At 46.3% G+C, this 70,202-nt stretch overlaps 3 long non-coding RNA genes and 6 gene segments (V, D, J or C); all 9 read right to left on the reverse strand.

Moving 5' to 3' along the window:
* Positions 1-17,269: 17,269 nt before the first annotated feature.
* LOC114449972 (Ig kappa chain V region 120-like) lies at positions 17,270-18,418 on the reverse strand. The segment is given in 2 exon segments: positions 17,270-18,165; positions 18,310-18,418. Coding segments are annotated over 2 exon segments (459 nt in total).
* Positions 18,419-18,883: 465 nt separating this feature from the next.
* LOC114449785 (T cell receptor alpha variable 3-like) lies at positions 18,884-19,925 on the reverse strand. The segment is given in 3 exon segments: positions 18,884-18,895; positions 19,448-19,749; positions 19,842-19,925. Coding segments are annotated over 3 exon segments (369 nt in total).
* Positions 19,926-29,115: 9,190 nt separating this feature from the next.
* On the reverse strand, positions 29,116-29,582 carry LOC114449976 (uncharacterized). Its single transcript, XR_003672024.1, has 3 exons — positions 29,481-29,582; positions 29,290-29,380; positions 29,116-29,196 (listed from the first exon to the last, which is right to left on the reverse strand). It is a non-coding gene; the product is annotated as an uncharacterized LOC114449976 (long non-coding RNA).
* Positions 29,583-30,612: 1,030 nt separating this feature from the next.
* On the reverse strand, positions 30,613-31,175 carry LOC114449973 (T cell receptor alpha variable 18-like; the record flags this gene model as incomplete). The annotated part of the segment is given in 2 exon segments: positions 30,613-30,962; positions 31,045-31,175. Coding segments are annotated over 2 exon segments (396 nt in total), but the record flags the coding sequence as incomplete, so codon positions are not given.
* Positions 31,176-32,792: 1,617 nt separating this feature from the next.
* Positions 32,793-34,809, reverse strand: LOC114449786 (T cell receptor alpha variable 18-like). The segment is given in 3 exon segments: positions 32,793-32,973; positions 34,240-34,525; positions 34,684-34,809. Coding segments are annotated over 3 exon segments (513 nt in total).
* Positions 34,810-37,063: 2,254 nt separating this feature from the next.
* On the reverse strand, positions 37,064-37,479 carry LOC114449977 (uncharacterized). Its single transcript, XR_003672025.1, has 3 exons — positions 37,378-37,479; positions 37,187-37,277; positions 37,064-37,093 (listed from the first exon to the last, which is right to left on the reverse strand). It is a non-coding gene; the product is annotated as an uncharacterized LOC114449977 (long non-coding RNA).
* An 8,651-nt stretch (positions 37,480-46,130) lies between these two features.
* Positions 46,131-46,546, reverse strand: LOC114449978 (uncharacterized). Its single transcript, XR_003672026.1, has 3 exons — positions 46,445-46,546; positions 46,254-46,344; positions 46,131-46,160 (listed from the first exon to the last, which is right to left on the reverse strand). It is a non-coding gene; the product is annotated as an uncharacterized LOC114449978 (long non-coding RNA).
* Positions 46,547-57,717: 11,171 nt separating this feature from the next.
* On the reverse strand, positions 57,718-58,549 carry LOC114449787 (T cell receptor alpha variable 12-2-like). The segment is given in 3 exon segments: positions 57,718-57,738; positions 58,059-58,336; positions 58,423-58,549. Coding segments are annotated over 3 exon segments (354 nt in total).
* A 6,123-nt stretch (positions 58,550-64,672) lies between these two features.
* Positions 64,673-65,404, reverse strand: LOC114449974 (T cell receptor alpha variable 18-like; the record flags this gene model as incomplete). The annotated part of the segment is given in 2 exon segments: positions 64,673-65,007; positions 65,292-65,404. Coding segments are annotated over 2 exon segments (378 nt in total), but the record flags the coding sequence as incomplete, so codon positions are not given.
* Positions 65,405-70,202: the final 4,798 nt, after the last annotated feature.

A 70,202-nucleotide genomic window follows, 5' to 3' on the forward strand; every position in this document is an offset into this window, starting at 1 on the left:
TAAACTTTGTCTCCTGTTAATAAGCCTAACGGAGACATCGGGCCGAGGACAGAGCCTGAGCGAGAGGACTCACAGAGACCTGACAGGCTGTGAACTTAAATATAAACTTAGTTATGTTGAAACATTTTAAACCGTCTGAATGGTTTTGTGCTGTGTGAACCATGACACCAGAGTCCTGATCGGACCGGGAACACAAGTGCACTGTGTTGAGCAGGTTATAGACAAAAAGTTCTTTTGGTGGACTCTGGGGTGGACTCTGGGGTGGTCTCTGGGGGTGGTCTCTGGGGTGGTCTCTGGGGTGGACTCTGGGATGGACTCTGGGGTGGACTCCTGCTGTTGTCTGTAAACAGAGTTTACAGACAAGTTGGGAGGATTGTTGGGAGGATTGTGTGTAGGAAGTGTGTTGCATGCTGACATGTTTGTGAGTGGGGCTCTGTCACTGTGTGTCTGTGAGTGTGGCCTGCTTGGGGTTATGTCTCCTCTGCATGGATGGCTGATGTTGGACGTGTCCTCTGATGTGCTAATGAGCTGTCCCTCTGTGTGTTGCAGGGACAGAGTACCAGCCGTCTTACTACAGAGTGAATAGTGGTAACACGGCCGCCTGCCTGGCCACCGGCTTCAGCAGACACAACGCCACGCTCGAACATCATGGATACAATGTCTCCTTCAGTGAGACGGAGCCGGCCCGCATATCCTCAGACCCCGCCCTCTTCAACCAGGTGGTCTTCATCAATGCAACCGATGGACCTGAAGTGTGTGAAGGTGAGCGAACTCACATCAGTGTCCTCCTGCTCTCAGCTGGATGCAGAGCGTTCAAACAGATTCTGTTGTCTTTCAGGAAACCTGAAGGCTGCTCCCTGTGATGACGAGCTGAGGCCAGGTAGGAGTCCGGTCTGACCGCCTGTTACACCTTCAGCTGCTGGTTGTGTTGTTTGTGTCTCATATGTGTGTCGCTCCCTCTTTGTACAGACTTGAAGGTGAACCTGGCTGCTTTCACCACAATAGTCCTGCGGGTCATCTTCGCCAAGACCGTCATCTTCAACATCCTGATGACGCTGCGGCTGTGGATGAGTCAGCGTGAGTACAGACACATGTGATACCAGCACATCCTCCTTCCATAGACACACACACACCTACACACACACACATTTGGCCAGAATGAAACACGTGGACCCACAGTCCAGCATCGTGCACTACAGTCGCGTAGTTGTGGGTTAGGCATTATAGAGTTAGGTTAGGTTCACGATCAGTGTTTCAGTTACCATGGTAACAGGTCCCACCCCCAGCAACTCATATGACATGCAGGCAGCACATACACATGCACATTGTCCATCAGACGTGATGGAAACCCCACAGAGGACGCTGAGGTCATGCATCACATGAGACTCTGAAGTCTGAACATGTTTAGCGACACAGGTGGGGAACATCAGGCAGCAGGTCCTGACCCAAGGCTTGTCAGATTATTAGTTTGGTTGCTGTTGCAAGGCAACCAGACTCCTGTTCTTCACCCTCTTTCTTCTTTTATTCCTCCATAAGTTTTTTGGCGCAGTGTATCTTCAGCATACATTGACCAATTTTAGCCATTCAACCATCAACATGTTCATCTCACAGAGGACATTCCGGGTCAACTTATTATAGTTTTCCAAATATTAAGCAGTTTCGGTGTCATTTTGAACATGGGAGTCTATGAGAGAGCCCTTCAACGAGGGTCGTCTGCTCCTACAGACTTCCAGCTACAGACTCCAGTTTAGTCTTGAAACGCTCAGTAGATGCTGCTCTGTCAAACCTGTATTCAGAATTTTCTAATTCTGAATCATTTCCGCGCACCAGGCTCTCAAAGTTGGTGTTTGAGGTCTCCTCTGCTGTTACCATGGTGACAGGCTGACACACAGAGGCACACACAGCTCTGAACTGCTCTGATTCTCCATCAGTTCAGATCAATCCTTCACATCAGCGTTAAAGCAACGCTTCAGCTGCAGCAAGCACACTTGCATTTTCTTCAGGAAATGCCCTTTTCCAGTTTGTTCAAATTATTTGCCATACTTGTGCGGTCAGTACGATTATGTACTTTCCTCCGAAAAGACTTCTCTGTGACATCAGATGTTCTGAGCGGTTGGACTGGAGCAGCCAATGAGAGCGAGCAGACCAGAACGCCTCACCAACCACGTGTTACGTCTTTTTAAGAACATGGCGGCGACCAAAACACATAACACAACTAGGAGCACGTGGAATATAGAAAGAGAAGACAACACCAGTGTCTTTACATGCAGACACGGCGCCGCTGGCCTCGGCCACCGTCCTCCATATTTGTCTTCATGTTTGATCATGTGAGTTTCTGTGAGCTCTCACGTGTCTAAATGTTTTACATGAAGTCTGTTAGACCCGATACCACATTAAAGACAGAACACTGCAGCACAAACACTCAGTTCTGTTGTTTCTGTTTGGCTGGTTAAACCCAGTAAAGGGTTAAATGGTTCTACAGCCTGGGTGTTTCTGGTTTTGTGTGATGAGGTTTCAGGTGACGTGAACTGAAAGTCCTCTCCTTCTGTTTCTTTCAGGAACCTGACTGCAGAGAAGAGAAGTCCACGCTGGCCAATCACGGAGCGGCTCTGGTGCTGTGTGTACATCCTGTTTGGATGGTGATGATGCTGTTGCGCTGATCGTTGTGATGCTTTTTGTTGTCGGTGTTGTTGCTGTTTTGGATGTAAATATGTGACGCTGCCTGATGCTACAATAAAACAGGAAAAACACACACAGTGTCTGTCCTCATTACGCCTGTGCTGCCATTGGCTGGTTTAGGGAATAAATTATATTTTAAACTTGGTCTGGTTACCATGGTTACAGCACCTCCTGCCATATGAAAGGAGCAGCTGGCCCAGGCTGGTGTGGACCTGTCCAAACAGAAGGACCTGTCACCACAGGCTGACAGGTCAGACTCTGACCATGTGACAGGAGCAGCCTTGATCTGCTGAGCTGTGGATGTGAGAGCAGAGGCTCCATCATGATCCAACAACAGCCTCATACGTTCATTTACAGAACAGTCCCATGATTATCAATAAGGTGTACCGACTGTCTCCAGGTTTAGGTTAGCACTAACCTAACGGAGGTCATGGCACACAGAGAACAAGAAACACAGGAGTCAGACTGTGAACAACATGTTCCACAGGTATAGATACAGAGGAGAGAGAGGAGGAGGGTGTTCTTTGAAATGAGTCAGTAGGAAAGAGTGTGTGTCTGTGTGTGTCTGTGTGTGTTCAGAGTAACACACCTCCTCCTCTGCTGGTCCTGATCTGACTGTGTCTGATCAGATGACTCAGACTGAACCTCTGACTGAGTCTCTGCCAGTAAAACAGTTAACCCTCCGTTGATCAGAAGCTGGAAGCAGCGTCTGTGTCACGGCCTGTTGTTGTAGTGAGTGTGTCCTGTTTATCATGGTGTGGGTTCATATCTGCTGACACGAGATCTGAGGATCAATAATCAGTGTTTATGATCAGCAGCAGTGACTCTGTGGCTTCCTGTTTACTCTGCAGTGTGTGTGTGTGTGTGTGTGTGTGTGTGTGTGTGTGTGTGTGTGTGTACGTTAGTATGAAACATGATTGAGTTTGGGTTTATATTCAGCTCTGAAGCTTGGATGGATGAAGGAACAATATGAATGAATAAAACATAGACAGACATTCACTGTAGTCTTTTGTCCCTACATGTCTCCGGTGGGTTTGACAGATGTCCACTGAAGAAACTGATTGATGGTTCATATCTCCTCCCTCCTTCCTTAGGAACATACGGTTCTATCAGGTCCTGCAGAGATCATGGAGCTAGTCCATGTAGAGCCTTGTAGGTGAGGAGAAGGATCTTGAATTGTATTCTTGAGTCCACTGGGAGCCAGTGAATCAGAATCAGAATGGTGTTTATTGCCATGTAAGTGAAGGGGGTTCACATTACTAGGAATCTGCCTTAGTGATTGGTGCATACAGAGAACATATAATAATTAACATGAGATAAGATAGAACTAAGATAAAATTAAGGTAAATAAACTAAAGTAAGGCTAAATTTGTAATGGTAAACAGACCCTTATATGAAGGAGTGTAACAGTGTAGTAATGTAGCAGGTACCACATGGGTCGGTGAGGTGGTACTAGTGTGCAAGTAGTGCAAGATGGAGTAAACAGTGCAAATAGTCGTCATTGTGCAGTGACTATACTAAAGTGACCTTCTGAAGACAGTGCAGAGCAGTGCATTAATTACAGTTTAACAGTCCAACAGCAGAGGGGAAGAAGCTGTTCTTGTGGCGTGAGGTTCTGGTCCGAATGGACCGTAACCTCCTGCCTGAGGGGAGTGGCTCAAAGAGTCCATGTCCAGGGTGAGAAGGGTCAGCTGTGATCCGACCTGCATGCCTCAGAGTCCTGGAGATGTACAGGTCTTGGATAGATGGATGAGAAGCTAGAACAGCAGAGATATGATCCTTTGGCTGCTTCCTGTCAGAACTCCAGCTGCAGCTGTTCATGCAGTGATGTGGACATCCTGACATGGTGAGCTGCAGGAGTCCAGTCTAGAAGCAACAAAAGCATCACTCTGAGAGGATGCTCCTGATCTTAGTGATATTAGGGAGGTGAGAGGAGGAGGTCTGAGACCTGTTTATATGAGGGATAAACCACAGGATCAAACAGAACTGTGTGTGTGTCTTTAGTTGCACATAAATATGCACATATGGACGAACATCGTGTGCTCTAAAGCTGCAGCAATGATCTGGACGTTGGAACAGGAACTTTTTCAAACGTCGTTGCTTTGTCATTAATGTTATAACCTGAACACAGCTGCTCATATGTTGTATTCTTCAATCCAAAGAGAGTTCAGAGGCCTGCAGGCCTCAGCACGCTCACACTCTGACACATTTCTGCGTCCTGAGCGGAGGTTTGCAGGTCGACAGATGAGTCATGTTGGTTTGAATGGAAACAATAGAAACCACAGTGGAACACACAGCTGTGTGTGTGTGTGTGTGTGTGTGTGTGTGTGTGTGTGCGTGCCATAAATACGCCTCAGCCCACTTCCACTGCACCTGTTTTCCACTCTCACAGTGTGTGTGTGTAATCGAATATTTAGAGCATGAGTGTGTTTGATCACAGGTTACACTGACGATTCAATGTGTGTGTTTCAGTACATGGAAATAAAACACACAATAATCACATCATGTCTAACAGCAGGAAGCACAGATCATCCATCCACCCGTCCATCCATCCATCCATCCATCCACCCGTCCATCCATCCATCCACCCATCCACCCGTCCGTCCATCCATCTGTGCGTCCGTCCATCAATCCATCCATCCATCCATCCATCCATCCATCCATCCTGTCCCTGTGTGTAGATAAAGATATAATCCCTGATCCCTGTCCTGGGTCTGTACTGGGACCCCTCCTTTTTGGACATCCTCACAGGGGAGGTGTCCAGGAGCCATCCTAACTGGCTCCTCTTCCTCTGCACTGAGCTCCTCCTGTGATCTGTCATGGCCCACGGCTTGTGATCTTATTCTTAGGGCCTCAGCTCTTCATCACGACACACTGCAGCAGAGCCCTGATCCACATGTCCGTCTCCCGCTCTCTTGTCTCTCACTTATGAACAAAACTCCTTGATAATTGAACTCGTTGTTTGAAATCGTCCCTGATCCTTTAAGGACCTTCCACCGTCTTCTGCCTAAGGACCAGAACCTCTCCAATCCCCCTGCTGCTTCACACTCAGTCTGAGCCTGTTGAGACCAGCAGGACCACAGCAGGACCACAGCAGGCTGACAGTCAGTCTCAGGTCCACATTGTATGATGTTTTATAATAGAGTTCATGATATTAGATGTGGTTGAGCTGCTCCGCAGATGTTTCTTCAGCTTTAACTGCAGTGAAGCCGAATGAATGCAGAGCTAACAGCAGCTATGCTAGCAGAGTGCAGACACCTCTGAGCCTTTCCTACACTCCCTGAGGTCAGCATTGGTGTGTCCACAGGAGACACAGAGAGTCTCAGCAGACCGACTGCTGGGACACGTGTCCCCTCTGTGAGCTCTGCTGCATGTCAGCAGCTGCTCTATTTGCTGCTGTCAAGGTCCTGCAGCTGTGAGTGTGTGAGCCAGCTGTGTGTGTGTGTCTGTGTGTGTGTGTCTGTGTGTGTGTGTCTGTGTGTGTCTTTGTGCATGTGTATGTGTGTGTCGGTGTGTGTGTGTGTGTGTGTGTCGGTGTGTGTGTGTGTCTGTGATTTGGTTTGCATTGTGTGTTACTGTTACTGTGGACACTCCACTCAGTGTGTGTGTGTCTGTGTGTGTGTGTGTTTGTGTGTGTGTGTTTGGCTGTGTCTGTGTGTGTGTGTCTGTTTGTGTGTCTGTGTGTTTGGCTGTGTGTGTGTGTTTGGCTGTGTCTGTGTGTGTTTGGCTGTGTGTGTGTGTTTGGCTGTGTGTGTCTGTGTGTGTGTGTGTGTGTGTGTGTGTGCGTGTGTGTGTGTGTGTGTGTGTGTGTGTGTGTTTGGCTGTGTGTGTGTGTGTTTGGCTGTGTGTGTGTGTCTGTGTGTGTGTGTGTGTTTGGCTGTGTGTGTGTGTGTGCGTGTCTCTGTGTGTGTGTGTGTGTGTGTGTTTGGCTGTGTCTGTGTGTGTGTCTGTGTGTGTCTTTGTGCATGTGTATGTGTGTGTCGGTGTGTGTGTGTGTGTGTGTGTGTCGGTGTGTGTGTGTGTCTGTGATTTGGTTTGCATTGTGTGTTACTGTTACTGTGGACACTCCACTCAGTGTGTGTGTGTCTGTGTGTGTGTGTGTTTGTGTGTGTGTGTTTGGCTGTGTCTGTGTGTGTGTGTCTGTTTGTGTGTCTGTGTGTTTGGCTGTGTGTGTGTGTTTGGCTGTGTCTGTGTGTGTTTGGCTGTGTGTGTGTGTTTGGCTGTGTGTGTCTGTGTGTGTGTGTGTGTGTGTGTGTGCGTGTGTGTGTGTGTGTGTGTGTGTGTGTTTGGCTGTGTGTGTGTGTGTTTGGCTGTGTGTGTGTGTCTGTGTGTGTGTGTGTGTTTGGCTGTGTGTGTGTGTGTGCGTGTCTCTGTGTGTGTGTGTGTGTGTGTGTTTGGCTGTGTCTGTGTGTGTGTCTGTGTGTGTCTGTCTGTGTGTGTGTGTGTCTGTGTGTGTGTGTGTGTGTGTTTGGCTGTGTGTGTGTCTGTGTGTGTGTCTGTGGACCCTTGATGTGACTGTGCAGAGTCTCTGCATGTATTACTGTATTAAGTTTGCTGAAGCTGGTGTTTAAGTTGTTTTCATGTGATGAAGGAAACATGTTGACTAGTGAGGTCAAAGGTCAAAGATGGCCGCCTCCAAGAGGAATCTGTTAAATATAACAAGTATTATATTCTATTGAATATAATATTGAAATGATTTATAATGGTGAGGCCTACATCTGAACATCTGGCTGCCTTCTCACAGAGCTGACACACTTGTTAAGTGGTTATCTGTCACTCTGCGGGGGCGCTCTGTCTCTCTGATCTGATTGGCTGCTGCTGCTGATGGAAAATCTTCTGCCTCAGAGTTTCCACAGGATGTGGTCGCCCGCTGTGCTCGAGATGAAGACGCCTGCGTCACAGGCGAAGGCGGCGGCTGTGGTTTTCCTGTACAGAGCCTGCTGGGACAGGATGTGTGCCTGTGTGTGAGTGTGTGTGTGTGTGTGTGTGTGTGTGTGTGTGTGTGTGTGTGTGTGTGTGTGTGAGTGTGTGTGGGTGGGGGAATGGAGGTCAGGCGGCGCTGAAGGTGAAGATGTATCAGGTGTGGCCTCAGAATCAGTGTGAGAAAACTGATCAGACCAAATATAAGCAGGTCGCTCTGTTCCATCACACTGTGTTCAGGTGTGACACACACAAACACACACAGACACACACACACAGACACACACACAGACACACACACACACAGACACACACACACACATACTTTATCATTTAAATAGTGAGTTTCAGACACTTCATAAAAATCTAGGTTTTTTATCTATTCATAAAAAACCTGCTTGTTTTATTTTTATTTTATTTTTTCTATATTTAATATTTTATGTTCTTGATCTTTGACTGGACACACTGATGTGTGTGTGTCTGTCTGTCTGTGTGTGTGTGTATCTGTGTGTGTGTCTGTGTATGTGTCTCTGTGTGTCTGTGTATGTGTGTTGTTGTGTGTTGTTGTGTCTGTGTGTGTGTCTATGTATGTGTATATATGTGTGTTGTTGTGTCTGTGTGTGTGTCTCTGTGTGTCTGTGTATGTGTATATATGTGTGTTGTTGTGTCTCTGTGTGTGTGTCTGTGTGTGTCTGTGTATGTGTGTGTTGTTGTGTCTGTGAGTGTGTCTCTGTGTTTCTGTGTGTCTGTGTATGTGTCTGTGTGTGTCTGTGTCTGTGTGTATATATGTGTTGTGTCTGTGTGTGTGTCTGTGCGTCTCTGTATGTGTGTTGTTGTGTGTTGTTGTGTCTGTGTGTGTGTGTCTGTGTGTGTCTGTCTGTGTGTGTGTCTGTGTATGTGTGTGTCTGTGTGTGTGTGTGTCTGTGTGTGTCTGTGTCTGTGTGTATATATATGTGTTGTTGTGTCTGTGTGTGTGTCTGTGTGTCTCTGTATGTGTGTTGTTGTGTGTTGTTGTGTCTGTGTGTGTCTGTCTGTGTGTGTGTCTGTGTATGTGTGTGTCTGTGTCTGTGTGTCTGTGTGTGTGTGTCTGTCTGTGTGTCTGTGTATGTGTATATATGTGTGTTGTTGTGTCTCTGTGTGTGTGTCTGTGTGTGTCTGTGTGTTGTTGTGTCTGTGTGTCTGTGTGTGTGTGTGTGTCTGTGTGTGTCTGTCTGTGTGTGTGTCTGTGTATGTGTGTATATGTGTGTTGTTGTGTCTGTGTGTGTCTGTGTGTCTTGTTGATGTTATCATGCACATAATGCTGTCAGGGAACCAGGTCATGCTGAGGTCCATTCTGATTTACAATGCTGATCCGGGCCCAGAGGCATCAGAGGCACATTCAAACCCAGGAAGACCTCAGAACACAGAACGTACTGCATGTCGTACAGATCAGAGAAGACAGAAGATAGTTTCATACAGAAAGGTGAGCACACAGAAACAGTACCACGGTAAGAACTGTGACATCAGAGAGCAAAGGGTTAACAGCAGGTGCGGCGGTCTGTAATGAGCGCCGAGCTGAGTGGATGAACTAAGCTTTAAGGTCTGTTGCAGATGATGGACGGCTGAAAACTGAACGGAGGAGGCGCCGGCTTCAGGTCTGAGCAGTGAATGAGTCTCACTGTAGATATGACAGAGTTCTATAAATGAACAGGAACCAGCGAAGCCCGGTTCATCTGAGGACAGGCTGCAGTGATGAAGAAGCTCCAGGCACAATACATGATCTGTGTGTGTCAGTGTGTGTCTGTGTGTGTCAGTGTGTGTGTCTGTGTGTGTCAGTGTGTGTGTCTGTGTGTGTGTGTGTCTGTGTGTGTGTGTCTGTGTGTGTGTGTCTGTGTGTGTCAGTGTGTGTGTCTGTGTGTATGTCAGTGTGTGTGTGTCTGTGTGTGTCAGTGTGTGTGTATGTGTGTGTGTGTGTGTGTGTATGTGTGTGTGTGTCTGTGTGTGTGTCAGTGTGTGTCTGTGTGTGTGTGTGTGTGTCTGTGTGTGTGTGTGTGTCTGTGTGTGTCAGTGTGTGTGTGTGTGTGTGTGTGTGTGTCAGTGTGTGTGTGTGTGTGTCTGTGTGTGTCAGTGTGTGTGTATGTGTGTCTGTGTGTGTGTGTGTGTGTGTGTGTGTGTGTGTGTGTGTCTATGTGTCTGTGTGTGTGTGTGTGTGTCTGTGTGTGTGTGTCTGTGTCTGTGTGTGTGTCTGTGTGTGTGTCAGTGTGTGTGTGTGTGTGTGTCTGTGTGTGTGTGTGTGTGTGTGTGTCTGTGTGTGTGTGTCTGTGTGTGTGTCTGTGTGTGTCAGTGTGTGTGTGTGTGTGTCTGTGTGTGTGTGTGTGTGTGTCTGTGCGTGTCAGTGTGTGTGTGTGTCTGTGTGTCAGTGTGTGTGTCTGTGTGTGTGTGTGTGTCTATGTGTCTGTGTGTGTGTGTGTGTCTGTGTATGTGTGTGTCTGTGTGTTTGTGTGTGTGTCTGTGTATGTGTGTGTCTGTGTGTTTGTGTGTGTCAGTGTGTGTCAGTGTGTGTGTGTGTGTGTGTCTGTGTGTGTGTGTAAGTGTGTGTGTGTGTGTGTCTGTGTGTGTCAGTGTGTGTGTCAGTGTGTGTGTGTGTCTGTGTGTCTGTGTGTGTGTGTCTGTGTGTGTGTGTGTCAGTGTTGGTGTGTGTGTGTGTCTGTGTGTTTGTGTGTGTCAGTGTGTGTCAGTGTGTGTGTGACAGTGTGTGTGTCTGTGTGTCTGTGTGTGTCAGTGTGTGTGTGTGTGTCTGTGTGTCAGTGTGTGTGTGTGTCTGTGTGTGTGTCAAAGTTGTGTTTGTTTTTGATTAAAACATCATCACCATCATCATCAGTGTGGTGATGAAGGCTGTGACCTGGTTTCTGTGACCTGCTGTGACCCTGACACTGTTTGTTTGTTTGTTTGTTTGTGCAGCCTCACCGCTGACAGGAAGACGCAGCCGGAGCAGAAGAAGCGTGAGGTCACAGAGAGCGGCGGCGGCGGGCTCTGAGGTCGGCTCCCCGTCTGACAAACATCCGTCAGCAGAAGAAGAAAAACTCTGACGCTTCCTGTGACGGAAAAAGCTGCAGCTGCTGCAGCTGGAAGCTTCAGGAGCTTCGAATGTGACCAGGTTTGACCTGAGCTACTGACACACAGAGCCGAGGGGCTGTCGATCGCTCTGTTAGTGCTGCTTCTCTGAGAGCAGTGGCAGGTGGACACTGAGTCTTTGGAAGTGGTGTACAGACTCCACCTCATCCAGACTGATTTAAATGTCTCCAGGTATATTTTAGTCTCATTTTATTCCATCTGTCTAAACTGTGCCTGAGCCAAGAGCTGCTGAACAGACTGTCATTGAGCCTTCATAGTGACAATAAAGATTCCTGAGTCTTGAAGTGAACTCACTCAGTGCAGTGCCCCTGTTAGAGCCAGGGGAAGAACGGTTTCTTTTCTGCAGCACACAGCCTGGTTCACTCTGTGACACATGTTCAGGTGACCGGTCCTTCACTCCTCAGCCCTCCTCTCTCCAAAAAGCCAAAGACAGCAGCTTTTCTCTGCACACGCCCTCAGACCTGAGCCGCCGTCCTCTGCACCTTAGATGACCTCCAACCACCAGAAGGTTCACATACGGCTTCCAGTCCAGGCTGACTCTGCCTTGGCTCCAGTGCTGTGTCTGTGTGTGTCTGTCTGTGTGTGTGTGTGTCTGTGTGTCTCTGTGTGTGTGTCTGTGTGTGTCTGTCTGTGTGTGTGTGTGTGTGTCTCTGTGTGTGTGCCTGTCTGTGTGTCTCTGTGTGTGTGTCTGTGTGTGTCTGTGTGTGTCTGTCTGTGTGTCTCTGTGTGTGTGTGTCTGTGTGTGTCTGTCTGTGTGTCTCTGTGTGTGTGTCTGTGTGTGTGTGTGTGTGTGTGTGTCTCTGTGTATGTGTGTGTGTCTGTGTGTGTCTGTCTGTGTGTGTGTCTGTCTGTGTCTGTGTGTGTGTCTGTGTGACCTGTGTCTGTGTGTGTGTGTGTGTGTGTGTGTGTCTGTGTGTGTGTGTCTGTGTGTCTGTGTGTGTGTCTGTGTGTGTGTCTGTTTGTGTGTGTCTCTGTGTGTGTCTGTCTGTGTGTGTGTCTGTGTGTGTGTCTGTGTGTGTGTGTGTCTGTGTGTCTCTGTGTGTGTGTCTGTGTGTGTCTGTCTGTGTGTGTGTGTGTGTCTCTGTGTGTGTGCCTGTCTGTGTGTCTCTGTGTGTGTGTCTGTGTGTGTCTGTGTGTGTCTGTCTGTGTGTCTCTGTGTGTGTGTGTCTGTGTGTGTCTGTCTGTGTGTCTCTGTGTGTGTGTCTGTGTGTGTGTGTGTGTGTGTGTGTGTCTGTGTGTGTCTGTCTGTGTGTGTGTCTGTCTGTGTCTGTGTGTGTGTCTGTGTCTGTGTGACCTGTGTCTGTGTGTGTGTGTGTGTCTGTGTGTGTGTGTCTGTGTGACCTGTGTGTGTGTCTGTGTGTGTGTCTGTTTGTGTGTGTCTCTGTGTGTGTCTGTCTGTGTGTGTCTGTGTGTGTGTCTGTGTGTGTGTGTCTCTGTGTGTGTCTGTGTGTCTCAGTGTGTGTGTCTTTGTGTCTGTCTTTGTGTGTGTGTCTGTGTGTCTCTGTGTGTGTGTCTTTGTGTGTCTCTGTGTGTGTCTTTATGTGTGTGTGTGTGTCTGTCTGTGTGTGTGTCTTTGTGTGTCTTTATGTGTGTGTGTGTGTCTGTCTGTGAGTGTGTGTCTGTCTCTGTGTATCTGTGTGTGTGTGTGTCTGTCTGTGTGTTTCTGTCTCTGTCTGTGTGTGCGCGTCTGTGTGTGACTGTGTGTGTGTCTGTGTGTCTCTGTGTGTGTCTGTGTCTGTGTGTGTGTGTGTGTCTGTGTGTGTGTCTCTGTGTGTCTGTGTGTGTGTGTCTCTGTGTGTGTCTGCGTCTGTGTGTCTGTGTGTGTGTGTCTCTGTGTGTGTCTCTGTGTGTGTCTGCGTCTGTGTCTGTGTGTGTGTGTGTGTGTGTGTGTGTGTGTCTCTGTGTGTGTCTGTCTGTGTGTCTGTCTGTGTGTCTGTCTGTGTGTCTGCCTGTGTGTGTCTGTGTGTGTCTGTATGTGTGTGTCTGTCTGTGTGTATGTGTGTCTCTGTCTGTGTGTGTCTGTGTGTGTCTATCTGTGTGTGTGTGTGTGTCTCTGTCTGTGCGTGCGCATCTGTGTGTGTGTCTGTCTCTGTGTGTCTGTGTGTGTCTCTGTCTGTGCGTGCGCATCTGTGTGTGTGTCTGTGTGTGTCTGTGTGTGTGTCTGTGTGTGTGTCTCTGTGTGTGTGTGTGTGTGTGTGTGTGTCTGTCTGTATGTTTCTGTCTCTGTCTGTGTGTGTGTCTGTGTGTGTGTCTCTGTGTGTGTCTGCGTCTGTGTGTGTGTCTGTGTGTCTGTCTCTGTGTGTGTGTCTCTGTGTGTGTCTGTGTGTCTGTCTGTGTGTGTGTGTCTCTGTGTGTGTGTGTGTGTGTGTCTGTCTCTGTGTATGTCTGTCCTCAGCCTTCGTCCACCTTGTCTCCTCCTGGTTCTTGTATGCTCTCAGACAGACCTGACCCTTGTTGACCCAGGTGCTGGTCTGACTGTCTGTAGTAATGCTGCTCAGTAGTCAGTGGCAGCCTGCAGAATCAATGAATATGTTGCTGTCTGAAAGGACTCTTGACATTTTGATGGACTGCATGTAGACGCCTGCAGGTGGAGCTCTGCAGCGCCTCTGTTTGGTCTTTCAGTGGACAGCAGCACCCTCATGTGGCTTTTTTGTGAACTGCTGCACACAGGTCACCTCAGAGTGAGTGGAGGCTCCTGTATGGAGGCTCTGCAGCAGTGACTCTTTATTCCTCTCCTCCATGTGACTGAGTGCTTCACCAACAGCCTGAGGAATCTCATTTTGTCACATCCTTCATAAATCTACGTGTGTTTTTTCATGTTGTTTTGTTTTATCGTTTGACCAAATGTCAATGTCAATGTCAGTTTTATTTATATAGCACATTTATAAGGGCGTCACCCACCGATGTGCTTAACATTAAAATACATAAAAGAGACAAACTGCAGTAAAATCCAATAAAACAAAGATACAATCATAAAACATAAAAATCCCCAAGAGCTGCCAACACTCAGGCAGAGGCCGAGGTGAACAAGTGAGTCTTAAGTAGAGATTTAAAAGTGGTGAGGCCATTTGCCGACCGCACAGCTAGAGGCAGAGCGCTCCACAGAGTGGGAGCCACGACTGAGAAGGCCCGGTCACCTCTAGTTTTTAAAAGAGATCGGGGGACCTCCAGAGCCATTTGGTTAGCAGACCTAAGAGCTCTGGAGGGCCGATGCATTACCAGGAGGTCTGATAAGTAGTCCGGGGCCAGCCCATGCAAGCACTTAAAAACGAATAAAAGAATCTTAAAATCAATTCTGTGCTTCACCGGTAGCCAGTGAAGTGAGGAAAGCACTGGCGTGATGTGCTCGCGCTTTTTTGTCCCGGTGAGAAGGCGAGCCGCTGCGTTTTGGACCAGCTGCAGACGGTGAAGCTCTGACTGTCCAATTCTAATATATAGGGAGTTACAGTAGTCTAAGCGAGAGGTTATAAAAGCGTGGATGACTTTCTCTAAGTCACTCTGACTAAGGTTTGGCTTTACCTTAGCAATAAGCCTTAGCTGAAAAAAGCTGGACTTGACCACTGAGCTCACCTGCTTGTCCAATTTAAAAGCACCATCTACAATCACCCCGAGATTCCTTGCATGAGTTTGTATGTGTGGTGCTAGTGGGCCAAGGGAGCTGGCAAGGACCTGGACTAGGTCGGGGCGACCAAACAAGACAACCTCAGTTTTGTTTTAGTTTAATTTCAGAAAGTTTAGGTCCATCCATTTCTTAATATCACTCATGCAGTTTAGCAGTGATTGGAGGGAGTCTTTGGCAGAAACTCTAAGTTTACACCTGCACGTCGTCAGCAAAACAATGGAAGGGGATGCTGTGCTTCCTGAATATGGACCCCAGGGGTAGCATGTACAGAGAGAACAACAGCGGGCCCAGAACCAACCCCTGGGGCACCCCGCAGGTCAGAGGGGCCACTGAGGAGGAAAACTGCCCTATCTGAACTGAGAAGGATCTGTCTGTCACATAGGATTCAAACCACAGGCAGTGCCTTTTATGCCGACATGGTGCTCTAAGCGAGCCAAGAGAATCCTATGATCTACCGTGTCAAAGGCCGCTGTCAGGTCGAGGAGAATTAAAATGGCACAGTTGCCAGAGTCGAGGGTTAGTAAGAGATCATTAAAAACTTTTAAAAGAGCGGTTTCAGTGCTGTGGAGAGGCCTAAAACCAGATTGAAACGGTTCACAGACATTGGCTGTTTTAAAAATTCTTGGATTTGTGTAAGAACAACTTTCTCTAAAACCTTTGACATAAAAGGGAGCTTGGAAATTGGTCTAAAATTGGTTAAAAATGTCACCATGCGGTTGCTGCAGCAGTCCAACACAGCTGCAGACACAGGGACACTGCAGGCAACAGAAATGTTCCCAGGGGACTTTAAACAGTGACGGACCTGCTGGGACTCTGTGCATTGCACAGACCGGCTAAAAGAACATGAAGTGACGTCACCTGACTTATAAATATAATGATGGTTTAAAGAAGCAGCATGAGCGGCTGTGTTTGTTTATTAATGTTTAATAAAACCTTTATTGGGCTGTAACAGACAGATTATAACTGCTAACAGAGTCTGTTTAGCCGGCAGAGACCGGATTTTTATGGACATCAGCGACATGTGGCACATCCACTGGTTTGTGAACCTGCAGATAATTTTGTCCAGTGGAACACCTGCCTGTCCAGGTGTTTGGTGACCTTCTGGTGTCCAGTGGAACACCTGCCTGCTCCGACAAAGGTCCTTTAGGAACATGCTGGTCACATGGGTGGGACACCAGCACCACCTTGTGGCTGTTCTTGGAAACATCAACACCACCATCATTCTGTTTCATCCTGTAAATCCTGGACTCTGCACTGACATTATTGCATCAACATTGCATCAGAATCAGAATCAGACTAACTGCTGTATACAGCTTTACATGGTAAAGAGCATGGTTTCAGAACATGTATGAATGTACAGTGTCTTGGTGACTGAGACAGGCAGGAATGACTTCCTGTGTCTCTCAGTGGTGCATCATGGGAGACAGAGTCTCCTGTAGCTGGTCAGCACAGTGTGGAGCGGGTGAGGGGGACAGTCCAGTATAGTCTTTATTTTGGACCACGTCCTCCTCTCAGACACCTCTGTCTGACACCTCAGACTGCTGCCCCACAGACACCAGCACACATGATGGCTCCACAGACTCAGAGGACGACCTCAGCATCGTCCTGACGATGATGAAGGACCTCAGCTGTGACCTGTGTGTGTGTGTTTCTGTGTTTGTCAGTGTGTGTCTCTGTGTGTGTCAGTGTTTGTGTGTCTTTGTGTCAGTGTCTGTGTGTGTCTGTGTGTGTGTCGGTGTCTGTGTGTCTCTGTGTGTGTCTGTGTGTGTGTGTCAGTGTGTGTCTGTGTGTGTGTGTTTCACTCTGGCCCTTCCTGTACACAGTGTCCACCTGTCCACCACCAGGAAGAGGAGGAGGAAGAGGAGGAGGAGGAAGAGGAGAAGGAAGAGCAAGAGGAGGAGGAGGAGGAGGAAGAGGAGGAGGAGGAGGAGGAAGAGGAGGAGGAGGAGAAGGAAGAGGAGGAGGAAGAGCAAGAGGAGGAGGAGGAGGAGGAGGAAGAGGAGGCGGAGGCGGAGGAGGAAGAGGAGGAGGAGGAAGAGGAGGAGGAGGAGGAAGCGGGGGAGGAAGAGGAGGAAGAGGAGGAGGAAGAGAAGGAAGAAGAGGAGGAGGAGGAGGAGGAGGAAGCGGGGGAGGAAGAGGAGGAGGAGGAGGAGAAAGAGGAGGAGGAGGAGGAGGAGGAGGAGGTGGAGGAGGAGGAAGAGGAGGAGGAGGAGGAGGAGGAGGAGGTGGAGGAGGAGGAGGAGGAGGAGGAGGAAGAGGAAGAGGAGGTGGAGGAGGAGGAAGAGGAGGAGGAGGAGGAGGAGGAGGAGGTGGAGGAGGTAACAGGTAACAGGTACGTCACTGCTGTATTCTGCAGCTTGTATTTCATCACATCATGAAATATAAAGACCAGGAAGTCACATTAAAACACACCAACACTGCTGCTCATACCAACACTACACAGACCGCGGTGTGCAGTGCATTATGGGTCAGTGATGAAGCAGCGGTGAGGTCACCAGTGCTACCTGGTAATCAGAGCTCTACAGGATGTTAAGCTGCTTTAGCTTAGCATGCAGAGCCCCAGCCTGACAGGCAGAGCTGTTTCAACACAGACTAAATGCTAACGGACATGTTGGGAGTCAGACAGGCCGTCACTGCAGCCTGGTGTCATGTGGAGCAGGCCAACAGAAGTGCTGGAGGAGAACTATCATGACTATAATGAAGTTCATGTAGAGAGTCATATATCTGTCATTAACCGCTTGTTTTTGGCTCGTTAACTTGGCTGTATGCATTATAACAGGGACTGCAGAGGGTGCTGAATGATGTGAGAAGAAGCAGACTTCAAACATTTATCACTTCACATTTTTTATCCTCCAGAAACGTGACGACTTCATTTTCCAACCGTTCTGTCCTAAAGGAGTGAAGGAAGGCAAAGTCTGATCAGTGCGTGCTAACATTGCTAATGCTGGAGCGTTTCATCACTGAAGGACCAAGGACTGCTCCGAAGGTAAGAACATATCATCTTCCACCTCAGCGACTTCTTCTTCATGACGTTGGGTGTTTTTGGGAGCAGTGTTTCGATGTGTTTCGTCTGATTTCAACTTGGAAAACTCTGTAAAGCAAACTAAAACATTAAAGTAGCATAAAACGAAGAATAGAATTCCTGTTCAGACTGAATAAATCATAATTCAGGAGATGCAAAGATGCCATGTTCACCCCTTCAATGTTGATGTGTTACGTCACCTAGGAAAGATGGAGGTAGTCTGCCATGTACGGAAAATACTAAGAGTCAGTGTAACATGCTAAAATCTGCTCTGTCCCCAGTACCACCAATATTTGGTGTATCACCAACACTGTTTTGTTGCATTGTTAACACATTATGGGTTGTGAAAAACACATTGTTTAAACTTAAAATACTGTACACCCAATGTTTCATAGAAGTTTGACAGAGTCCACTTGATGGCGATGTTGTTCCATAAATGGGCGCGCTGATGTGCAGCTCTTCTGAGAGGAGCTGGGAGGTTTTTGTACGGGGTTTGCGGGGTTTCCTGTCACTGTGGGCCTCACAGCACAGTAGTACACAGCAGAGTCTGTCAGTACTGACTGTGAGATGATCAGCTGGATTTGTTTCTGCTGGACTTTGGCCTTCAGTCTAGATTCTGGATCATTTCCACCTGATCCTGAGGATGAGTGTGAGGTGAGGATCTGTGGTGGTTCTCCTGGGTTTTGTCGATACCAGAAGAAGTAATCTCCCGTTGAGAGTTCTGGGTAATTGTAGGTCAGAGAAACTGTGCTGCCGACCACACTGTACTGCTCATTGTTGACTGGGTGGAGGCCTTCACAGCTGACATCTACAGGAAAGCAGTTAAATAATGAGTCAGTGCAGACATGTCCATGTAGCTGCAGCTGTGAAGCAGCTGCCATTAAACTGGCAGATGTGACTGATCAGCCTTGATCAGACTGAACTCAAAGAGATGAATGTAAACAAGACTTACCAGTGAACACACAGAGGAGCAGAACTGGCACCAGAACCATCGTGTTCAGTGATCCTCACTCTGAACTCACCCTAAAGAGCTGCTAGTGCTGACAGCCAGGCCCCCCGTCTCTACAGGAAGGCCCTCCTCCTCCTCACCATGTGACTCCACCAGCAGGGCGGCGTCACAGTGACTGACACACAGACTGATAAAGCAGAGGTCAAAATGAGAATAGTTCAGTTCTTTGTATGTCTCCCTGTTTTGTTGCTGAAATTTCTATCATATGTTTGAAATAAATGATTCTGAGTCTTAACGTGATCGGCAGTTTTCATTATCACTTTGAACCTTGTAAGGCCACTGCAGGCAACTGAACAAAGTGTGTGGGCTGGAGTCTGAGCTGAAGTGTTTCCTGTCAGTCAGCTGTCAGCTGCATCTTCAAGCTGTTGTGGCTTTTCTTCTTAGTACTCTAGTACTTCGAAGTCCTCCACCTTGTGTTAGGTCGCTGGGTTGGAGAAGGTGTCTGATTAAAGCGTTGGCGCCATGAAAAAAATTCAGTTCCATGAAAGTGGACATGAGTGTAAAACTAAATGTTCTTCTAGCTGGGCATCTGCTCCCATGTACAGGGACACTGAAAAACTGTTTGACCAAATGTTTGCATCTCTGAAATACAATTCACATTTAATGTAACTGATTTGAGAATTCAGTCCTTCAAGAGGCTATCGCTCTCTACCATTGATTAATGATCTTATTGACAGTGATTGACACAATTAAAGGGAGAGGATGATGCATGTGGCATGTCCTTAATAATAAAGGGAGTTCTGTCCTTCATGTCTGCCACGGCTGGAGATAAATTATGTAGTAAGGCCAGACATGAATGATAGTGTGAGCACACATTCATTCACATTTAATGCTCACGAAGGAGCTGATCCAGTATCATTTCAATATCACCAGACTTTACAACATTCCTTTTAGAACAAGCATGAAGCAAGGACTCTGAAAATGAAGGAAATGAAACTGAATCCACATTCAACTCATTGAATGAGTTACTCTCGGTGACAGTGTGTGAGTCCCTCTAGTGGATGTTGTGGAGTATTGTGTTGTCTTTGCTCCAAAGGTTTTTGTACAGAGTTGAGCTGTTTCCTGTCACTGTGGGCCTCACAGCACAGTAGTACACAGCAGAGTCAGTCACTGCAGCAGAGGACATCTGCAGATCCAGATGTTTTTCTCCAGACAGTTTAGTGGAGAACCTTGTGTCTGATTTCAGAGAGTCTGCGGCTCTGGACTGGTTGAGTCCTGAGATGTACAGGAGGAACTCTGGAGGTTTTCCTGGATATTGTTGATACCAGAAGAAATCATCTGAAGCTGTTATAGTGTTGGAGTAACTGTAGGTCAGAGTCAGAGTGCTGCCTTCTACACCGGACTCTTCATACTTGGCTGCAGTGAGTTGTTGACAGCTGACACCTGGAGGAAGAGATAAATGTTGTTAACGAGCAGATGACCCTCAGAGCGCCTGAGTTCTACAAACATCCTTTAAAGGCCTTTCTTTAACCCACCTGTCAGTGTGATCAGAAGCAGAGGAAACATGACACAGTGGTGCAGTGACAGCATCTTCACACACTGTCTGTTCTAGAGGGTTTACATGTGAATGGGTCTGACTGTGGGAGTCCTTTTCTGTTCTGCTCTGTGAGTGTTGCTCCTCCTTCAGCCTCCTCCTCCTCTCATATCAACCACACCTCACTAAGTTTCACTGCTTCCAGCTCAAACACATCAGACTCTCTCATTCTCACTCCGTTTAAAGGGAATCTTATATTTTCAGAACTTTTATACATATATATATACTTATACAGATGTACCTATGGCTGAGTCTCCCAAAGCAAACTCCTCCTAGGACTACGACTGATTCACATTACTCTTATAGAAAAAGGGCACTAAGGAGCTTTGTCTTTGAGGTGAGCAGAACAGATTCTCCTCTGCTACTGGACTTATGGACAAGATGTAACGCCCCACATTGACCCATCCACCAGCAACTTTCACTACTTGACCATGTAACATTATCACTCACTGAATCATTTGCTGCACAGCTGAACTCCTCCAGAGAGTATTGAGCAGCTGTAACCACAGTGACTCTGATCAAACAGGAACCATCAGAATCCATCTGATATGAAGGTCTGTGGTTTGAATCCCACTTCCCTCCTCTTTGAAGAGGAGTCAGATATCTGTGTTCAGGTTTTTGTACAGCCTCTTCTACACTTTGTATCACTGTGTTTCTAGAGCACAGTAGTAGAGAGCTGTGTCTGCCAGCCTCACACCTCTGATGGTCAGTTCAGTTGATGTGTCGCTTGTTTCTGATCCATATCTTTGATCTGGAATATGCTCAGCTGTGCCGCCTTTGCCTTTTTTCCAGAGTATAAACTGAGGAGCCTGAAGGTCAGAATGATGTCTGTACCAGTAAAGGTATGCACTCGATGCATCTGTCTGATATGTACATGAGAGTGTGACGTTTTGTCCCTCTGTCCCGCTGACTTGTCTTTGTCCAGCAGAGATTGTGTCTCCAGCTGTCAGTCCTGGAAAAAGTAGAGAACATGAAGCCATTAGACTAACATTGTCCATGAGGCTGAGAGGAGAAGACAGTGGAAAATGTCTCCTGTGTTACTGTGTGGACACAAAGAGCTCAGCTTGATGACAAAGACAGATGATTGCATGTGTCCAACATGGACATTTGTAAGTGCCAAAGACAAATGTCCAGTTGTACAACAGCAGGCAGACATCTTTGATCCAGCTGCTCATAAACTCACCTATGAAGTGAGATGAAAACAAAAAGAGGTGAAGCAACATGTCTTTGGAGTTATTAAAGCAGACACACAGCACATCAACAATGTTCTTCCACTGCACTACAATGAGGCACAAAGAATGTCATTGGATGAGCTGAAGTTCAGTGGGCGGGGCCAATCACCTCTTGTTGTTATTGTTTCAGTTCAGCTCAGCCAATGAAATTCTTTAGTGCTTCCACAGCAGCTCTGTCTCTGTCTCTGATCTTTACTGCTTCATGTCTCTGTTGTCTTTGTCCTCAGTCCAATGACTGAAACATCAGTGGTTGAACAGTGTGTGAGTCCCTCTAGTGGATGTTGTGGAGTATTGTGTTGTCTTTGCTCCAAAGGTTTTTGTACAGAGTTGAGCTGTTTCCTGTCACTGTGGGCCTCACAGCACAGTAGTACACAGCAGAGTCTGTCACTGCAGCAGAGGACATCTGCATGAGGATTTGGTGTTTGTTGCTCACTTTAACTGAGAATCTTGACTTATTTTCTTCTTTTGTTCCATAATGAAAGATCAGGAACTCTGGAGGTTTTCCTGCATATTGTCGATACCAGAAGAAGTAATCATTGCTGGCAGCATCTCTGTTCAGAGTGTAGGTCAGAGTCAGAGTGTCTCCTTCCAAAGCCGTCACTTCATCTTTAAATGGTGTCAGTAAATCCTCAGAGGAGCCTGAAAACAACAAAGATATATTCAGCATGACATTTGGATTGGATTCTGGATCTTTAACTTAGTTCAGGAGTTTCAGAGTTCATCAGTTCAAACAACATCAGAATGTTTTCATGTCTATCGGCTCCTTTTCCATCTAGATCCATCTTTGGATGACTTACCAGTTTGAAAGGAGACCATCATCATCCAGATGAAAAGCAGGAACATTATTTCCAGCTGTGCTGAATGAACAACAGAGAGAACACAGCAGCTCTTCACTCCAACATGCAGCCTTTCATATTCAGCTGTGTAGCTCCGCCTCTTGCTGTGCTCTGTTTCCATTCAGGCTGATGGAAGCTGTAGAGATGACAGTGATGCTGCAGCATCATCATCCAGGGACTCAGACTGAAGGAGGACCTGCTGTTAGAGCAGCTCTCATGTACACTCTCTCTGCATCCTGCATCACTTGCAGCAGGTTTATTGTCTTTCTCTGGGGGTTTGGTCCTTGGGGTGGACCAGTCTCTGTCTCAGGGTGGAGCTGGGTTTAAAGTGTACTGGGATCTGATGTGTGTTGAAAGTCCCTCAGAGTTTTTTCAGAGGCTCCTGACACATATGGATGAATGTTTCTCTGTGTGACTGCTGCTGTTCTGGTCGGGCTGTCTGCTCTTCTTTCTGTTGGCCTCTTTCGGCAGGGTCCAGTTTGGGTATCCACATGTTCTGAGAGCTGTGTTTATTGGTGTTTGCTCCTCAGTTTGTCCTCCTGTCTTTGTGGGATTGTCTGAGCCCGGTGGTGTGGGGTCCTGATGACACCCAGCTTGTGCTCCACTGGGTGGTGCAGTCACATACTAAATACTGGTCTCTGTGATCCGTTTGGAATTCCACAGGTGGACTCTGACTGCTGGCCCTTTGAGGCCTCAGAGAACTGTCATTCAGATATGAGTGAACCCAGGCTGGTACTGTCCCACAGAGGACTGATCAGGTCTTTCAGACATGTGTGAGTGAACGGCTGCACTGACAGCACAACAAGGACACTGTATTCATCAGTGCAGAGAGGAAAACTACAACAGACTCCTACAACCTCACAGCACCCCCTGTCTGCTCCACCTGATGAAAGGGTTTCTAGCAGGGAGGGGTGGTGTTCTTATGAGAGCCCGTCTTTATAGATTCATGTGGTTTGATCCTTTGAGTTGACTCCAAAGGAACTCTGTGGACATATGATGCAGAAATGCTGCAGTTACTCGTGGTCCTTATGTGTGAGTCCATTAAAGCTTCAATGAAGACATTTCAATAGATTTCTGTAGAACTTTTGGTCCAAAGAGGATTCAGAGGAGACTGAACGTGCTGAAAACAAGAGGATGTGCTGTTCAGTAAGAGCTCAGAGCAGCTTTAACCTCCACTGACCAGTAACAGGTCACAGAGGACAGAAGGTGATGAGACCAGTGATTAAAAACCTTTTTAAAATGGATGTAGGATTTGGGTGAGGGCACGGGTGGATGGATTCAGATCTACAGTCTGACTCTGCACTGACTAAAGTGAAGGACTGCATGAAGTTAAAGAAGCTGAATCAGTGAGTCACACTGAACAAAGGAGGAAGGAGATGGAGCTGTGACAGTGTGTGAGTCCCTCTAGTGGATGTTGTGGAGTATTGTGTTGTCTTTGCTCCAAAGGTTTTTGTACAGAGTTGAGCTGTTTCCTGTCACTGTGGGCCTCACAGCACAGTAGTACACAGCAGAGTCTGTCACTGCAGCAGAGGACATCTGCATGTGCATTTGGCGTTTGTTGCTCACTGTAATTGACAGTCCAGGAACTGGATCCTTTAACTTTTCACCAGATCCCAAATGAGAGATCAGGAACTCTGGAGTTTTTCCTGCATATTGTCGATACCAGTAAAACTCATCACCACCAGCAGCATCTCTGTCATACGTGTAGGTCAGAGTCAGAATGCTGCCTTCTAAAGTGGACTGCTGAGTCTGGACTGCAGTGAGTTGTTGACAGCTGACACCTAAAGGAAGAGATAACATGTTGTCAAAAACAGAAGCCCCTTCAGAGAACATTAGAACTGAAGTGTTTCTGCTGAATCTTACGTACCTCTGAGAACAGACAGCAACAGCAGAGAAAGTAGAAAACAGTCCAATGACAGCATGTTGAAGAAAGAGAATGTTTCTGCTTTGTGGATTGAACTCTGCTGAAGTTTCTCTCTCTTCTATAGTTCAGTCCCAGCTCAGCTCCTCCCTCAGTGTCTCCGTCTCCTCTTTGTTCTGTCTCTTGTCTAGTTCCTCTTCCTCCTGGTTAACAGACTGCTAGCAGCACTCTGACTCTCTGTGAGGACCTTACATGTCATAAAGCAGCTGACACAGACTGTACTCATGGACTGAGAGCTGTGTGTTCATGCTTGGTATGAAGTCAGACCTGTTCAGGGTGGGTGTTGAACTGCAGCAGGACTGCACCTTGTCTCTGCTCCTGTTCATGAGTTTCATTTACTGGATATTGAGGCGTAGCTGTGTGGTGGAGGGGATTCAGGGCGACCAGCGGCTCTCATCTTCACTGTCTCTGGAGGACCTGGTGTTACTGGTTAGATGGTGTGTTCGCTCTTCTGTGTTGTTCAATTGAACAAAAGACAGCTTCTGGCTGGCTCAGCTCAGTGTTTATTAACAGATAATCTGTAAAAACAGGATCATGTGTCCCAGAGTAGAAACAAAGCAGAGGAACACAGTAACATACAAACACAACATGAGCAGCTCTCACAGCTCTGAAGAGCAGCTTTGATGCTGCATTTAAGTCTTTAGCCAGCAGAGAGCCAGGAGCCAAGACAGGACCTGCTGGAGGGATCTCATCTCTCAGCAGCCCTGGGAGCAGCTGTGGGTCTCCCAAGAGGAGCTGGAGGAGGTTGCTGGAGACAGGGAGGTTTGGTGGTCTGTGGTCCTCCTGCTGTTTTCATGAGCCTGGTGGATTAAAGAGTTTGAGTTCTGACTCATCGTCATTGAGTCAGAACTTCATTCCTCTACAGCTCTGACTTCTTACTGTTTACTGTTATCATCAAAACTTATGATGATGTTTCATCTCCTCTACAAACCATCTGAAGAGTCCACAGCACACTGAATCCTGACAGTCTATACAGCTGTGACAGTGTGTGAGTCCCTCTAGTGGATGTTGTGGAGTATTGTGTTGTCTTTGCTCCAAAGGTTTTTGTACAGAGTTGAGCTGTTTCCTGTCACTGTGGGCTGCAGAGCACAGTAGTACACAGCAGAGTCAGACAGCTGAAGCTTCTGGATCTTCAGAGGAATTGATGTCTTTTCGAGTTCAGCATCAAATCTGGATTTCTTGGAGTCTCCTGGATCTTTTATTGCAGAGTGACGCATCAGTATAGACTTTGGAACGTCATTCACTTCTTGTTTGTACCAGAACAGATAAGGACTTAGATCACTGGTCTGAAAGGAGCATCCAAGTGTGACAGTGTCTCCTTCAGCAGCAGTGACATCTCCCTCTTGCTGGGTCACTGAGTCTTGTCCTTTACACTCTGGGGAAGAAGAGAAGATGCAGAGGAAGAGATGGATCAATAAAGATGATTGATGAAAGCAGAACAATCAGCAGCTGCTCTCTTCACTGTCAGTGAGTTGATGACAGCTGCCAGCTACATGCAGAGAGAAGTCTGTCAGTTGATGGTCTAACAGTTGTTGTCAGTGAGTCTCTGTCATGTTCAATATGTCACCTACCTCTTATTGTGAGCAGAAACAAAGCCACAGACAGCCTGAAGCTCACTGACAGCATCTTAAAGACAGTCTGTCTGTTGTTTGGATCCAACTCTGTCAAAGTGGCTCTTTTCTGAACTTGAGTCAGAGTTTAGCTCCTCCCTCAGTCCTCTCCTGCTTCCTGTCACATCTCTGACAGACACAGTGTCTGTGCTGCTGCTGCTGTGATTGGCTCACTTCAAATGTGATGAATTTCTTAACAATTTTTTAACTAAAGTCCGTGACATCCGCAAACAATTCCGTTCTGTCTTTGTCGAACCAAAAGATATTTGTTCCACCCCTTTCGCTCTAAAACAGTTTCATGAAATTTCACTCCCCTCACTGGAACGCATTGTTACGTAGTTAAGGCCTACCACCTGCCTCTCAGATTGCATCCCTTCTTGGTTTTTAAAAGATGTACTTCACACGGTTGGTCCCAGTATCCTAGCCATTGTAAATGGTTCTCTCTCCTCTGGCATTGTCCCATCTTCTCTCAAACATGCCATCGTTTGCCCTCTTAAAGAAGCCTGTACTCGATCCCGCTGTTCTAAGTAATTACAGACCGATATCTAAGCTACCATTTCTATCAAAAATTCTAGAAAAAGTTGTGGCTTCCCAGTTAACTTCTTTCATGAATAATAATTACATTTTTGAGAAGTTCCAGTCAGGCTTCCGGAGCATGCATAGCACAGAGACGGCACTTGTAAAAGTCTCAAATGACCTTCTGTTGGCGGCTGACTCTGGTCTGCACTCAATTTTAATCCTCCTAGACCTCAGCGCCGCATTTGACACTGTGGATCACAATGTTTTAATCAGCCGTTTGAAGTACACTGTTGGAGTCAGTGAAGTGGCACTAGAATGGTTCACCTCATACCTGTCAAACAGGTCCTTTTCTGTTATCCTGGGTAACACATCCTCAGTGTCCGCCCCCCTGTCATGTGGTGTGCCCCAGGGATCCATACTGGGTCCTCTTCTCTTCACTATCTACATGCTACCCCTCAGTGATATCCTGCACAGACACAATATTAACTTCCACTGTTATGCTGACGACATCCAACTCTATATACCACTCACACCCGGTAGCTCTGATGGCTCACATATCCTGTCCTGTTTAACAGAAATTAAGAACTGGATGTCCAGCAATTTCCTACAGTTAAACGATGCTAAATCAGAAATTATTATCATTACACCTTCCACCCCCAACCCCAGCTATGTTGCCCACCTTTCCACCTGTCTTGGCACCTGGTCTAAAAATATATGCACTGAGGCCCGCAACCTGGGTATCATCTTTGACTCCAGACTTTCTTATGACACTCAAGTTACCAAGGTTGTTCAATCCTGTTTCGCACAGCTAAGGCAATTAAGAAAAATTTGACCATTCCTCTCCCCACCTCTGTTTGAAACGGTCATACATGCACTAATCTCCTCCAGGCTAGGCTACTGCAACGCCCTCTACTCTGGTATCAGTAAACATAACATTCACAGACTACAATTAATACAGAATGCCGCTGCAAGGCTTCTCACTCATACAAGGAGAAGTGACCATATAACACCAGTTCTAGCTGCCCTTCACTGGCTCCCTGAGAGTTTTAGAATTGATTTTAAGATTTTACTGATGGTTTTTAAAGCAATAAATGGCCTCGCTCCCTCCTATATGCATGACCTTTTAACCCCTCACGAGCCTGAACTCCGCCTGAGATCCTCTAGAAAACTCCTCCTATCAGTCCCCACAACCCGGCTAATTACAAAAGGTGGCCGCGCATTTGCTGCATATGCGCCCAAAATCTGGAACTCCCTGCCAGAGGATATCAGGCTCAGTGTCTTCTTTTAAATCTCTTCTTAAAACTCACTTTTATTGTTTAGCGTTTTCATAAACTGGTTCATTTATCCATTGATTTATTGTTTTACTTTATTGCTTTTAATTGTTTTATGCTTATGCCTGGTTTTATCTTACGGGCCTATTTTTACTTGCATTTTTTATTCTTATTTTTATCATTATTTTGTATTTTATTCTATTTTTAATATTTTAAATTGTTTTACGTCTTATTGATTAGTGTTTATGAATTTTACTGGATGGTATTTTAACCAAGTTCTGCTGTTCCTGCTTGGATTGTATTGTACAGTACTTTGAAGCTGAGTGTTTAAAAAAGTGCTTAGTTATTATTATCGTGTCCATCATGGAAGAAGCAGCTGATAAGGCAGCACTGATGGACACTGACAGACCATGAGACTGACTTCAGTCTGTAGACGTTGAGCTGCTGCTCAGTCACACATCACAAACACACTGAACACATGTTCAACACTAACACACTTTGTCCCTGTGCTTCCATCAGAGTCACACTTTATGGTCTTATTGTCAGACAGCAGAGGGGAGGACACGTGTCTCACTGTCCTTCTGTCCCTTCACACTGATCATGACTCTGTCAGTTATTGATCGTTACTCCTCCACATTTTCTGACTCGCTCCGAGTCGTCATGACTTTGACTTTGCAAACTTTCCTGGTCTGTAAGAAGAAATCAAAGAGCAGAGAAAGAGCTGGTTTTCCTGTGAGAGCAGCTGATGAAGGCAGGAACTAAAGTCTCAGCACAGACTGGAAGAAGAGCCCTGAACAGACTGGATGTGTGGAGACTTGATGCTGGATGAAGCTGGGGCATCAGCAGCAGAGAAAGGGCCACAGGAAGCTTCTGTGTGACAGAAGCTGAAGAAGATGAAGCCTGCCCGCTGACCTGCTGGATGGACTCTGTTTCTTTTGAAGGTCACTTCCTGTTCCTGTCAGCCAGGCTCCCCGCCTCACAGGTGAGGTGTGTCTGAAGAGACAGAGCAGAGAGAGCAGGTGTTTGGTGAGGGCACAGAGTGGAGGACAGCTGTGTCTGTAGGATCCACAGTGATGTGGACAAGTTCATGTCTCTCAGCTCTGCTGCTCAAACATCAACAGTTTGTTCCTCTGGTGCTGCTCCAGACTCTGCAGGAACAAGTTAGAACCTGACCTGACTTCCACACAAAGGGCCTGGAGACACCTCAATGCAGGGAGGTCCTCCTCAGAGCAGCCTGCTGAGCTCCTTCTTTTGGTTTGGACTTCAACTCGTCTGTCTCTTTGTGTCAGTGCATTGCTGCTGTTTGTGTGTTTGTGTGAAGGACGGATGAAGGACTGTTTGTGTTGGACTCTGAACTTGTTACCTTCACCAGAGGGATGCTGGTGTCTCTCTCTGTGGACTTGGATCTAATCAGATGTCAAGGTTTTGTTGGACTGTCCTGCCCACTTTTGGATGTTTGCTTGGGTTAGGAGCTGATGGATGTTGAAGATTTTACTGAAGTGGTTGAACAGTGTGTGAGTCCCTCTAGTGGATGTTGTGGAGTATTGTGTTGTCTTTGCTCCAAAGGTTTTTGTACAGAGTTGAGCTTTTTCCTGTCACTGTGGGCTGCAGAGCACAGTAGTACACAGCAGAGTCAGACAGCTGAAGCTTCTGGATCTTCAGAGGAACTGACTTATTCTGGATGTCTGTATGAAATCTGTCGTCCTGGAAGTCTGGAGCTTTATCTGCTGGTTCGGTTCCATATTTCCTCAGGATGTACTTTGGGTAACTGTTCACTTCTTGTTTGTACCAGAACAGTCTGGGGAATGTATCAGTGGTCTGAAAGGAGCATCCAAGTGTGACAGTGTCTCCTTCAGCAGCAGTGACATCTCCCTTTTGCTGGGTCACTGAGTCTTGTCCTTTACACTCTGGGGAAGAAGAGAAGATGCAGAGGAAGAGATGGATCAATAAAGATGATTGATGAAAGCAGAACAATCAGCAGCTTTAAAGAGTTCTCTCACATGTAGAACAGATGTCATTTTCAGGGATCATTGTCACTTTGAAGCATAGAAGGTGTTTTCCAAGGTAACAGATGGCAGCAGAGATGATGTGCTGTGAGTGAGTGTAGAATGAACATTCAGAGCTCTTCATGTAGAGCTCAGTAATGTCTTCAAGTGTTTGAAGAGGAAACATGTGCAGCTTTCTATCTTACCAAAGAAAAGAGCAGCAAGAAGAATCCACAGCCAATGTTCCATCTGTACAACAAGGTTTCAATCAACAGGAGGAGCAGCTGATGTTCCACATTCAGTCTGACAGCTGTTCTCTTCACAGCAGCACTTCTTACTGACAGAATGCTGCAACACAGCGCACAAGGAGTGCACCGCCTCCTGGATCATGTGGCCCTCTAGTGGAGCTACAAAGTGCACTTCAACAGTGTGGAGAAAAGGCTTCCAGCAGCTGCTCACTGTGTCCCTCTGTGTGTTTGTGCAGAGCTGATCTGCTTCCTGTCACTGTGGAGTGAAGAAAGCTCACAGTGGAGTGTCTCTGACTGTCCCTCCATCTTGTTGTGGACGTGCTGCAGCAGCTTTGTGTGTCCTCCTGAGTTCATTGTTGTCAGGCTTTGGTCCAGCATCAGCTGTCCTGGACTGCTGCTTTTTCTCCTCCCTGCTTTCAGGTGTCTGCTGGGTGGAGCTGGGTCCTTCTTAGACTTGATCCACAGCTGATCAGTCTGGACTCAGGAGGATCTAAATGTGATGTCCTGACTGTTCCAGCTGCTTGCAGCTCTCATGTTAAACTGATGGACTTCATTAATGACCTGCCATTAATATGTCAGGATGTTAATATTCAGATGTATGCTGATGACACAGTTTTGTATGTACACAGGTCTTCAAAAACTGAGGTAGCTGCCAAACCCCAAATGTTACAAAGTTACAACTGGTTAAATCAATGCTGTCTACAGCTTAATGTCTCCATAACTGTAGGTATGTTTTTCACTAAATCACATAAAGTAACTGAAGACGCAGACATTATAGTGTCATCATAGTGACATTATAGAACATCAGTTCTTGTTTTGGTCACTTATCATGTGAACCAAGACTTCAGTGGAACTCAGCTGAACAGTCTATGTGTGATGAATGGGCTGTTTGTTGCTCCTTGAAATCACTTCATCTGTAAGGTGTTATGGAGTTTACTTACTGGATGCTCCATTGTTATCTTTTTCTAAAAACTCGTACTGTCTCTGAAAGACTGAGTCTACACTGTGTCCTATCACAGCACAGCAGAGTGACAGTGTGTGAGTCCCTCTAGTGGATGTTGTGGAGTATTGTGTTGTCTTTGCTCCAAAGGTATTTGTACAGAGTTGAGCTGTTTCCTGTCACTGTGGGCTGCAGAGCACAGTAGTACACAGCAGAGTCAGACAGCTGAAGCTTCTGGATCTTCAGAGGAGCTGATCTGAAGGTGGAATTCAGTGTGGATGAAAATCTCTCCTTGAACTCGTCTGCTGTGTTCCCTTCATCCAGTGAAACTCGACTCAGGATGAACCTGGGTCTGTTGTTTCCATCCTGTTTGTACCAGTAGAGATAATTCCCTGTTGGTCTGCTGCTGTTGTACAGACAGCCAAGTGTCAGTGCGCCTCCTTCAGCAGCTCTCAGGTCTCCTGTTGTTTGCAGCACGTTGTCTGTTTGTGCTCTGCACTCTGTGAAACAGCAACAAACAGTCTCAGTGTGCTGTGAAAGAATCATGTCAGTGATATCAGAGAAACAGAGATGTGTTCATACCAAGGCAGAGAGCAGCCAGCAGCACTGACATGAACAGAGGCCTCATATCTGCAGTGTGGACTAACTGTGAGCTACAGCCAGTAGAGAGAAGGCTCTGATCTCTGTTTAGTCTCCATCAGCACTGAGTTGGTGGATTAGAAGGAGGAGACTGATCACAGTGACAGGGCTCCTTCACAGCTCTGTGTTACTCCCCCTACTGACAGCTTTACACTCAGCACCTCTTTGAGTACTGCAATTTGAGTACTGTCTTACAACTGTCATGGCCTTCATCTGGGTCAGAGTGCAGGGGATAAAGCTCTACATTCTGTTGTGGACAGTGTGCTGGCAGAGTGTGACATCTTATGTCTGCAAGACACTTTCATATCTAAACAAGACACTCTTGACCAAAGCTTTCTCGGAGTGGGAGAGTGGACGTCTGATCTTAGTCAGAGGCAGAAACTCAGGAGGGGTGGCTGTGCTCTGGGACCAAAAGCTTCATGCTGTGATAGAGCTGATTAGGCCTGATGTAGACTGGTGTATTGGTATACAATATACTCATGAAGGAAGAACCAAGAATCTTTATTGTCACTATGCAGGGCACAGTGAAATGTTGTTCAGCAGCTCTTGGCTTAAGGCACACAGTTGGACACATGGAATGTAAGGCTTTGTCATCTTTAATGTCTGTACTCCATATGAGTCTCATGAGGGCAGTATCTTAATAGGCTGGCTATTATTAATGCTTTTATACAAGACCACAGCATGTGTATATGTTGAGGGGGACATGAATGCTGATATTACAGACAGGAACTCTCGGTTACCCATCTGACCCACTTCTGTGAAGACAAGAACTTTGTGAAGCAGAGTACTGCTGCCTGCAGACAGTTATACATACATGAGTGAAGCCTGGCACACTGCATCATGCTGGGATGTTCTATGAGCTAGGGGCAGCATATAGATGTTGAACACAAGTGGTCCAAGAATGGACCCCTGAGGAACCCCGCATGTGATCTTAGTTCGGTCAGACTCATAGTTACCAATTGACACAAAGTAGTCCCTATCATGTAAGTAAGACTGGAACCAGTTTAACACAGTGCCAGTAAACCCCACCCACTGCTCCAGCCTGTCGAGCAGCTGTATCGAATGCAGCACTAAGGTCCAGCAGCACTAAGACGGAGACTTTGGAACCATCATTATTCAGACGTATGTCCTTTAAGACCTTAATAAGTGCAGTCTCAGAGCTGTGTGCTCCAAATCCAGACTGAAATTCATTAAAAAGATGGTTTTGCACTAAAAATGCATGAATTTGTTGAAACAGCCTTTTCAATGACCTTCCCCAGAAAAGGAAGGTTAGATATTGGCCTGTAGTTATTTATTGCTGAAGCATCCAGATTTGATTTTTTGAGCAGAGGTTTGATTACTGCAGGTTTCAGGGCTCGGGGAAACTGCCCTGACTGAAAAGAACTGTTAACTATCTGCAACACATCTGACGACATGCAGTTAAAAACGTCTTTAAGAAAATGTGCAGGCAGATTATCAAGGGAGCATGTTGTGGGTTTTAACTGTTTACAGTTCCTGTCAGCGCTGGATTATCTAGGAGGTTAAAATGTGCCAGGCTAACTGGTGGATGAGAAGGCACAAGTCACACTATCCTTTTTCCTGAGCTAGAGCTACAGACTGTTTGTCTTGGTTCTATCATTTTATCAGAAAAAGGCTGGTTTGAATGGCGGTTTCTGTAGCCTAGCTAGCACGCCGGCCATGAAGCCTCGCTTCTACTTCCTCCTCCCTGCAGGGATGGTAATCCACGGGGAGCCGGGTATCCTTGCTATGTCCACCAGGATCTTGTGGGAGCAGAGAAACTCGTCTGTAACGCTCCACTCGTGACAAACTCTGATCCTATTGAGGTCGTGCGGCTGTAGATGTTGTGGCCCGACTGAATGTACACAGGACGAGCTCCAACATGAACACAAACCACAAAACAAAACACCAACTGATAAAGCACTGAGCCGCTGCCGTGCTGTGCGCCGCCATCTTACCACTTGCTCCTCAGTTATTGTCTTTAGTCACATCCACACACAGACATTCATGCAGCATGCAGCTGTCTGTTTGTTCACAGAGTGTTGATCAGCTGTAACCACAGTGACTCTGATCAAACAGGAACCATCAGAATCCATCTGATATGAAGGTCTGTGGTTTGAATCCCACTTCCCTCCTCTTTGAAGAGGAGTCAGATATCTGTGTTCAGGTTTTTGTACAGCCTCTTCTACACTTTGTATCACTGTGTTTATAGAGCACAGTAGTAGAGAGCTGTGTCTGCCAGCCTCACACCTCTGATGGTCACTTCAGTTGATGTGTCGCTTGTTTTTGATCCATATCTTTTATCTGGAATATGCTCACTACCACTCCATCCCTTTGCTCCTTTCCAGAGTATAAACTGAGGAGCCTGAAGGTCAGAATGATGTCTGTACCAGTAAAGGTATGCATAACCAGCACTAGTCTGATATGTACATGAGAGTGTGACATTTTGTCCCTCTGTCCCGCTGACTTGTCTTTGTCCAGCAGAGATTGTGTCTCCAGCTGTCAGTCCTGGAAAAAGTAGAGAACATGAAGCCATTAGACTAACATTGTCCATGAGGCTGAGAGGAGAAGACAGTGGAAAATGTCTCCTGTGTTACTGTGTGGACACAAAGAGCTCAGCTTGATGACAAAGACAGATGATTGCATGTGTCCAACATGGACATTTGTAAGTGCCAAAGACAAATGTCCAGTTGTAGAACAGCAGGCAGACATCTTTGATCCAGCTGCTCATAAACTCACCTATGAAGTGAGATGAAAACAAAAAGAGGTGAAGCAACATGTCTTTGGAGTTATTAAAGCAGACACACAGCACATCAACAATGTTCTTCCACTGCACTACAATGAGGCACAAAGAATGTCATTGGATGAGCTGAAGTTCAGTGGGCGGGGCCAATCACCTCTTGTTGTTATTGTTTCAGTTCAGCTCAGCCAATGAAATTCTTTAGTGCTTCCACAGCAGCTCTGTCTCTGTCTCTGATCTTTACTGCTTCATGTCTCTGTTGTCTTTGTCCTCAGTCCAATGACTGAAACATCAGTGGATGAACAGTGTGTGAGTCCCCCTAGTGGATGTTGTGGAGTATTGTGTTGTCTTTGCTCCAAAGGTTTTTGTACAGAGTTGAGCTGTTTCCTGTCACTGTGGGCTGCAGAGCACAGTAGTACACAGCAGAGTCTGTCACTGCAGCAGAGGACATCTGCATGTGGATTTGGCGTTTGTTGCTCACTTTAACTGAGAATCTGGACTTATTTTCTTCTGTTGTTCCATAGGGAGAGATCAGGAACTCTGGAGGTTTTCCTGCATATTGTCGATACCAGAAGAAGTAATCATTGCTGGCAGCATCTCTGTTCAGAGTGTAGGTCAGAGTCAGAGTGTCTCCTTCCAAAGCCGTCACTTCATCTTTAAATGGTGTCAGTAAATCCTCAGAGGAGCCTGAAAACAACAAAGATATATTCAGCATGACATTTGGATTGGATTCTGGATCTTTAACTTAGTTCAGGAGTTTCAGAGTTCATCAGTTCAAACAACATCAGAATGTTTTCATGTCTATCGGCTCCTTTTCCATCTGGATCCATCTTTGGATGACTTACCAGTTTGAAAGGAGACCATCATCATCCAGATGAAAAGCAGGAACATTATTTCCAGCTGTGCTGAATGAACAACAGAGAGAACACAGCAGCTCTTCACTCCAACATGCAGCCTTTCATATTCAGCTGTGTAGCTCCGCCTCTTGCTGTGCTCTGTTTCCATTCAGGCTGATGGAAGCTGTAGAGATGACATTGTTTATTAAACTGATACAAAGATGAAAATGTGTTTTTGGTGATTAGGCCCCGATGTGATGTTTGAGGGAGGAGGTGAGGCGAGGCTAACGGGAACAAACATCTCCTGGGCTCTAGACCTGGTGGTGGTGGTGGTGAAGGACGGGGCTGGAGATGAGGGCTTGGCCTGACATTTAAGCCCTGAGACCTGGTCCAGAGGACTTCACAGAGACACATAGAAAGGCCTAACGAGGAACACATCTGAACTGACCCTGAGCCTAAAGTCCCTGAACCCGGGTACAGTAATTCAAGGGGGGCCAGCCCAGGTGTCTTCTTTGTTTGCTGTGTTGAGTTGTGGAGCTCTGCTTGTTCCTTCGACTCGTATTGTTTCTCCATGTTCTTGACTCAGCTTAAACCCCCACAATCCTTTGCTCTTGGAGCCGGTTCAGTACTGTATAGTGGTCAGTGTGAGTCTGTATTGTGTCAGCTGCTTCTGTGGTTTACTTCCTGTCCTCCTATGAGGACCTGGATGTTACACAGTGATGTTTCTCTGCCTCCCAGCTGTCCACTCCTTTCATTCACAGCTCCATTCCACTTGGTGTCTCACATGCATCAGTAATGACAGAGAATAGAGAAGGTCTTCCTGGTTGAACTTTGGACAAAGTCCATGTCCACAGTGTCCAGTGAGGTCAGAGGAGGCAAGGCAAGCTTTATTTATATAGCACCATTCATACACAAGGCAATTCAGAGTGCTTTACATAGGATGAAATCACAGAATAAAAACATTTAAATAAACATTAAATTAAGAAGGAAAGTACAATCACAAGAAGAATAAAATCATAAAAAAACATTTTCAGGCCTGACTTACATAAAGTGAGTGTTGGAGCAGACCTCAGGTGTTCAGGAAGGCTGTTCCACAGGCGAGGGGCAGAATAACTGAATCCTGCTTCACTATGTGTGGTCCTGACCCTGGCTCCACACAGCAGGCCTGTCCCTGATGATCTCAGGGGTCTGGATGGTTCATAGAGAACCAATAAGATCATTCAGCGCTTTGTAGACCAGGAGTAAAGTTTTGAAATGTATCCTTTGACTCACAGGAAGCCAGTGCAGGGATTTGAGGACCGGTGTGATGTGGTCCAGTTTCCTGGTGTTACTCAGAACTCTAGCAGCAGCATTTTGGACCAGCTGCAGCTGCCTGACTGATTTTTTGCTAAGACCTGTGAGGACGCCGTTGCAGTAATCTAGCCTACTGAAAATGAATGGATGAAGAAGATTCTCTGTGTCTTGTTTGGACAGATCTTGATCCTAGCAATGTTTTTCAGGTGGCAATAGGCAGACTTAGTAATGGCTTTTACATGGCTGTTAAAGTTCAGGTCTGAGTCGAGTATTACACCGAGATTTCTGGCTTGGTTTGTGACCTTCAGTGACATGGAGTCGAGGTAGGCACTGATCTTAGCTCTTTCATATTTTGGGACCATAAACAATCATCTCTGTTTTGTCAGCATTGAGCTGGAAAAAGTTCTGGCTCATCCACTCATTGATTTGTTGAGTACACTTACTTAGTGAGTGTAAGGGACTGTAGTCATGTGATGACACTGAAATATAAAGCTGTGTGTCATCTGTATATGTGTGATAAAAGATGTTCTGATGTTCTATGATCTGAGCTAGGGGCAGCATGTAGATGTTTAACAGAAGTTGTCCAAGAATGGACCCTTGAGGAACCCTGCATGTGATCTTAGTTCGGTCAGACTCATAGTTACCAAGTCACACAAAGTAGTCCCTATCATGTGAGTAAGAATTCTTCTGGTAAGCTATCTACACTGTGTCCTATCACAGCACAGCAGAGTGACAGTGTGTGAGTCCCTCTAGTGGATGTTGTGGAGTATTGTGTTGTCTTTGCTCCAAAGGTTTTTGTACAGAGTTGAGCTGTTTCCTGTCACTGTGGGCCTCACAGCACAGTAGTACACAGCAGAGTCAGACAGCTGAAGCTTCTGGATCTTTAGAGGAACTGATGTCTTGTTGATTGTTGCATCAATTCGTTCTTCCTCTGATGGATTATCTTTTGTTCCAGAGAAACGTTGCAACAACATCTTTGGAGAGTCATTCATTTCTTGTTTGTACCAGAACAAATAAGCATTAGTTATAACAACCATCTGAAAGGAGCATCCAAGTGTGACAGTGTCTCCTTCAGCAGCAGTGACATCTCCCTCTTGCTGGGTCACTGAGTCTTGTCCTTTACACTCTGGGGAAGAAGAGAAGATGCAGAGGAAGAGATGGATCAATAAAGATGATTGATGAAAGCAGAACAATCAGCAGCTTTAAAGAGTTCTCTCACATGTAGAACAGATGTCATTTTCAGGGATCATTGTCACTTTGAAGCATAGAAGGTGTTTTCCAAGGTAACAGATGGCAGCAGAGATGATGTGCTGTGAGTGAGTGTAGAATGAACATTCAGAGCTCTTCATGTAGAGCTCAGTAATGTCTTCAAGTGTTTGAAGAGGAAACATGTGCAGCTTTCTATCTTACCAAAGAAAAGAGCAGCAAGAAGAATCCACAGCCAATGTTCCATCTGTACAACAAGGTTTCAATCAACAGGAGGAGCAGCTGATGTTCCACATTCAGTCTGACAGCTGTTCTCTTCACAGCAGCACTTCTTACTGACAGAATGCTGCAACACAGCGCACAAGGAGTGCACCGCCTCCTGGATCATGTGGCCCTCTAGTGGAGCTACAAAGTGCACTTCAACAGTGTGGAGAAAAGGCTTCCAGCAGCTGCTCACTGTGTCCCTCTGTGTGTTTGTGCAGAGCTGAGCTGCTTCCTGTCACTGTGGAGTGAAGAAAGCTCACAGTGGAGTGTCTCTGACTGTCCCTCCATCTTGTTGTGGACGTGCTGCAGCGGCTTTGTGTGTCCTCCTGAGTTCACTGTTGTCAGGCTTTGGTCCAGCATCAGCTGTCCTGGACTGCTGCTTTTTCTCCTCCCTGCTTTCAGGTGTCTGCTGGGTGGAGCTGGGTCCTTCTTAGACTTGATCCACAGCTGATCAGTCTGGACTCAGGAGGATCTAAATGTAATTTCAATCAGGAGAGACTAAATGTTTAGATGAGAAAGAATTTATTGAAGTACAATGAATGAATGAATTGTGCTTTGGCGTTCTAGACCCCGATGCGATGATCGGCATCCGAAGGGGGAAAGGACAGGAGATGAGGCCGCTTAGGCAGGACTCCCCCCGGGTCTAGACCTGGTGGTGGTGAAGGAGCAGAAGAGCAGAGGATAAGAGAGATGGTCATAAGGACAGCAGCACCTCTGACCTGATAAAAGCCTGATTCTAAAGGAATGTGTTTTTCTCCTGAGTGCCCATGTTATGGTCATCCCTAGACCGGACTCACAACCTATGAGATTTAACCCTCATGGACTGTTCGCAAACACTACCCTTATGTGTTGTTCGGGACAAAAACGTCCCCTAACTTTAACGGTTTTAAAAATATATCAGATAAATATGTTTTTGAATTTTTTTTGCATAGACCTTTTAATTAACTTCAGTTCTAATCAACAGTAGTGAAAAAATCATTTTCCCCCAGGATTTTAACCCTTTAATCACCAATTTTATAAGGGGTGGTGCTGAAAATTGGAAAAAAAAACACACAAAATGGCTCATTTTTAATAGAAAAGGTGAATGTGGACTGGATTCTTTTAACCTTTATTACAGTCTTGGTCATGTCAAACATCAGTAAAAAAATTGACTTTATTGCATTATTAGTTTTTGCACAGCACTGGATTTTCTTTTTTTCTCCCTAATGTGTTGTTCGGGACAAAAACGTCCCCTAACTTTAACGGTTTTAAAAATATATCAGATAAATATTTTTTTGAAATTTTTTTGCATAGACCTTTTACACTCAACAAAAATATAAACGCAACACTTTTGTTTTTGCTCCCATGTTTCATGAGATGGACTTGAAGATTTAAACTTCCTTCCAGATACACAATATTACCATTCCTCTCAAACATTGTTCACAAATCTGTCTAAATGTGTGATAGTGAGCACTTCTGCTTTGCTGAGATAATCCATCCCACCTCACAGGTGTGCCACATCAAGATGCTGATCTGACATCATGATTAGTGCACAGGTGTACCTCAAACTGCCCACAATAAAAGGCCACCCTGAAATGTGCATTTTGTTTCTGCTTTATTGGCGGTCTGGGGAGTATCTGGTGTGACCACCATTTGCCTCATGCAGTGCAACACATCTTCTTCGCATAGAGTTTATCAGATTGTCTATTGTGGCCTGTGGAATGTTGGTCCACTCCTCTTCAATGGCTGTGCGAAGTTGCTGGATATTAGTGGGAACTGGTGCACGCTGTCGTATACGCCGGTCAAGCACATCCCAAACATGTTCAATGGGTGACATGTCCGGTGAGTATGCTGGCCATGCAAGAACTGGGACATTTTCAGCTTCCAAGAATTGTGTACAGATCCTTGCAACATGGGGCCGTGCATTATCTTGCTGAAACATGAGGTGATGTTCATGGATGTATGGCACAACAATGGGCCTCAGGATCTCATCACGGTATCTCTGTGCATTCAAAATGCCATCAATAAAATGCACCTGTGTTCTTCGTCCATAACAGATGCCTGCCCATACCATGACCCCACCACCACCATGGGCCACTCGATCCACAACATTGACATCAGCAAAGCGCTCACCCACACGACGCCACACACGCTGTCTGCCATCTGCCCTGAACAATGTAAACCGAGATTCATCCGTGAAGAGAACACCTCTCCAACGTGCTAGACGCCATCGAATGTGAGCATTTGCCCACTCAAGTCTGTTACGGCGACGATCTGGAGTCAGGTTAAGACCCCGATGAGGACGACGAGCATGCAGTTGAGCTTCCCTGAGACGGTTTCTGACAGTTTGTGCAGAAATTGTTTGGTTATGCAAACCAATTGTTTCAGCAGCTGTCCGAGTGGCTGGTCTCAGACGATCTCGGAGGTGAACCTGCTGGATGTGGAGGTCCTGGGCTGGTGTGGTTACTCGTGGTCTGCGGTTGTGAGGCCGGTTGGATGTACTGCCATATTCTCTGAAACGCCTTTGGAGACGGCTTATGGTGGAGAAATGAACATTCAATGCACGAGCAACAGATCTGGTTGACATTCCTGCTGTCAGCATGCCAATTGCATGCTCCCTCAATGCTTGTGGCATCTGTGGCATTTTGCTGTGAGACAAAACTGCACATTTCAGGGTGGCCTTTTATTGTGGGCAGTTTGAGGTACACCTGTGCACTAATCATGATGTCAGCATCTTGATGTGGCACACCTGTGAGGTGGGATGGATTATCTCAAAGCAAAGCAGAAGTGCTCACTATCACACATTTAGACAGATTTGTGAACAATGTTTGAGAGGAATGGTAATATTGTGTATCTGGAATGAAGTTTAGATCTTCAAGTCCATCTCATGAAACATGGGCGCAAAAACAAAACTGTTGCGTTTATATTTTTGTTGAGTGTAATTAACTTCAGTTCTAATCAACAGTAGTTAAAAAATAATTTTCCCCCAGGATTTTAACCCTTCACCTGCAGACCTGTGCTCATGCAGTGTAGTTCAAGGAACAACAAACAGTCCATTCATCACACACAGACTGTTCAGCTGAGTTCCACTGAAGTCTTGGTTCACATGATAAGTGACCAAAACAAGAACTGATGTTTGATGTTTCAACTTGTCTTTCCTTCTGGTCTGTTAGATGTCTCAGCTGCAGTCTTTACGTGTGACCTAAAATTGAGTTTGGAGTCCAGGTGGATGCCCAAGTATTTGTTTTTGTCTCCTGACACTATAATGTCTGCGTTTTCAGTTACTTTATGTGATTTAATATTTCCCTGAGGGACCTTCCCAAAGGGATTAATAAAGTATATTCTATTCTATTCTATTTAGTGAAAAACATACCTACAGTTATGGAGACATTAAGTTGTAGACAGCATTGATTTAACCAGTTGTAACTTTGTAACATTTGGAGTTTGGCAGCTAGCTGAAGACCCATACAAAACTGTGTCATCAGCATACATCTGAATATTAACATCCTGACATATTAATGGCAGGTCATTAATGAAGTCCATCAGTTTAACATGTGTTAGGGTTAAAATTCCCCTTGTTTCTTCTAATCCCCTCCTGAGTTGGTTTATGAGGAAGGAGCGGATCAATTCATTTTAAACAATGAGGTAGATTCTGAGTCACAGAGCCCTGGGTTGTTGCACACAAAGAACCAAACAAGAACACAAGAACAGAACAACCAACACAACGAACAACCACACAGCAACAACAAACAACGCAACAACAACTGGACATGGAATTCACACATTGATATACCACATGGGCGTTCCTGCCTGCCGGCCCACAGGGGCATCTACTGCCCCCCTGCAGACCCTGGGTCATACAGCGAATAGACTATTAGTGTTTATTCCCTAATTAGGTAAAGCTCCAATTCCTTAACCCTCATGGACTGTTCGGGACATTTTTGTCCTCTGAGAGGAATTTTTTCTGTTTATTTTGGCCATAACTTTGTCAATATGTGGACAAATTGAATCATTTTTGCTCAACAAGCTTAATTTTACATATTTTGTTAATATGATTTTAAAATTTTTCATAGGTCAACAGTACACTGTGGGCAAATTTTACCCCCTTATGTGTTGTTCGGGACAAAAACGTCCCCTAACTTTAACTGTTTTAAAAATACATCAGATAAATATTTTTTTTTATTTTTTTGCATAGACCTTTTAATTAACTTCAGTTCTAATCAACAGTAGTGAAAAAATCATTTTCCCCCAGGAGTTTAACCCTTTAATCACCTGTCTCTGAAAGACTGAGTCTACACTGTCCTATCACAGCACAGCAGAGTGACAGTGTGTGAGTCCCTCTAGTGGATGTTGTGGAGTATTGTGTTGTCTTTGCTCCAAAGGTTTTTGTACAGAGTTGAGCTGTTTCCTGTCACTGTGGGCTGCAGAGCACAGTAGTACACAGCAGAGTCTGTTACTGCAGGAGAGGACATCTGCAGATGAAAGTCCTTTGTGTTGGTGTCATGTCTCACCGACAGCCTTCCTGTTTGCTCTGAATAGTCTGCGATGAGAAACTGTGGAGATGAACTGGACTTCTGTTGGTACCAGTAGAGGTACCGAACAGATCCTGAATATTTGCAGGAGAGAGTCAGAGTGTCTCCTTCCAAAGCCGTCACTTCATCTTTAAATGGTGTCAGTAAATCCTCAGAGGAGCCTGAAAACAACAAAGATATATTCAGCGTGACATTTGGATTGGATTCTGGATCTTTAACTTAGTTCAGGAGTTTCAGAGTTCATCAGTTCAAACAACATCAGAATGTTTTCATGTCTATCGGCTCCTTTTCCATCTGGATCCATCTTTGGATGACTTACCAGTTTGAAAGGAGACCATCATCATCCAGATGAAAAGCAGGAACATTATTTCCAGCTGTGCTGAATGAACAACAGAGAGAACACAGCAGCTCTTCACTCCAACATGCAGCCTTTCATATTCAGCTGTGTAGCTCCGCCTCTTGCTGTGCTCTGTTTCCATTCAGGCTGATGGAAGCTGTAGAGATGACAGTGATGCTGCAGCATCATCATCCAGGGAGCTCAGACTGAAGGAGGACCTGCTGTTAGAGCAGCTCTCATGTACACTCTCTCTGCATCCTGCATCACTTGCAGCAGGTTTATTGTCTTTCTCTGGGGGTTTGGTCCTTGGGGTGGACCAGTCTCTGTCTCAGGGTGGAGCTGGGTTTAAAGTGTACTGGGATCTGATGTGTGTTGAAAGTCCCTCAGAGTTTTTTTCAGAGGCTCCTGACACATATGGATGAATGTTTCTCTGTGTGACTGCTCCTGTTGTGAAGACATTTCAATAGACTTCTATAGAACTTTTGGTCCAAAGAGGATTCAGAGGAGACTGAACGTGCTGAAAACAAGAGGATGTGCTGTTCAGTAAGAGCTCAGAGCAGCTTTAACCTCCACTGACCAGTAACAGGTCACAGAGGACAGAAGGTGATGAGACCAGTGATTAAAAACCTTTTTAAAATAGATGTAGGATTTGGGTGAGGGCACGGGTGGAAGGGTTCAGATCTACAGTCTGACTCTGCACTGACTAAAGTGAAGGACTGCATGAAGGTCTGAGCAGGACTGCAGCATGAAGTTAAAGAAGCTGAATCAGTGAGTCACACTGAACAAAGGAGGAAGCAGCTGGATCTGTGACAGTGTGTGAGTCCCTCTAGTGGATGTTGTGGAGTATTGTGTTGTCTTTGCTCCAAAGGTTTTTGTACAGAGTTGAGCTGTTTCCTGTCACTGTGGGCCTCACAGCACAGTAGTACACAGCAGAGTCTGTCACTGCAGCAGAGGACATCTGCAGATCCATTTGAGTTTCATTCACTTTAACTGTCAGTCCTGGAACTGGAGCTGCTGCTATGTCTCCATTCTTCAAATGAGAGATCAGGAACTCTGGAGGTTTTCCTGGATATTGTCGATACCAGAAGAAGTAATCAGCAGAACCTTTTGAGAAGGTGCAGCTGAGGGTAACAGTGCTGCCTTCTAAAGTGGACTGCTGAGTCTGGACTGCAGTGAGTTGTTGACAGCTGACACCTAAAGGAAGAGATAACATGTTGTCAAAAACAGAAGCCCCTTCAGAGATCATTAGAACTGAAGTGTTTCTGCTGAATCTTACGTACCTCTGAGAACAGACAGCAACAGCAGAGACAGTAGAAAACAGTCCAATGACAGCATGTTGAAGAAAGAGAATGTTTCTGCTTTGTGGATTGAACTCTGCTGAATCTGGAAGTTTCTCTCTCTTCTATAGTTCAGTCCCAGCTCAGCTCCTCCCTCGGTGTCTCCGTCTCCTCTTTGTTCTCTTCTCTCAGTTCCTCTTCCTTCTGGTTAACAGACTGCTAGCAGCACACTGACTCTGGACCTTCCATGTCATAAACCAGCTGACACACAAACAGCTTGTTGACTGTATTCTGTTATTTGACAAACTAAAGATGTTTTTGGTTGCTTTGGGTGCTTGCAGATCCTTGGGGTCTCTTCCTGGTCCTCTGTCAGGACCAGCAGCCTCCTTGAGGTCCCTGATCTAAATACTGGTGTCACCTCATGAACAGCCAGAGTCTGACAGCCTGCGTGTGTTCAGTGCTGTTGTCCATGAAGTGGTCCTTGATTCTTCTCTTGTAGACCTGTTGGACATCTGTCATGTCTCGTGTTAGGACAGCTCTTGCAGTGCTGTCCAGGAAGCTGTCTCCTGACCTGAAGGAAATGTCATGTGATGTGAGCATTAAGAGGACTTCAGTGATTAGGTTTGTGGTCAGGGTGGACCTGGATGTGGCTGTTAGAATAAAATCAAATGCCTTTTATACACATGTACAATGAGATTAAAGCCGTCACCCATTGCAGTGTAAAAAGAGAAAAGACATTAACAGTGTAAAAACATAGAAGTCGGTGCACAGTCCTGAATATATAAGATATGATCTATATACAGTATTCAGTATGAGGATATTGCACATGTTATATGTTGTGAACTTATAGAAATATTGCAAATGTTGTGTATTGTCCATCTGCATATGTAATATAGTACATTCAAATCCGTGCATGTGGGAGTTCAGGGTGGTTGCAGCTTTTGGAAAGAAGCTGTTTGTGAATCTGTTTGTTTTGGTCCTGATGCACCTGTAGCGCCTCCCAGAGGGTAGCAGGGCACACAGATCAGAACCGGGGTTGGAGGTGTCCTTGATGATGTTTTTGGCTCTGCTGCGGCAGTGGGAGGTGTAAATGTCCATCAGGGAGGGGAGAGGGCAGCTGATGATCTTCTGTGCTGTCTTAACAACTCTGTCTAACCTCTCCCTGTCTGCTACAGTGCAGCTGCTGCACCAAACTGTGATGCAGTATGTCAGCAGGCTCGCAATGGATGAGCGGTAGAAGGTCAGCAGCAGGGTGGGTTTAGGTTGTGTTTCCTGAGGACTCTCAGGAAGTGTAGCTGCTGCTGAGCCTTCTTGATGATTGAGGTGATGTTCTCTGACCAGGAGATGTCCGCTGAGATGAGGACGCCAAGAAACCGGATGGTGTGGACCCTCTCCACACACTCTCCATTGATGTAAAGGGGGGCTGGATCGGTGCTGTGCTTCCTGAAGTCGATGATAATCTCTCTGGTTTTCTTGGTGTTGAGAGCGAGGTTATTCTCAGAACACCAGGCTGCCAGCTTCAGGATCTCCTCCCTGTAGGCAGCCTCGTCACCTCTGGAGATGAGTCCGACCACTGTGGTGTCGTCAGCAAACTTGACAATGAGGTTGTCATTGTTGGCCGGGCTGTAATTGTGGGTGTAGAGACAGTACAGGAGGGGGCTCAGCACACAGCGCGTGGGTGGAGGAGAGGTGGGGGCCAAGTATCACAGTCTGGGGTCGGTTTGTGAGAAAGTCCTTTATCCAGGCACATGTGAGGGGAGGGAGACCAAGTGTTCAGTTTAGAGCATAGTCTGTCTGGGATTATTGTGTTGAAGGCAGAACTGTAATCCACAAAGAGCATCGGGACGTAGCTCTGCCACAGGCCAGACCGTTCCTCCTGAGGGGTGTATGCTGGGACTACTAGCAGGAAGAGGTGGTCTGAGAGGCCAAGATGCTGAGGGGGCACAGCCCCGTAGTCCTGCTTTATGTTAGAATCCACATGATCAGGGGTACTATGCCCTCTGCTGGGACAGTTCACATGCTGAGTAAAGCTTGGTAAAACAGTCTTTAAGCATGTTTGATGTGTGTTTACAGTGCTGTATAGGTGCTGAAAGGCTGAGCTAATGTTAGCATCAGGTGACTGTAGACAGACTCACAACAGCTAGCTCTCTGAGTAGGTACAAGGTCTGACAGTGATGGAACTATAACAAAGAACCCAGAGAACTGACACAGTGTGTGAGTCCCTCTAGTGGATGTTGTGGAGTATTGTGTTGTCTTTGCTCCAAAGGTTTTTGTACAGAGTTGAGCTGTTTCCTGTCACTGTGGGCTGCAGAGCACAGTAGTACACAGCAGAGTCAGACAGCTGAAGCTTCTGGATCTTCAGAGGAACTGATGTGTCTTTGAGTTCAGCATCAAATCTGGATTTCTTGGAGTCTCCTGGATCTTTTATTGCAGAGTGACGCATCAGTATAGACTTTGGAACGTTGTTCACTTCTTGTTTGTACCAGAACAAAGTGGGACTGTAACCAGTCTGAAAGGAGCATCCAAGTGTGACAGTGTCTCCTTCAGCAGCAGTGACATCTCCCTCTTGCTGGGTCACTGAGTCTTGTCCTTTACACTCTGGGGAAGAAGAGAAGATGCAGAGGAAGAGATGGATCAATAAAGATGATTGATGAAAGCAGAACAATCAGCAGCTTTAAAGAGTTCTCTCACATGTAGAACAGATGTCATTTTCAGGGATCATTGTCACTTTGAAGCATAGAAGGTGTTTTCCAAGGTAACAGATGGCAGCAGAGATGATGTGCTGTGAGTGAGTGTAGAATGAACATTCAGAGCTCTTCATGTAGAGCTCAGCAATGTCTTCAAGTGTTTGAAGAGGAAACATGTGCAGCTTTCTATCTTACCAAAGAAAAGAGCAGCAAGAAGAATCCACAGCCAATGTTCCATCTGTACAACAAGGTTTCAATCAACAGGAGGAGCAGCTGATGTTCCACATTCAGTCTGACAGCTGTTCTCTTCACAGCAGCACTTCTTACTGACAGAATGCTGCAACACAGCGCACAAGGAGTGCAGCGCCTCCTGGATCATGTGGCCCTCTAGTGGAGCTACAAAGTGCACTTCAACAGTGTGGAGAAAAGGCTTCCAGCAGCGGCTCACTGTGTCCCTCTGTGTTTTTGTGCAGACACACCTCCTGCTACAAAGCAGGTGGTTCGTTTATTGATTTTTAGTTCAAATTAGTCTTTATTGTCATCATATAAAAATATATAACAAGATGAAGGAGGCTGCACTGAAATGAGTGTCAGATAAGTTCAGGTCAGGCCAAAATGCATTCATGACCTGCAGATGGAGGTGTATGGATGTACATTCAGTGTGAATGCTTTAATGGTTTCTGGGCACTAATGTTGTTAAGCATCTTATTAAACAGTTCACACAGTCCTCTTGTTTTTGGTGGGTACTGAACAACCCTAAGTCCACATACACCTGACATCGTGCAGTTCCTTAGAATGTTGTCCGCATTACCAGATGGAGAGGTGAAACTATGCCTGATGTCATTGGTACTGCCAAGCTTAAACAAGCGGTGACTCTTGGTCTGGGGTCAGTTGCCCGCAGGTTCGCCCATTTCAAAAGGCAGTGCTGTTCTGGTGGAGCCGCCCAAAGCTATCATCTATAAGAAAGACCTTATGGTTTGTCGTCGGTGTGCTCCATGAGTGGGCCTCTCTGCTTGTGCTTGTGTGGACAAAGAGTGGGGAACTCAGAATTTGTGTGAATTACTGCTGGTTGAATGCACGCACAGTCAAGGATGCTCACCTGTTGCCCCACCAGTTGGATTGTGTCTTCAGTAGGCTTTGAGCACATGGGTTGAAGTTGGCCCCCAAGAAATGTTACCTTCTTAGTAGGAGTGTCTGATTTCTGGGTCAAGTGATTGATGAGAATGGGGTGTCAACTGACCCAGATGAGGTCAATACCATTGCTTCCTTCATGGAGGCTGACCTTGTGATTGAGGATGGTGTTACACTCTCTCAGAAGAAGATTTAGTTGCAGATTGCCGGGGTGAAAATGTGTAGGTATACAACTTACCACCCCATGGACAACGGGCACACTGACAGGTTCAACATGTTGATGAAGATTCTCAGTCATCCAGGTCATCATACGTAGAGAAGATTGAAGCGAGGCATCTGGACTTGTAGAGTTTTTTTTTGAAGGCGTTTCGCTGCTCATCCAAGTATCTTCATCAGCTCTAACTGGATGTGGGTGGAAGATCAGTGTTGGCCTAATGTCACAGTTAGTGAGAAAGTCCTTGATCCATGCAGGTATGATGGCTGAAAGTCCAGATCTGTCCAGTTGTTGCACATGTCCGGACGATGGTGATACATGCTGAACTCCAGTCTACAAACAGCATCCACACATAGATGTCTGTGAGTTCAAGGTGGTTCAGAGCTCGGTGGAGGCTGGGTGTTAACTCCTCTGCCCTGTTGGTGTCAGCTCTAGCAGTCACTGGTGACTTGCACTTTATTGATCAGTGCTGACTATGTTGGTAGAAAAGCTATGTGGGGGGAGTGGTTTCATTGAAGACATCATGTTTGATTGGTTCTGAGGACATACTGAAGACAGCTGAGAGGTGACCTTTGACCCCTGTTCTTTCAGCCTCCTTGTTGGTGTGATGAGCTCAGTGTGTACTTAGAGCTGTGATCAGACAAAGTGCTCTGAAGAAGAGGAGCAGCTGTAACCACAGTGACTCTGATCAAACAGGAACCATCAGAATCCATCTGATATGAAGGTCTGTGGTTTGAATCCCACTTCCCTCCTCTTTGAAGAGGAGTCAGATATCTGTGTTCAGGTTTTTGTACAGCCTCTTCTACACTTTGTATCACTGTGTTTCTAGAGCACAGTAGTAGAGAGCTGTGTCTGCCAGCCTCACACCTCTGATGGTCAGTTCAGTTGATGTGTCGCTTGTTTCTGATCCATATCTTTTATCTGGAATATGCTCTCTACCACTTTCCGACTTTGCTCCTTTCCAGAGTATAAACTGAGGAGCCTGAAGGTCAGAATGATGTCTGTACCAGTACAACCAAATATTACTGTAACGTGTCTGATATGTACATGAGAGTGTGACGTTTTGTCCCTCTGTCCCGCTGACTTGTCTTTGTCCAGCAGAGATTGTGTCTCCAGCTGTCAGTCCTGGAAAAAGTAGAGAACATGAAGCCATTAGACTAACATTGTCCATGAGGCTGAGAGGAGAAGACAGTGGAAAATGTCTCCTGGGTTACTGTGTGGACACAAAGAGCTCAGCTTGATGACAAAGACAGATGATTGCATGTGTCCAACATGGACATTTGTAAGTGCCAAAGACAAATGTCCAGTTGTAGAACAGCAGGCAGACATCTTTGATCCAGCTGCTCATAAACTCACCTATGAAGTGAGATGAAAACAAAAAGAGGTGAAGCAACATGTCTTTGGAGTTATTAAAGCAGACACACAGCACATCAACAATGTTCTTCCACTGCACTACAATGAGGCACAAAGAATGTCATTGGATGAGCTGAAGTTCAGTGGGCGGGGCCAATCACCTCTTGCTGTTATTGTTTCAGTTCAGCTCAGCCAATGAAATTCTTTAGTGCTTCCACAGCAGCTCTGTCTCTGATCTTTACTGCTTCATGTCTCTGTTGTCTTTGTCCTCAGTCCAATGACTGAAACATCAGTGGTTGAACAGTGTGTGAGTCCCTCTAGTGGATGTTGTGGAGTATTGTGTTGTCTTTGCTCCAAAGGTTTTTGTACAGAGTTGAGCTGTTTCCTGTCACTGTGGGCTGCAGAGCACAGTAGTACACAGCAGAGTCTGTCACTGCAGCAGAGGACATCTGCATGTGGATTTGGCGTTTGTTGCTCACTTTAACTGAGAATCTGGATTTATTTTTTTCTTTTGTTCCATAATGAACGATCAGGAACTCTGGAGGTTTTCCTGCATATTGTCGATACCAGAAGAAGTAATCATCCAATGCAGCATCTCTGCTCAGAGTGTAGGTCAGAGTCAGAGTGTCTCCTTCCAAAGCCGTCACTTCATCTTTAAATGGTGTCAGTAAATCCTCAGAGGAGCCTGAAAACAACAAAGATATATTCAGCATGACATTTGGATTGGATTCTGGATCTTTAACTTAGTTCAGGAGTTTCAGAGTTCATCAGTTCAAACAACATCAGAATGTTGTCATGTCTATCGGCTCCTTTTCCATCTGGATCCATCTTTGGATGACTTACCAGTTTGAAAGGAGACCATCATCATCCAGATGAAAAGCAGGAACATTATTTCCAGCTGTGCTGAATGAACAACAGAGAGAACACAGCAGCTCTTCACTCCAACATGCAGCCTTTCATATTCAGCTGTGTAGCTCCGCCTCTTGCTGTGCTCTGTTTCCATTCAGGCTGATGGAAGCTGTAGAGATGACAGTGATGCTGCAGCATCATCATCCAGGGAGCTTAGACTGAAGGAGGACCTGCTGTTAGAGCAGCTCTCATGTACACTCTCTCTGCATCCTGCATCACTTGCAGCAGGTTTATTGTCTTTCTCTGGGGGTTTGGTCCTTGGGGTGGACCAGTCTCTGTCTCAGGGTGGAGCTGGGTTTAAAGTGTACTGGGATCTGATGTGTGTTGAAAGTCCCTCAGAGTTTTTTCAGAGGCTCCTGACACATATGGATGAATGTTTCTCTGTGTGACTGCTGCTGTTCTGGTCGGGCTGTCTGCTCTTTTTTCTGTTGGCCTCTTTCAGCAGGGTCCAGTTTGGGTATCCACATGTTCTGAGAGCTGTGTTTATTGGTGTTTGCTCCTCAGTTTGTCCTCCTGTCTTTGTGGGATTGTCTGAGCCTGGTGGTGTGGGGTCCTGATGACACCCAGCTTGTGCTCCACTGGGTGGTGGAGTCACATACTAAATACTGGTCTGTGTGATCCCTGTGGAATTCCACAGGTGGACTCTGACTGCTGGCCCTTTGAGGCCTCAGAGAACTGTCATTCAGATATGAGTGAACCCAGGCTGGTACTGTCCCACAGAGGACTGATCAGCTCTTTCAGACATGTGTGAGTGAACGGCTGCACTGACAGCACAACAAGGACACTGTATTCATCAGTGCAGAGAGGAAAACTACAACAGACTCCTACAACCTCACAGCACCCCCTGTCTGCTCCACCTGATGAAAGGGTTTCTAGCAGGGAGGGGTGGTGTTCTTATGAGAGCCCGTCTTTATAGATTCATGTGGTTTGATCCTTTGAGTTTACTCCAAAGGAACTCTGTGGACATATGATGCAGAAATGCTGCAGTTACTCGTGGTCCTTGTGTGTGAGTCCATTAAAGCTTCAATGAAGACATTTCAATAGATTTCTGTAGAACTTTTGGTCCAAAGAGGATTCAGAGGAGACTGAACGTGCTGAAAACAAGAGGATGTGCTGTTCAGTAAGAGCTCAGAGCAGCTTTAACCTCCACTGACCAGTAACAGGTCACAGAGGACAGAAGGTGATGAGACCAGTGATTAAAAACCTTTTTAAAATGGATGTAGGATTTGGGTGGAGTGCACGGGTGGATGGATTCAGATCTACAGTCTGACTTCTCTGCACTGACTAAAGTGAAGGACTGCATGAAGGTCTGAGCAGGACTGCAGCATGAAGTTAAAGAAGCTGAATCAGTGAGTCACACTGAACAAAGGAGGAAGCAGCTGGAGCTGTGACAGTGTGTGAGTCCCTCTAGTGGATGTTGTGGAATATTGTGTTGTCTTTGCTCCAGAGGTTTTTGTACAGAGTTGAGCTGTTTCCTGTCACTGTGGGCTGCAGAGCACAGTAGTACACAGCAGAGTCTGTCACTGCAGCAGAGGACATCTGCAGGTCCATTTGAGTTTCATTCACTTTAACTGTCAGTCCTGGAACTGGAGCTGCTGCTATGTCTCCGGACTTCACATGAGAGATCAGGAACTCTGGAGGTTTTCCTGGATATTGTCGATACCAGAAGAAGTAATCAGCAGAACCTTTTGAAAAGGTGCAGCTGAGGTTAACAGTGCTGCCTTCTAAAGTGGACTGCTGAGTCTGGACTGCAGTGAGTTGTTGACAGCTGACACCTAAAGGAAGAGATAACATGTTGTCAAAAACAGAAGCCCCTTCAGAGAACATTAGAACTGAAGTGTTTCTGCTGAATCTTACGTACCTCTGAGAACAGACAGCAACAGCAGAGAAAGTAGAAAACAGTCCAATGACAGCATGTTGAAGCAAGAGAATGTTTCTGCTTTGTGGATTGAACTCTGCTGAATCTGGAAGTTTCTCTCTCTTCTATAGTTCAGTCCCAGCTCAGCTCCTCCCTTGGTGTCTCCGTCTCCTCTTTGTTCTCTTCTCGCAGATCCTCTTCCTCGTGGTTAACAGACTGCTAGCAGTGACTCTCTCACTGGACCTTACATGTCATAAACCAGCTGACACACAAACAGCTTGTTGACTGTATTCTGTTATTTGACAAACTAAAGATGTTTTTGGGTGCTTTGGGTGCTTGCAGATCCTTGAGGTCTCTTCCTGGTCCTCTGTCAGGACCAGCAGCCCCCTTGAGGTCCCTGATCTAAACACTGGTGTCACCTCATGAACAGCCAGAGTCTGACAGCCTGCGTGTGTTCAGTGCTGTTGTCCATGAAGTGGTCCTTGATTCTTCTCTTGGAGACCTGTTGGACATCTGTCATGTCTTGTGTTAGGACAGCTCTTGCAGTGCTGTTCAGGAAGCTGTCTCCTGACCTGAAGGAAATGTCATTTGAAGTGAGCATTAAGAGGAGTGATCAGGTTTGTGGTCAGGGTGGACCTGGATGTGGCTGTTAGAATAAAATCATGTACACATTATTATACACATGTACAATGAGATTAAAGCCGTCACCCATTGCAGTGTAAAAAGAGAAAAGACATTTACAATGTAAAAACATAGAAGTCGGTGCACAGTCCTGAATATATAAGATATGATGTGTGAGTTTTCAGGTAGGAGATCCACATGCAGGGTTCACAAGCAGAGTCTTTATTCAAAAACAAGGTTTAACTAAAAACATCCACTAGGGAGGACAAAGGCCAACTGGACAGGCACTCGGCACGGCAGGACTGCAGAGGACGCCAGGGAGGAGCGACGTGTGGTTAGCTGAAGAACAGGTGACTGGTGAAGAGGAGTGAGGCCCTTAAGAAGCAGTGCTGAAGAGGTGATTGATGACAGGTGCGTCTGCCCAGCCCCGGCTCCACCTTGCAGTCACTGCCATCCCAGAGCACTTGAGGAGAAAGGAGGAGGGAGAAGGAGACACAGCACGGTAGTGGCGCGTGGTGGCCCACAGGGGGCAAACCACACACCACAGTACCCCCCTCTCAATGGACGCCTCCTGGCGGCCCTCCAGGCTTGTCAGGGTGGAGGCGGTGGAAGTCGCGCACCAGGGATGGATCGAAGATGGAGGATCTCGGGACCCAGCAGCACTCCTCCGGGCCGTAGCCCTCCAAGTCGACAAGGTATTGGACCCCTCTGCCACGGCGACGTGGCAGAGGGGTCCAAGCATTCCAATGCGAATGCTCAGGGTTTTAAAAGCATTCGCTCCTCCCTATCATCCTCTAACAGCTTCATCACAATGGATCACATTCCCACTACAGTCACACCACAGCACCTATCACATTTCTCCCCCACCATGCAGCAGGAGGTCGAAAGTATCATCCGAAAATCAAAACCCTCTACATGCCCACTAGACCCCCTCCCCTCTTCCCTCCTCAAAACCCACTACCACTCTATCAGCCCGCTTATTACAATGATCATCAACCTCTTCCTTCAAACTGGCCATGTCCCACCATCCCTTAAAACTGCTAGTATCAGGCCTCACCTCAAAAAACCCACTCTAGACCCTGAGGTTCTTTCCAATTACACACCAATCTCCAACGTTTCATTCCTTTCCAAGATCCTAGAAAAAGCTGTCTCTGCTCAATTACACATTTACTCAAGACACAAAATTTATATGAAAAATTCCAATCTGGTTTTCAAACATCACACAGCACAGAAACTGCACTCATTAGAATCACTAATGATCTGTTAATGGCCTCTGACTCTGGACACCCATCTCTTCTCATCCTTCTCGACCTCACTGCTGCATTTGACATTGTCACATCCTCCTCCACCGTCTCCAGCATTACATTGGACTCAATAACACAACTCTCAACTGGTTTCAATCATACCTCACAGGGCGGACCGAGTTTGTAGCCCTGGGGGCTGCAACATCCCGGCCCCACATTAAGACCAGTAGGGTCCCCCAGGGCTCAGTGCTCGGTCTGACCCTCTTCACCATATACATGCTCCCCCTTGGACGTGTCATCAGCAGACATGGAATCTCATTCCATTGCTATGCTGATGACACACAGCTGTACATTAAGGTCACCCCCTCCACCCCGTCTGCCAACATCACATGCCTCTCTTCCTGCCTGGAGGAGATAAAGGGGTGGATGAGTCAAAACTTCCTGCAGCTGAATAGCTCCAAAACCCCAGCCATTCAAATCGGCACCTCCCATCAACTTCGATCCTCCCCCATCACCTCCATATCAGTCTGTGGCTACTACATCCCCCTCAGCCCCTCTGTCACAAACCTGGGAGTCAAATTTGATCCCCAGCTCACCTTTGAAACTCATATTAACCAAATATGCAAAACCTCCTTCTTCCACCTCCATAATATCGCTACACTCCGCCCCTCCCTTTCACGCCCAGCTGCAGAGAGGCTTGTCCATGCCTTTGTCTCCTCCAGGCTGGACTACTGCAACGCACTCCTCATTGGGATTCCTGGCAAGAGCTTACAAAAGCTACAGTATGTACAAAACAGCGCTGCCAGGATCCTGATGAGGGTGCGAAAACATGAACACATTACCCCCATTCTGCACACACTCCATTGGCTCCCCATCCGCTCCTGTATAAAATACAAACTCCTCCTCCACACTCACCTCTGTCTCCACGCTAATGCCCCGGATTATCTCAGGGAACTCCTCACTCCACACACAAATCATAAAACCCGGTCAGGCAACAGTCACAGATTGCAGCCACCCAGGACTCATCTAAAAAGTATGGGCGACAGGGCCTTTGTGGCTGCTGCTCCCCGTCTGTGGAACGCTCTGCCAGACCACCTTAGAGCTCCACAAATGGTGGATGATTTTTAAAAAAGGCTTAAAGACCTTCCTTTTCCTGGAAGCCCATTCCAGTTAGGACAGTTATATGTTGGTTTTTATGCTGGTTGTCTTTCTGCTTTTATTCTTTTGTTCTTTTAACCCCTATTTATTGATTAGTTTTATAATGTTGCCTTGCTAATTTTACTGACTAGTGTACACTGTTGCCTTGCTGATTTTATGTAGCACTTTGAGATTTGTTCACAAATGTAAAGTGCATTACAAATAAAATGTATTATTATTAGAGCTGCTATAGAACTCCTTCAGAGAGTGTTGATCAGCTGTAACCACAGTGACTCTGATCAAACAGGAACCATCAGAATCCATCTGATATGAAGGTCTGTGGTTTGAATCCCACTTCCCTCCTCTTTGAAGAGGAGTCAGATATCTGTGTTCAGGTTTTTGTACAGCCTCTTCTACACTTTGTATCACTGTGTTTCTAGAGCACAGTAGTAGAGAGCTGTGTCTGCCAGCCTCACACCTCTGATGGTCAGTTCAGTTGATGTGGACGTTGTTTTGGATCCATATCTTTGATCTGGAATATGCGCAGCTGTGCTGCCTTTACCATATTTCCAGAGTATAAACTGAGGAGCCTGAAGGTCAGAATGATGTCTGTACCAGTAAAGGCGAGCAACACTATCACTAGTCTGATATGTACACGAGAGTGTGACATTTTGTCCCTCTGTCCCGCTGACTTGTCTTTGTCCAGCAGAAATTGTGTCTCCAGCTGTCAGTCCTGGAAAAAGTAGAGAACATGAAGCCATTAGATTAACATTGTCCATGAGGCTGATAGGACAAGACAGTGGAAATGTCTCCTGTCTTACTGTGTGGACACAAAGAGCTCAGCTTGATGACAAAGACATATGATTGCATGTGTCCAACATGGACATTTGTAAGTGCCAAAGACAAATGTCCAGTTGTAGAACAGCAGGCAGACATCTTTGATCCAGCTGCTCATAAACTCACCTATGAAGTGAGATGAAAACAAAAAGAGGTGAAGCAACATGTCTTTGGAGTTATTAAAGCAGACACACAGCACATCAACAATGTTCTTCCACTGCACTACAATGAGGCACAAAGAATGTCATTGGATGAGCTGAAGTTCAGTGGGCGGGGCCAATCACCTCTTGCTGTTATTGTTTCAGTTCAGCTCAGCCAATGAAATTCTTTAGTGCTTCCACAGCAGCTCTGTCTCTGTCTCTGATCTTTACTGCTTCATGTCTCTGTTGTCTTTGTCCTCAGTCCAATGACTGAAACATCAGTGGTTGAACAGTGTGTGAGTCCCTCTAGTGGATGTTGTGGAGTATTGTGTTGTCTTTGTTTCTTGTCACTGTGGGCTTCACAGCACAGTAGTACACAGCAGAGTCTGTCACTGCAGCAGAGGACATCTGCATGTGGATTTGGCGTTTGTTGCTCACTTTAACTGAGAATCTGGACTTATTTTCTTCTTTTGTTCCATAATGAACGATCAGGAACTCTGGAGGTTTTCCTGCATATTGTCGATACCAGAAGAAGTAATCATCCAATGCAGCATCTCTGTTCAGAGTGTAGGTCAGAGTCAGAGTGTCTCCTTCCAAAGCCGTCACTTCATCTTTAAATGGTGTCAGTAAATCCTCAGAGGAGCCTGAAAACAACAAAGATATATTCAGCATGACATTTGGATTGGATTCTGGATCTTTAACTTAGTTCAGGAGTTTCAGAGTTCATCAGTTCAAACAACATCAGAATGTTTCATGTCTATCGGCTCCTTTTCCATCTGGATCCATCTTTGGATGACTTACCAGTTTGAAAGGAGACCATCATCATCCAGATGAAAAGCAGGAACATTATTTCCAGCTGTGCTGAATGAACAACAGAGAGAACACAGCAGCTCTTCACTCCAACATGCAGCCTTTCATATTCAGCTGTGTAGCTCCGCCTCTTGCTGTGCTCTGTTTCCATTCAGGCTGATGGAAGCTGTAGAGATGACAGTGATGCTGCAGCATCATCATCCAGGGAGCTCAGACTGAAGGAGGACCTGCTGTTAGAGCAGCTCTCATGTACACTCTCTCTGCATCCTGCATCACTTGCAGCAGGTTTATTGTCTTTCTCTGGGGGTTTGGTCCTTGGGGTGGACCAGTCTCTGTCTCAGGGTGGAGCTGGGTTTAAAGGGTACTGGGATCTGATGTGTGTTGAAAGTCCCTCAGAGTTTTTTCAGAGGCTCTTGACACATATGGATGAATGTTTCTCTGTGTGACTGCTGCTGTTCTGGTCGGGCTGTCTGCTCTTCTTTCTGTTGGCCTCTTTAGTCAGTGCAGAGTCAGACTGTAGATCAGAATCCAGGGTCCAGTTTGGGTATCCACATGTTCTGAGAGCTGTGTTTATTGGTGTTTGCTCCTCAGTTTGTTCTCCTGTCTTTGTGGGATTGTCTGAGCCCGGTGGTGTGGGGTCCTGATGACACCCAGCTTGTGCTCCACTGGGTGGTGCAGTCACATACTAAATACTGGTCTGTGTGATCCCTGTGGAATTCCACAGGTGGACTCTGACTGCTGGCCCTTTGAGGCCTCAGAGAACTGTCATTCAGATATGAGTGAACCCAGGCTGGTACTGTCCCACAGAGGACTGATCAGGTCTTTCAGACATGTGTGAGTGAACGGCTGCACTGACAGCACAACAAGGACACTGTATTCATCAGTGCAGAGAGGAAAACTACAACAGACTCCTACAACCTCACAGCATCCCTGTCTGCTCCACCTGATGAAAGGGTTTCTAGCAGGGAGGGGTGGTGTTCTTATGAGAGCCCGTCTTTATAGATTCATGTGGTTTGATCCTTTGAGTTTACTCCAAAGGAACTCTGTGGACATATGATGCAGAAATGCTGCAGTTACTCGTGGTCCTTATGTGTGAGTCCCTTAAAGCTTCAATGAAGACATTTCAATAGATTTCTGTAGAACTTTTGGTCCAAAGAGGATTCAGAGGAGACTGAACGTGCTGAAAACAAGAGGATGTGCTGTTCAGTAAGAGCTCAGAGCAGCTTTAACCTCCACTGACCAGTAACAGGTCACAGAGGACAGAAGGTGATGAGACCAGTGATTAAAAACCTTTTTAAAATGGATGTAGGATTTGGGTGGAGTGCACGGGTGGATGGATTCAGATTTACAGTCTGACTCTGCACTGACTAAAGTGAAGGACTGCATGAAGTTAAAGAAGCTGAATCAGTGAGTCACACTGAACAAAGGAGGAAGCAGCTGGAGCTGTGACAGTGTGTGAGTCCCTCTAGTGGATGTTGTGGAGTATTGTGTTGTCTTTGCTCCAAAGGTTTTTGTACAGAGTTGAGCTGTTTCCTGTCACTGTGGGCTGCAGAGCACAGTAGTACACAGCAGAGTCTGTCACTGCAGCAGAGGACATCTGCATGTGGATTTGGCGTTTGTTGCTCACTTTAGCTGAGAATCTGGACTTTGATCCTTCTTTTGTTCCATAATGAGAGATCAGGAACTCTGGAGGTTTTCCGACATATTGTCGATACCAGAAGAAGTAATCAGTGCCATCAGCATCTCTGTCATAAGTGTAGGTCAGAGTCAGAGTGCTGCCTTCTAAAGTGGACTGCTGAGTCTGGACTGCAGTGAGTTGTTGACAGCTGACACCTAAAGGAAGAGATAACATGTTGTCAAAAACAGAAGCCCCTTCAGAGAACATTAGAACTGAAGTGTTTCTGCTGAATCTTACGTACCTCTGAGAACAGACAGCAACAGCAGAGAAAGTAGAAAACAGTCCAATGACAGCATGTTGAAGAAAGAGAATGTTTCTGCTTTGTGGATTGAACTCTGCTGAATCTGGAAGTTTCTCTCTCTTCTATAGTTCAGTCCCAGCTCAGCTCCTCCCTCAGTGTCTCCGTCTCCTCTTTGTTCTCTTCTCTCAGTTCCTCTTCCTTCTGGTTAACAGACTGCTAGCAGCACTCTGACTCTGGACCTTCCATGTCATAAACCAGCTGACACACACACAGCTTGTTGACTGTATTCTGTTATTTGACAATCTAAAGATGTTTTTAGGTGCTTTGGGTGCTTGCAGATCCTTGTGGTCTCTTCCTGGTCCTCTGTCAGGACCAGCAGCCCCCTTGATGTCCCTGATCTAAACACTGGTGTCACCTCATGAACAGCCAGAGTCTGACAGCCTGCGTGTGTTCAGTGCTGTTGTCCATGAAGTGGTCCTTGATTCTTATCTTGGAGACCTGTTGGACATCTGTCATGTCTTGTGTTAGGACAGCTCTTGCAGTGCTGTTCAGGAAGCTGTCTCCTGACCTGAAGGAAATTTCATTTGAAGTGAGCATTAAGAGGAGTGATCAGGTTTGTGGTCAGGGTGGACCTGGATGTGGCTGTTAGAATAAAATCATGTACACATTATTATACACATGTACAATGAGATTAAAGCCGTCACCCATTGCAGTGTGTAATGGATAGGAAATCTTCTGGATCCTTTCGTTCATCTTCCCCGGTTCTTTGATTAAGAAGAAGTAAACAATACCTGGTCTCAAAATTACAATTTATTCTAACAGTAAAGAAGCAAATTCTGAGTCACACAAACAGATCTCTGTGGTTGCCTGGCCTCACAGCCAGAGAACAACATGCCCTTCTTTTGGAAACACCTTTTATCCTATCTTGAGATCCCATAAAATCATGTCCTCCCCTAACTCTGCACCAATGGGGTCAGCTCAGCTTTACCTTATTTGGTAATGGTTAAACCTGAGAGTCAGGAGAGAACAGGAAGGAAATAGCAGGGGGTCCGCCTTGGTCAATCGTAAACCTAAGTTGAAGATAAGTTCTCCACGACAATGATCACTTTCCCATACAAGTGAATTCATGACGCGCCATAAAAGCTTACACCTCCATGTAAGTAACTTCAAGTCCTAACATCTCATAGGCTGTGGATCAGATCTGGAGGTGACCAGGAAGACAAACTCACAGGAGGGGTGGGTCGTAAAATTGGGTTATGGAGGTGAACACATCCTTTCTATCAAGATCTGGATTTACAACCTTAGCTTGATATCAACCAGAGCTGTCTCCAAAGAGCAGACAACAGCTAACAGAGGAAATTAATTACAAAAGTCTATGAGAAGAAGGAAATTACACACTACTCAATACATTCAGTATACCTGTCTACCTTTGATCTTCTGTAAAACTTACTTAACACATAAGTACTTATAAAACACATTACAGTAATATGCATACAGAAATGAAAACTTCATGTTAGGGACACATTTCTAGATATGTGGACCCACACCACATAACAACATCATGCAAAATAAAATCTTTCACCTAACAAGTGTAAAAAGAGAAAAGACATTTACAATGTAAAAACATAGAAGTCGGTGCACAGTCCTGAATATATAAGATATGATCTATATACAGTATTCAGTATGAGGATATTGCACATGTTATATGTTGTGAACTTATAGAAATATTGCAAATGTTGTGTATTGTCCATCTGCATATGTAATATAGTACATTAAAATCCGTGCATGTGGGAGTTCAGGGTGGTTACAGCTTTTGGAAAGAAGCTGTTTGTGAATCTGTTTGTTTTGGTCCTGATGCACCTGTAGCGCCTCCCAGAGGGTAGCAGGGCACACAGATCAGAACCAGGGTGGGAGGTGTCCTTGATGATGTTTTTGGCTCTGCTGAGGCAGCGGGAGGTGTAAATGTCCATCAGGGAGGGGAGAGGGCAGCTGATGATCTTCTGTGCTGTCTTAACAACTCTGTCTAACCTCTCCCTGTCTGCTACAGTGCAGTTGCTGCACCAAACTGTGATGCAGTATGTCAGCAGGCTCGCAATGGATGAGCGGTAGAAGGTCAGGAGCAGGGCGGGTTTAGGTTGTGTTTCCTGAGGACTCTCAGGAAGTGTAGCTGCTGCTGAGCCTTCTTGATGATTGAGGTGATGTTCTCTGACCGGAGATGTCCGCTGAGATGAGGACGCCAAGAAACCTGATGGTGTGGACCCTCTCCACACACTCCGTTGATGTAAAGGGGGGCTGGATCGGTGCTGTGCTTCCTGAAGTCGATGATAATCTCTCTGGTTTTCTTGGTGTTGAGCGAGGTTATTCCCAGAACACCAGGCTGCCAGCTTCAGGATCTCCTCCCTGTAGGCAGCCTCGTCACCTCTGGAGATGAGTCCGACCACTGTGGTGTCGTCAGCAAACTTGACAATGAGGTTGTCATTGTGGGCCGGGCTGTAATCGTGGGTGTAGAGACAGTACAGGAGGGGGCTCAGCACACAGTGTGTGGGTGGAGGAGAGGTGGGGGGGCAAGTATCACAGTCTGGGGTCGGTTTGTGAGAAAGTCCTTTATCCAGGCACATGTGAGGGGAGTGTTCAGTTTAGAGCATAGTCTGTCTGGGATTACTGTGTTGAAGGCAGAACTGTAATCCACAAAGAGCATCGGGACGTAGCTCTGCCACAGGCCAGACCATTCCTCCTGAGAGGGGTGTATGCTGGGACTACTAGCAGGAAGAGGTGGTCTGAGAGGCCAAGATGCTGAGGGGGCACAGCCCCGTAGTCCTGCTTTATGTTAGAATCCACATGATCAGGGGTGTTACGCCCTCTGCTGGGACAGTTCACATGCTGAGTAAAGCTTGGTAAAACAGTCTTTAAGCATGTTTGATGTGTGTTTACAGTGCTGTATAGGTGCTGAAAGGCTGAGCTAATGTTAGCATCAGGTGGACTGTAGACAGACTCACAACAGCTAGCTCTCTGAGCACGTACAAGGTCTGACAGTGATGGAACTATAACAGAGAACCCAGAGAACTGACAGTGTGTGAGTCCCTCTAGGGGATGTTGTGGAGTATTGTGTTGTCTTTGCTCCAAAGGTTTTTGTACAGAGTTGAGCTGTTTCCTGTCACTGTGGGCCTCACAGCACAGTAGTACACAGCAGAGTCTGTCACTGCAGCAGAGGACATCTGCATGTGGATTTGGCGTTTGTTGCTCACTGTAATTGACAGTCCAGGAACTGGATCCTTTAACTTTTCACCAGATCCCAAATGAGAGATCAGGAACTCTGGAGGTTTTCCTGCATATTGTCGATACCAGTAAAACTCATGACTACCAGCATCTCTGTCAAAAGTGTAGGTCAGAGTCAGAGTGCTGCCTTCTAAAGTGGACTGCTGAGTCTGGACTGCAGTGAGTTGTTGACAGCTGACACCTAAAGGAAGAGATAACATGTTGTCAAAATCAGAAGCCCCTTCAGAGAACATTAGAACTGAAGTGTTTCTGCTGAATCTTACGTACCTCTGAGAACAGACAGCAACAGCAGAGAAAGTAGAAAACAGTCCAATGACAGCATGTTGAAGAAAGAGAATGTTTCTGCATTGTGGATTGAACTCTGCTGAATCTGGAAGTTTCTCTCTCATCTATAGTTCAGTCCCAGCTCAGCTCCTCCCTCAGTGTCTCCGTCTCCTCTTTGTTCTGTCTCTTGTCTAGTTCCTCTTCCTCCTGGTTAACAGACTGCTAGCAGCACTCTGACTCTCTGTGAGGACCTTACATGTCATAAACCAGCTGACACACACACAGTAATGAACATATCAACAGATCAACATATTTAGTGAAAACTTCAATCAGTGGATGAAATTCCTTCAAAGAGCTGATAGAACATCTGAAGATGATCACAGACACATCAGAGGATAAATGAGTGACAAAGTGCAGCAGTTGACATCATGGTGTTACGACTCCACCCACTGACCAACCGGGAGCTGCAGGAACATCTGCTTCCGGTTCAGGTCAGGGTGACTCCTGTCATAGGGCCTGGCCACGTTCCACTTCTCCCCTGATCCCCTGGGACCCGTGGTCTACTTAGCCTGCCCTCTTCCTGGTTTTTGTTGCCAGATCGTGTTGTGGTTATGCCTTGCGTTCCAGCCTTGTTTCTCTCGGACTGCCTATGGTGTGTTTCGCCTTTGTCTCAGACTCTGTTCCCTTTGGTCGCTCCCTGTCGGTACCTCTGCCTGTGGACTACCTTCTGGTTTTTCTGGCCTTGTTTTGGACTGGTGATTTCTCCTGCCTGCCCCCTTTTGTTACCCTTGCCTCACGGACTGTCTCACGGCTACTGGACTTCTAGCATGGACTATGTTGTTGCTTTGGTCAAGCCTGAACTGTTCTGGTGCCTCGTGGATTGCTTTCCTGTGTACCGACCCAGCTAGCCTGTTTTCTGACATTGTGTGCCGCTTCTGGGGCCCTGACATGTTTCTGCACCTGCAGAAGTTCTCGGATGACTCTGCCATTGTGGGCTGTACCAGCAGAGGTCGGGAGGCGGAGTATATGAGTGTGGTGGACAGCTTTGTGGAGTGGTGCGGACAGAACCACCTGCAGCTGAATGTCACAAAGACAAGAGAGCTGGTGGTGGACTTGAGGAAGCACCAGACACTCCCAGACCCGGTCAGCATCAAAGGTACCAACGTGGACATTGTGGACAGCTACAAATACCTGGGTGTCCACATTGACCACAAACTGGACTGGTCCACAAATGCAGAGGCAATATACAGGAAGGGACAGAGTCGCCTGTATCTACTGAGGAGACTCAGGTCCTTTAACGTCTGCCAGACCATGCTGCAGATGTTTTACCACTCGGTGGTCTCCAGCGTCATCTTCTACGCTGTAGTGTGCTGGGGCAGCAGGATGAAGACGGCCGACACCAACAGACTCAACAAGCTCATTAGGAAGGCTGGCTCGGTGCTGGGAGTGGAGCTGGAGTCTGTGGTGGAGGTGACGGAGAGGAGGATACTGAGGAAACTCCTCAGTATTCGTAACAACACGTCTCACCCCCTGCACGACACACTGCTGTCCTACAGGAGCACATTCAGTGGTAGACTGAGACTACCGAGGAGCAGCACAGAACGCCACAGGAGGTCTTTCCTGCCAGTGGCCATCAGACTGTATAACTCCTCCCCTTTCTGTAGGGAGAAGCGCTAGATAATCATGTCAGGCATCACTGTCATTCCCTCCACTGGTCTATATTATGTTTACTTAGCACCTTACATCTCCATATTTGTATCCATGTATCATATATTGTGCTCATACTGCGTACTGTACTCTTATTTTGGATTATAGTGACACTTATACTTATACTCTGTACTTAACTGCATTTAATGTGACTTGATACCTCTGGCACAAGAATTTCCTTCAGGATTAATAAAGTTTTATCTTATCTTATCTTATCTTTAATCCTGCTGTACAATCTGACCGCTGATGTTCAGTCAGTTAAATGTTCTCTGGAGTTCTCTGAGCAGTGGCTCAGTGGTATAGTAGGGTTGTTGGTTCAATCCCAACTCCTCATTGTTGTGTGTCCTTGGGCAAGGCACTTTACCTGCATAGCCTCCAGTGTACTCACTGGTGTATGGTGCTCTTTCCTGGGCTGCCTTAAGCAATTTCCTCATTGTGGGACTAATAAAGGTTTCTTAATTAATTTGATGTGACTCCAGCAGACCCCCAGTCTGCTTGTGCTTGGTATGAAGTCAGACCTGTTTAAGGTGGATGTGGAGCTCCACCAGGGCTGCACCTTGTCTCTGGTCTTGTTCATGACTTCCATGGATGGTGAGGTGTGCCCGTGGTGGGGAGGTCATATGTGGTGACCAGTGGGTCAAGGACAAGGAAAAGCAGGACAAATATGGTTTCTCTGTAGTTCTCTAGCTCTAAGACCATGTCAGGAGGTCATCCACCCAGGAGAGTCTCAGTGTAGACCTGCTGCTCCTCCACATGGAGAGGAGCATGTTGAGGCGGTTCAGTCCTGTCATGTGGTCCCACTGTTTCCTGTCTTTGTCTTTTATTGTGACAGACATGAAGCAGGTCAGCTAACAGGATCATAACTGATGATGATGTTTCATCTCCTCTACAAACAATCTGAAGAGTCCACAGCAGACTGAATCCTGACAGTCTATACAGCTGTGACAGTGTGTGAGTCCCTCTAGTGGATGTTGTGGAGTATTGTGTTGTCTTTGCTCCAAAGGATTTTGTACAGAGTTGAGCTGTTTCCTGTCACTGTGGGCTGCAGAGCACAGTAGTACACAGCAGAGTCAGACAGCTGAAGCTTCTGGATCTTCAGAGGAACTGATGTGTCTTTGAGTTCAGCATCAAATCTTGATTCCTTGGAGTCTCCTGGATCTTTGACTCCAGCCACTCGCATCACTATAGACTTTGGAAAGTTGTTCACTTCTTGTTTGTACCAGAACAAAGTGCGACCTGCACTGCTGGTCTTAAAGGAGCATCCAAGTGTGACGGTGTCTCCTTCAGCAGCAGTGACATCTCCCTCTTGCTGGGTCACTGAGTCTTGTCCTTTACACTCTGGGGAAGAAGAGAAGATGCAGAGGAAGAGATGGATCAATAAAGATGACTGATGAAAGCAGAACAATCAGCAGCTTTAAAGAGTTCTCTCACATGTAGAACAGATGTCATTTTCAGGGATCATTGTCACTTTGAAGCATAGAAGGTGTTTTCCAAGGTAACAGATGGCAGCAGAGATGATGTGCTGTAAGTGAGTGTAGAATGAACATTCAGAGCTCTTCATGTAGAGCTCAGTAATGTCTTCAAGTGTTTGAAGAGGAAACATGTGCAGCTTTCTATCTTACCAAAGAAAAGAGCAGCAAGAAGAATCCACAGCCAATGTTCCATCTGTACAACAAGGTTTCAATCAACAAGAGGAGCAGCTGATGTTCCACATTCAGTCTGACAGCTGTTCTCTTCACAGCAGCACTTCTTACTGACAGAATGCTGCAACACAGCGCACAAGGAGTGCACCGCCTCCTGGATCATGTGGCCCTCTAGTGGAGCTACAAAGTGCACTTCAACAGTGTGGAGAAAAGGCTTCCAGCAGCTGCTCACTGTGTCCCTCTGTGTGTTTGTGCAGAGCAGAGCTGCTTCCTGTCACTGTGGAGTGAAGAAAGCTCACAGTGGAGTGTCTCTGACTGTCCCTCCATCTTGTTGTGGACATGATTTCAGAGTCTGCTTCTCTTGACTTGTTAGGTACTGAGGTGTACAGGAGGAAGTCTGGAGGTTTTCCTGGATATTGTCAGAAGTGCTGTTGCAGTGAGTGCAGGTCAGAGTCAGAGCTGCCTTCTAATCTGGACTCACATCAGTCCTCCAACAACTGGCTGGTCCTGTATGTTTGGAGCAGACTGCAGGACTGAGCACATCCTTTGATTTCCTGAGCATCAGTTTACCTCCACATCACTTCAAGCCTCCACTCCTCAGGAGAAGCTCCACGTTAGCCTCTGTCCTTCCTCAGTCATGTTAATTACACCTTCACCTTTTGTCTCTGCTTCCGTGTGATGTCTCCACCATTTCATCTTCTTTGCCAACTTTGTCATGCGTCCAGAAGACGTCAGGCTTCTTACTGACAGGGCTCCCTCCTCTGGTTTTGGTGATTACTACAGCAGCTAAAGGGTTGCTTCTTGGAATCAGACTGTCCCCTGTCCAAGTCTACCTATAATGAATTAATGTTCTCATCACTGGTTCACCACGTCCTTCTACGTTCCACTGCCACATTTCTACTCTACTTAAAGGTCTATGCAAGTCAGAACCCCCTTTAGTCCCTCAGCCTCCCACCTGCTGCTCTCCACATATGGGTTACCCATCACCTTCCATCAACACCACCCTGGAAGCCATGTTTGGCTTCCTCTGATGCTCCGAGTGCTTCCTCCATCACCTTTGACCCTTCATGTCAGCCTTTCAGACGTGTTCTTCCACCCTTTAGATATCATCATATTCAACCTTAAACAGAGCAAGTCTGAGCAGCTCGGTGTCACCTGTCTACCAGCTCTGTCTCAATTCATGCCTCAGGTCCTGTGATCCTGTCCTCTGACTCATCAATGCTCTTTGAGCTCTCCAACCCATTAAGACCCCTCTTTACTACTGAGTCAGGCCTGGAGGACACAGAGGACTGAAGACAAAGTGTTGTAGTATCTCTGCTGAGCGTCTGACCTCAGGGTGAAGGAGGAGGTCTCCATGTTCAGCAGAGCATTCCTCCACCGACCGGACAGTCTGGGTTACAACCATCCTCCTGCCGTCATTGCTTTACCCTTTAAACAATTACTCATCTTCTCAGATGTAAACTCTCAGTCTGTCCTTCTGATTGGATGGCCTCCCGTCCAGTGGTGGAGCTCATCCAGTTATGTAGCTATGACGACAGGCGTCATGATGAGCAGCTGTGGCTGCGATTTGACAAGTGGAGAGAGGACACTTGACACAGTCCTGCTAGCTTCCAGCCGAGCGACACACTTAGACACCTGAAGCCACCACCCTGTTGTTCTGCTTCCTAACCATGGTCGGGGGGACAAAGCGGAGATCCTAACTCCACGGCTGTTGAGGTGGAGACACATTATTACTGAAGAGAACGGGCCTTTATTTTTGGACTGCAGCGTAAATAAACACACACTAATGTTCTCCATCTGCTGCGGTGGCTGTGACGTTCATTCACTCTCCCCGTACATACACACACACACAGACGTCCCACAGCACTGTAATAGGATGAAGAGCTTGAGAGGAAGATGGTTATATTGCACTTTTTCTATCAGGCCTTAGACGCTCAGTTTTTTTTTTCTTTCTTTTTTTTTATAATTAACTTTTTATTAACATTCAGAACAAGTTCAATATACATTATCACTGTTGTTGATCATTGACACCGAGCCTGAATATTCTTTTTTAGAACAATTAAAAACAAAAAAACATACAAAAAAGAGAAACAAAACATTTACAAATACAAATAAAAACAAACTAGGGAGTGAGTTGAGTTCGTTGCTGTAATTACATATTGTAGAGTCAACAAAATCAAAATCTGTTCTGTGTTGTTTTATATAATCCATCCATTTCTTCCAATGTGATTGAAACAGGTCCATCTTATAATTCACATCTGCCGTCAGTTTCTAGATCCTACATATGTCTATTATGATGTCCATCCACAGATCCAAAGTTGGGCTCTCTTGTGAAAGCCATCTTCTTGTGAGGGCTTTTTTCCTGCCGCCAACAGAATATCAAACAGATACTTGTCTCTCTTCGGCCAGTCTCCAGGCACAAGTCCAAATAAAAAAGTTTTACTTTCGGTGGCATCCAAATATTTCCTGTATTGCCTTATGTATTCCCTTCCAGTACGTTCTAATAACCGCACAATCCCAAAAAACATGATAATGATTCGCTTTTACATTTCCACAATTTCTCCAACAAGTTGGGAGGTTACCTTCATAGTGAGATTTTTGGCAAGGTGTAATAAAATATCTTATCAGGCTCTTCCAGCCACATTCCTTCCAACTCTGTGAGCTACTACATTTCCACTGATATGCCCATATTGTCTTCCATTCTTCTGCTGTTATATTGATTCCTCCCTCCAGTTCCACTTTGTTTTAACATATAGTGTGTTTTTTCATGCTTGTAGGTCCTTTGTACAGCCCTGAGATGATACCCCTATCTTTATTTGAACCATATGCTCTTTTAAATAAGTCTAACAGCTGTGTAAGCACACCACTTCAGAGTTATTATGGACTCTTCTAATTTATATTCTGTAATTACGGTTTTCCAACTTGTCAGAGTTAATTTGATCCATGGGTTTTCTATCTTTCTAATTAAATCTTGTAAGTTACTATCTGCCAAAATCGCTTGTATGGGGATGGAGGTCAGTTTCTCTTCCATACTTTTCCACTGAGCTTCATATGAGGATTACACCAACATATTGCAGCCTTTAGTTGTGCTGCCCAATAGTAGTCTCTGAGGGAGGGAAGGCCCCATCCTCCCTTTTCTTTGGGTAACTGTAAAGTTTTAAATCGAATTCTAGGCCTTTTACCCTGCCATATGTATCTAGACAGAATTTTATTCCACTCATTGAATTCCTTTTGGTTTATTTCTATTGGCAAAGTTTGAAACAAATATAACAATTTGGGTAGAATAGTCATTTTAATTGAGTCTATTCTTGAGCTAAAACTGAGTTCTCTTTCGTGTCGAGACTATCTCTCCACCCTACATATTCCATATGTACGGGGACTGATCCCCACGGGAGCAGTATGACGTGGATACTCTTTAAGACACACCACCTGTGGTGGCCACGCAATGATTGGCACCGTGGCTATATAAGCACCATGCATGCGTGGCCTCCTTCTTTGTTTCCACGGCATTAAACAGTCAGGACATGGTTCATATCGGGTTTAAAGAAACCAGCGTGTGTGGAGGAGACAGAGTTAACGCAGTATTGTCCGCCTGCTACGGCAAGAGAGCTGGTCTGCGGGCTCCTCTCAGGATTGCTGCGTTGTTCCCTTTACGTTGGCTGCGGTAGAGTGGCTGCTGTGGCCTCGGCTCTGCCGGGTGGCTCCTGCAGCTATTGTCTCACGCGAAATCCGACCTCATCGGAGGTAGCGTGCGGACTTGCTCTGTAGCTGGCGTTGGCGCTGAATAAGTAGAGGCTACCTTAGCGCAAAATCCGACTCGTCGGAGGACGCACCGGGCGTGCTTCCTTGTTCTTCTCCCGCTCCATGTGTGCTTGGGTATAGAGGATGGAGTGTGAATAGTGCCACACTTACCTCAGACAGTATAGTGTCTGCTCAAACGCTGACGACGGCCATACCTGCTGTGTAATAAAAATGCCTATGGAGGATGGCCATGAAAAAAGCCAAGCTGTGTGCAGTGTTGGGCTGGGACCATGCATGCATGGCCAGGGAGGTCCTGGCTCCTTGCATGAATTGCTTTATCCCGCCTGCTAGTGTGAGGGAAGCCAGAGTGCTGGTCTCACAGAGACTAAGAAAAAGAAGAGTGCAGGGGGGGCCTCCCTCTGCGCTGCAGGGGCTTCCGGGGCCTGCTCCTTCTGCTCCTACGCAGATTACCAGCTCCCCCCTGTGCAGGCAGGAACAGCATGACCTCACCTATGCGTGAGCCATGGGGTGTGGGTCATCGGCAGATGGAGGATGAGCTGGAGCAGCCACCTCCCCGCTGCCACAAAATCAAGTTGTTACCCGAGCTGCCAGGGCTCTAGGGCTAACACAAAGAAGTGCCACCTAAGCAGCTCGTGAGGGGCCCTTCCTGTTTGAGGAGGAGGACACAGGTGTCCTGCCCCTTCTAGAAAATAAGAGCTGTGCCGCTACTTCCTGATGTGGAGGAAGTGGTGCTGCAAAGAAGGCAGTTTGCCAAGCCGTCTGAAGCCCGCCATTGGTGGACAGGGCTATGTAGGCAGTTGGCACCAGTGTGCGGTCGGGAAAGGATCGGCTGTGGGCCATTTCCTTCCATGGACCAGGCACTGGTCGTGTTCATGTCACCCTCCAAGTCTGTTAAAGGAAGACCATGGAGGCCAGGCTCGCTATAATGCATGGAGCCATGGCTGTCCATGGACAGCTGGCCTATACAGGGGCCTTTCAGCCTTGTGCCAGTGTCAGCTTGCTAAGCAGTTTGAGCACTGACGCGGCTGCACAACATTACTGGTAGGCTGATGAAGGAGCAGGCAGCGGCCATAGACAGGACCATGCCTCCCTCTGGGTGATGAGGCGCCATCTTTGGCTGTCCTGGTC

Source organism: Parambassis ranga, chromosome 17 (genome assembly GCF_900634625.1).
Source record: "Parambassis ranga chromosome 17, fParRan2.1, whole genome shotgun sequence".
Taxonomy (NCBI): Eukaryota; Metazoa; Chordata; class Actinopteri; family Ambassidae; genus Parambassis; species Parambassis ranga.